Source organism: Polypterus senegalus, chromosome 4 (assembly GCF_016835505.1).
Source record: "Polypterus senegalus isolate Bchr_013 chromosome 4, ASM1683550v1, whole genome shotgun sequence".
Lineage (NCBI taxonomy): Eukaryota > Metazoa > Chordata > Cladistia > Polypteriformes > Polypteridae > Polypterus > Polypterus senegalus.
The window spans coordinates 150,794,453-150,866,541 of record NC_053157.1 but is presented as its reverse complement, the minus strand read 5'-3'; the positions used below and the strand labels follow the sequence as shown (position 1 = coordinate 150,866,541).

The window sequence follows — 72,089 nt, the reverse complement described above, 5'->3', positions numbered from 1 at the left end:
CTTTTTTTAATCAAAGACAAAGACTGAATAAAACATGTTCTGGTCTGCTACAGATTAATGACATTTGCCATAAAAAACTCTAAATGGCCTTAATGATCATATCCGTATTCCATTGTGTGAATAACAGTAGTGGTGTAATTTAAGAAACCCATGGAAAAATGACTCACCCAAGTTCATTATATGGAATAGTCTAAATAAAACTGTTAAATGTTGATAAATCAATGTACCCTACACATTCCATTTTCTTAAACAGGTGTGGCCTCTGTTGTGCAACAATTATTATAAATAAAACTTTAAATACTTGGGATCAACAGTACAGAGCAATGGTGATTGTAGAAGAGAGGTGAAAAAGAGAGTGCAGGCAGGGTGGAATGGGTGGAGAAGAGTGTCAGGAGTGATTTGTGACAGACGGGTATCAGCAAGAGTGAAAGGGAAGATGCACAGGACGGTAGTGAGACCAACTATGTTATATGGGTTGAAAACAGTGGCACTGACCAGAAAGCAGCAGACAGAGCTGGAGGTGGCAGAGTTAAAGATGCTAAGATTTGCATTGGGTGTGATGAAGATGGACAGGATTAGAAATGAGTACATTAGAGGGTCAGCTCAAGTTGGACATTTGGGAGACAAAGTCAGAGAGGCGAGATAGCATTGGTTTGGACATGTGCAGAGGAGAGGTGCTGGGTATATTGGGAGAAGGATGCTAAGGATAGAGCTGTCAGGGAAGAGGAAAAGAGGAAGCCCTAAGCAAAGGTTTATGGATGTGGTGAGAGAGGACATGCAGGTGATGGGTGTAACAGAACAAGATGCAGAGGACAGAAAGATATGGAAGAAGATGATCCGCTGTGGCAACCCCTTACGGGAGCAGCCAAAAGAAGAAGAAGAAAAGACACCATCAATGTTCAATTTATTTACTCCTATTGAATACTAACACATTTGTTAACTTTTCAACCCCAGTCATTCCAGTTCAGAGTCTCATGGAATTAGAGTCAAGTTCAGAAGCATTAGGTGCAAGGCAGAAACTGACTCTGTACAGGGGCGTAAGTTCATGACAGGCCACACTCGGTCATCTCAGGCCACTTCACAGTCACCAGTTAGCCAGACATAAAAGCAATGGAAGGAAAAAGAGACTGCTAGTCTCCACCGAGACAATGGACGCACCTCTTTGCCACCTTAATTTACCATCTAAAGTAACACTCTGCTATTTTCTTAATCTAAAACAGGATCGTGCCGAGAAAAGCCTAATCTGGCAGCACTGGGCTGAAGACAGGATGCAACAAAGGATGGGACACAATCCAGTTCCAAAGCTCATTCACTCACACTCACACTAGGCCAGTTTAGTTGACAATAAGCCAAACATTCAGCTCTTTGGGGAATGTGGAAGAAAAGCAGAAGTACGTGATGAAGAATAGACAGAGATGAATGTGCAGACTTGACCACATGGGGCAAGAGCTGAACCCAGGATGCTATTGTAGATCTGAGAGACATATATATATATATATATATATATATATATATATATATATATATATATATATATATATATATATATAATGTATGAAATGCATTATTTTTGTAAAAATAGACTCAATACCATTTATATTCTGAATAAAATTGCCTTTCCCAATCATTTGATTTACTGTATTTTACTTTATTTATTTAGCACCTGCTGCTTCTTGTCTTGCATTCAGTGCTGCTGAGACAGACAAATCTGACTACAAACCTGAGTTCAAAGACAAACATACATGAACAATGTTTACACTGATTGGCTTAACAGTACCACTATTGTGGCTGTGGAGGGCTTTTATGAGGGACCCATTCTGTCAATTCCATCAATTTCACTCCAGCCTTATATATTGACTAGCTGTGTTACCCAGCTTCACTTGGGATATTTCATAAAGTCAGTTATAGCATCTTCAGGTGTACTAAGTGCTTTTCTGTTCACAATATTTGTAGGCTTTTTTTATTTAAATCAAGGGCTAATATTATTTGAGGCAGTGCATTGTAGTGGTTAAGGCTTTGGACCTTGGACTTCAAACCCTGGGGTTCTAAATTCAAATCCTGCTACTGACACTGTATGACCATGAGCAAGTCACTTCACCTGCCTGTACTCCGACTGGAAAAACAAATGAAATGTAACCAATTGTATCTCAAATGTTGTTAGTCACCTCAGATAAATACACCAGCCAAACAAGTAATATCTATTATTAACATATTAGGTCCCTGGAGCTGCTTACTCTTGAATTTTCTATACACAGTTGTCCATGAGTAAAACATTCTTGTAATAGATCAATTCCTATTTTTCCAAGTAACTTGGCTTTGCTGATGGCCATTGCAAAGCACTATTTTACAGGATAATCTGTTCTCTTGAATTGTATATTATTATCATTGTTAGTAGTTTATGATCTTCATGTTTACGTCATTCGTTTCGTGTTTTTGTGAGGTGTTTGTGGTTCCCCTTTTAGGGTTTGCATGTACGAATTTTGGAGAGCACTCCCATTCAAAGTAAGCTGACATGCATGTAACAGTACAAGATTTAGAAGGTTTGGGGTTGGGTGTCCCCCTTTTAAAGTTTATAGATGCAAAAGCATGTTACAAAGCAGTGCGGGCCCCTTAAGTTTAAACTTCACACAGTTGGTCCATGCTTACCTTGTATCAGAGGACACCACTTCTGCCTCTACTCTCTTCTTCCCTTTTTAACTTACAGCAAAGCAACACCTATGCACACAGCCACAACACCTGGCAGCAAACTTTGACAAACATTTTGCTTTCATTTAACACTTCATTTGTACTTGCCATACGTGATTGTGTCTCTTTTTTCCTGTCCAGGACAACACCCTTTTCTTCAGTCATCCACTTACCCCATTGGTTAGTGGAGCTGTACTGCCTTTCAATTGCTTCTGCTTTCTCCTTCATTTACATAAAGCATGTGATTAATGCAGCACAGAGCATATATGTTAACATAATATTAGTAAACATAAAGAAATAAAAAATTTATTGACAAAAAAAAGTTGGCTAATTTTCTTTTTTCTGTAATGCCACCAAATTTCAATCAAATCTTTCAAAGCATTTATGAGATTTTTGGGTGTTAGGGAGGTTTACCCTAAACAGTGTGTGAAAAGGCACTATATAGCACCTGACCTGACACAGATTGGACACGGGAGGCATGTGTAAAATAAAAGGACTTTTTATTACTCTTCAGCTGGAGGGCACATCTTCCCCGTACTCCCCCCAGCCACAACACAGTCCCAAACACCAGTACAATACAGCACAGCACAAGCACTCTTCTCTTCCTTGGCACCACCACTCCTCCCTCACAACCTTGTCCTCCTCCACCCAACTCTGGCCGATGAGTGGTGCTTGCTGGCTCCCTTTTATAGGTCACCTGGAAGTGCTCCAGGTGTTTGATCACCAAGATCCGGCGGCACTTCCAGGTGTGATGAAGCTGTTGCCCACACGGGCTCAGGAGTCCAAAACACAGCACCCCCTGGCGGTACCTGTGGGACCCAACAGGGCTGCCCCAAACTCCAATTCCCCGGGAGCCCTGATGGAAACCGAGGCACTACACCAGCCCAGGGGGGCAGCCATATAGCGTCCAGGGGGAGGTATTGCACTGTCCAGGGCGGCTCCCCCTGAATACAGTGTGCAGGGGCGTCCTGGCTGGGCATGGACACCAGGCGCCTGTCACAGTGCCCCTCTCTTCGATGAGCCCCATCGGGATCATCGACACGTCCCGCGAGGGCTGGTTTCCTCCAAGATGGGGGGACAGCGTCATCCAGTTTGCAGACCTGACCTGTGGAGACAAAATTGGAAAACCAGGAGGGGTTGTCCTTATGTCCGTGTCTTTTGGACTTCCTCCAGGAACAAGCCCTCCAACCATATCCACAGCAGCTGCATTCGTAGCAACGCCGCTTCCCCTTACTCCAAACTCTGCGGGTATGGAAGCAGGATGGGAATTCCTGCCTCGACGGCAGCTCAGCAGAGCGCTCTCGGTGTCTCCGCCCCTTCGCAGCGCAGCCCTTCACTGCCTTTGAGCAAACAGGCTCACGCTGCGCACTGTTAGGAGTCCCTGCCTTTTCGCAAGTCCTCCTCTTCCTCTGGGGTGTCCCGACGGTCTGAGACCCCTTATGGGAGAAACGGGGACCCCGTGCTGCCTGTACCCCATTGGCCAACCGCGAGACGGACGTCGGTGGCTGTGGGAGGGTTGTTTGACAACTGTTGTCATTCAGATGCCTCCCCTCACTCACCTCCTCCGTATCAGTTACCGTGGCCGCGTCTCTTGTAGGAGGCGGAGTTGCCCGTCAGACAATATTAATCACGGCCCCCGCAGCCCTCCGCCCCCCTCCTTCCACAGAACAGGCCTCACTTACCTGTAGTGCTGCGTTGGTCGGGCTGGAACGGGGGTCGGCAACCTGCGGCTCCAGAGCCGCATGCGGCTCTTTTTCACCTTTGTCGCGGCTCTGCCACGGCTCCGGTAGTGTGTCACGCGGGCCGGAGTCTTTCAGTGGCTGTGGCGCGCTCCTGAAGAATGGGAGGCGCCGTCTTACCTGTCAGGCTGCTCGCCGCGGAGGATGACGTGTGTGCTGCCGCTGGCTGGCAGCCTATCAGAGAGGCCGCCAGACCGGTGCAGGCGTCATCGCGCCGCCAGACTGCCGCTGCGCTGCCGAGCCTGCCATAAAGAGGAGGACCGGGCTGAAGGAAGGCGCGTGATTCGCTCTCAGGAGGTAAGTCACACTTTTTTTTCCCTCTTTTCTTTTCTCTTAACGCGCACACGTGCCAGTCCCGGGACATAACAGCGTTTTAAAAACGTTACAGTAATGTGTGCATGCCCATCTGCCATGCATCTCGACACCCTACCCATCAAATGAAACTTCAAAGTCTCTGTCTTCCGATGATATAAACTATTTTGACACACAACAACCACAGCACTGACACTAAAGCCTTTTTTACAGAGAAGTACATACTTTTAAGAGTTGACTGTGCCTACCTTTGAAGACCCCCTGCAAGTCAAACATCAATATTTCCGAGCAGTATTGATCCCATTGTGTCCGTAAGGCTCCAGCGAATATAATCCAGTAAAAGCGATTTAGGTCCAAACGCATACGATATATTCTCAAAGGGACAAAAACTCCAGAAAACGTTTCATAACTTGAGACCACCTACGTAATTTATTTTCACTTATATTGCTCATATTAGACGTAATTTGTTTCTGTCGCGATAACCATGCTACCGCATGAAACACGGAAGTGTTAGCTTCTGAAAGACACCTAAGTTGGCCAATTACGACGGGTCTGGGGTTGACTGGCACCTCGTATAGCCAACCAGTGTCACAGAAAGCTTTGAGAGTGACGTATAGCTCTGAACTCTGGTAGAATCTACCAGTTTGATTGGACACTGTGACTGACACTCAAAACTTACAGCCAATGAGCTGCGAGCATTTTGATATGTAACTTGCCATACTAACTTGTAAACAAGTTGCAGAGTTGGTGCGTGGTTGTTTATTGTGATTTAAGCCAAGTTTTTTAGCATTTTAAATATGAATAAAAGTAGAAGTTTAAAGCGTAAATAAACGCTCGATTAAATAATAGATGCATGTACGCGTTGCATAATGGTTTTGCGGCTCCAAGTTTTTTTTTCTTTTCAAAAACGGGTCCAAGTGGCTCTTTATGTCTTAAAGGTTGCAGACCCCTGGGCTGGAAGAATCAGCCCCACACCGCCTCACCCACTGCAGGATATCTCCACTCGGCGCGCCAAGCTTCTTCTCCAGCCCTTCCTTCGCTTCTTGCAAGGCCTGGAACACCTGAAAAAGGGACTGCAGGGGTAGGACGATAGCCTCCACACCCCGTGCAGCCCAACACAGGTCAGTTTCCGCCCACAGGGGCTCCTCCAGGTGTCTCTCGGGTTCGGGGTGGAGATTCGCCGTCCCCGTCTCAGCGCTTGTCTCGGCGGTGAATCGGCACGCATCTCCCACCCCCTTACTGGCCAAGGGAAGGCTTTTCTGGTCCTCCGCTGGAGCCACTGTGCTGGGGAGATCGTCCGGGCTTCCGTCCTCCGTCCTCCGCAGGATCTCAAAGGCTGAAGAAGGTATGCAGGTCGACCTCGCTCTCCCCGGGGCTCACTCCACCGACCCGCCATGGAAGCCCATCCACCAGCCACCAACGGGTATCTCGCCCTTCGGCGTCTAGGAGGCAGGTAGACGAAAAGGCAGAGTAACATTCTCGTAATCCGCTACCTACCTCCTGCTGCAACCTGCGGTGCTGGCCATCAGCGCAGTGTCACTTGAGACTTCAGGGGTAAAACCGCGGCTTCCTTGCTGTGTGTGCACGCTTTGGGATCGCTCCTTCTGCGCGGCTGTACTGTGCACGTGTCTCACGCTACTGTGTCGGGTTCTGACCCAAATTTACTGCAGGTTCCGACCCAAACAGACGGACCGGAATCCTGCCGGCTACGCCAGATGTGAAAAGGCACTATATAGAACATATCTCCACCTCTCCAGGGTCTCCTCAACCTGCTCCCTACTATTGCTACAGATCAGAATGTCATCAGCAAACATCATAGATCACGGGGACTCCTGTCTAATCTTGTCTGTCAACCTGTCCATCACCATTGCAAGTAAGAAAGGGCTCAGAGCCGATCCCTGATGTAATCCCACCTTCACCTTGAATGCATCCATCACTCCTACCATAGACCTCACCACGGTCACACTTCCCTCATACACATCCAGTACAACTCTTACATACTTCTCTGCCAGTCCCGACTTCCTCATACAATACCACACCTCCTCTTAAGGCACCCTATCATATGCTTTCTCCAGGTCCACAAAGACGCAATGTAACGCCTTCTGGCCTTCTCTATACTTCTCCATCGACACCCTCAGAGCAAACATCGCATCTGTGGTACTCTTTCTTGGCATGAAACCATACTGCTGCTCGGTAATTATCACCTCATTTCTTAACCTAGCTACCACTACTCGTTCCCAAAACCTCATGCTGTGGCTCATCATTTTTATCCCTCTTATTCTTAAATATTGGCACCAGTACACTTCTTCTGCCCTCCTCAGGCATCCTCTCACTTTCCAAGATTCCATTAAACAATCTGATTAAAAATTCCACCGCCATCTCTCCTAAACACCGCCATACTTCCACAGGTAAGTCAGCTGGATCAACAGCCTTTCCATTTTTCATCCTCTTCACAGATGTCCTTACTTCCACCTTGCTAATCCGTTGCACTTCCTGATTCACTATCTCCACATCATCCAACCTCAAGTCTGGATATATTGTATATAGTCTTTATAAAAATCTTATGAAAAGTTAAAGATGTCAAGGATGAATGTTCTAGGCAGCTTGTGATTTAGCACTTGTTGTTCATGAGAAGTTTTGCCCAAGATCAGATGGAAGCAGCCACACTTTGTTGACGTCCTCTTTTGACGTCGCACTTCTGTCATTTCTGTTTCCTTTCCAGACTGCTTTGTCCTATTCTAATGAGGCATATTTATTATAAAATTGCATGTTGGGGTTTCGCAACATGTGATTGTTAAATATTCCGATTGGCTGGCTGTCAATATGATGGATGAATTCATTAAGACTCTTTAATCTATTTGAATATGTCTGTTTTCCCAAGCAATAAATCTCCTGTCTCAAGCTGTAAACTGGTTTGACAATTTCTAGTCCCATGGCATCTCCTTCTGTTAGCAGGTTGTAAAGTAGTCAGATACAGCTTCATGGCATGTCTTCCTTTTCCAAGCTATGAAACAATTTACTCTAGTCCTGGTGCAACAGATGTCACTGTGCTTTGATTACTAGTACAATTCAGGAAAACAGATTGCCTTTTATGTTAACTGTCCATGCAAGTAACCTGTATTTAAGTTCATCTGTTGTTTTGTCTTGAGCAAAATATAATGAAGGAGACCCCCCAGGACACCATCTGCTGTCTCATCGGGAGCATGCCCAGATGCTGCTGGGAGTGCCTACAGGCACATGGGAGCCATGCACACTACTGAGTCACATTATGAGTTGCCGTGATGAAATTCACACAAGTTGGGTCAGCCTGTGATTTCAATTTTCGATGTGATGTTAGGGATGGCAATTTTGGTTTCCATTGAACGTTGTTACATCATTTTGTTCTCAACAAATTACATAGTATTAAGTCAGTAAAGATTTTTCACTTGAATAAATTAGCAAAAACCTCAAGTAAACTTTTTTCACATTGTCATTATGGGGTGTTGTGTGTAGAATTCTGAGGAAAAAAATGAACTTAATCCATTTTGGAATAAGGCTGTAACATAACAAAATGTGGAAAAAGTGATGCGCTGTGAATACTTTCCGGATGCACTGTAAAATAAATTGTAGATAAAATTGTAGTATTATGTCTGTTAAGCTGATGTGCACTTACCAATTGCCAAGTTCAGCCTGTGTCTAAAACATGGAGCTCTGCAGCTTTGACAACATTTGCGGCATTGTCTGTCATAATGGCTGCAAGGTTCTTTTCCGTGAGGTTCCACGCAGAAAGCCAACTGAATCATCTCCAACATGAAATCAACTGGAAAATATGCCATCTCAAGGCAGCTATGTACATCACCAATGTAGTGCAACGTAAGTCTCAAGTATGGCTCCATTGTCCTACTTGACCAGAGATCAGATGAGACTGCAAAGTGCTGAAAAGATTTCAGTTCAGCAGCTACCTTTTTAAGACATGTTTTGTACATGTTGGGTGCAACACAGTTTGGGAAAGATATTTTCGCAATGACACAATGTATCTTCTGTCGAGGATTTTCATGAGGGGTTTAAACTGTAGCTATGGGAGCCATATCCTTTGTGATGTAGTAAGAAATGGCATCAGTTATTTCGTTCCATCTTCTTGAATCCTTTTCGTATTGCGTAGCATTTTAAAAAATTCTTGTGTTAATGACAGCTGTAATGTGTTGCTGGGTGTTTGTCAGTCTCTGTCTTTTTTTTTTTTTTTTGAGCCATGTAGTGTTCATATTTGATAATATGATTGTTCTCCAAGTGTTAAAACATATTGGTAATATTACCTTTGTTCACTGAAACTGGTTTTCTGCAGTGTTTACATTTAACTTCTTTTTGTTCGGTGTTATCTACAATGAAACCAAAATGTGTCCAAAAATGTGTGCAAACGACGGACACAGCACTTTTCTTTGGTAAGAGTTGCTCGGTGTTTGAATTCTCTTTCATGTTGCTTCCCTGTTAAAAAAACTGCTAAAAACTCATTACTTTAACATGGCTTTCTTATAACTTCACTTAATCCTGATACTCTGTATATTCAATTTATTATAATAACTATTCATGGTGGCTCTAAAATCCGTACTGACCCCTACTCTCTCTAACGTTTCTTTTCCCAGTTTTCTGTGGTGGCGATCTCTGCCACCACCACCTAATCAATGCACCGTGACGTTCCTACATTGATGGATTAAAAGCCAGAAGTCTACATGACCATCATCATCAAGTCCTTCCATGAGAACCCTAAATACAAAGTCATTTATGTTAGGTATAATGCCCAGAGGGGACTGGGCGATTATGTGGCCTGGAACCCCTGCAGATTTTATTTTTTCTCTCCAGCTGTCTGAGGTTTTTTTTTGTTTTTTCTGTCCTCCCTGGCCATCGGATCTTACTCTTATTCTATGTTAATTAGTGTTGTCTTATTCCTTATTTCTCTTTTCCTTATCATGTAAAGCACTTTGAGCTACATTATTTGTATGAAAATGCGCTATATAAATAAATGTTGTTGTAGACTGGACAGGGCGGAATCACATAACAATACACATAGTAGTATGGTTTTAAGGGGACAATTCTTGAGCACACATTGGGTAAAGTATTAACTGAGTACTAACAGAATACAAAAATGAAATAATCGACATGGGCAAGATTATGCTGATTAGAGTTTCCAAGTGTCGATTCTGATTGATTTTCAATTAATTGCCCAGCTCTAGATATAGCACTGGACTAGTTTGTCTCCTACTTTAATCACAGAACCTTTTTTTGTCAACATTGGAAACCAGTTCTCCTTGTCTGCTGTTGTCTCATGTAGAGTCTCACAGGGCTCTACATTAGGGTCTTGTTCTCTTTCCAAGTTATATGTTACCTTTAGGGCAGATCATTAGGAAACACATTTCCTTTCACTTATATGTTCAAGAAATTCAGCTTTACTTGTCTATGAAACCTAACAATGGCTTCTCTTTGAAAAACCTTTTTTGACTGCTTGGGGGAAATTAAAGGCAGGTTGGCAAATATTCTTTTTCAGCAGAAGTACAATAAATTAGAGGTGATCTTGATTGCTCTGCCTAAAAGTATTATAAGACTTTCTAAAAGCCTAAAGCCAATAGAAGTCAAAACACAGGTTACGAATCTGGGCCTCAAATTTGAGAAGCAAGTTAACTTGGTTGTTAAGGATAGCTTTTAACAGCTTAAAATTGTCTCTAAGGTGAAGGCAATATTGTCATTTACTGATTTAGAGTAAATGGTCCATACATTTATATCTTCCCATTTAGATTATTGTAATTCTTTGTATCCAGGTTATCAGTCACATTTTCTATGTTGTGGCGAGATTACTGACTTGCACTAAGAATTCACTTAACTCCAGTTTTAGCTTCCCTTCATTGGCTTCCAGTTCACTTTAGGAATGATTTAAAAAGCACTACTTTTCATTTTTAAAGATTTAAATAGCTTGGCCTCACCTTAAATTGTTGACATATTTTGTCTCCACGCCACCATCATGGAATAAGATCCTCATGTCAGTTATTGTGTTTATAAGAATTACTTCTGAATGCTTTCAAATCACTTGTTTTTTTTTTTATTCTTAGCTCCTGACTCACTGGTGCGACAAAACCCCCCCCCCATGATACAGTGGAACCACGGGTCACGAACGTCTCGGAACACGTACATATCGGGTAACGACCAAAAAGTTTGCCAAACTTTTGCATCTGTTCACAACCACACACTCGAATGACGAACAAGCCAGTTTCCCTTCCAGTTCGTACGTGCCGATGACTTCCGCATGTGTTCAGTCTCTCCCTGTACATTTCCTCCTGCGGCCACGTCCAGGGAGGTTGGCTACAGTCCCATGGATCTTAAATTTCTGAATAATATGTGCAACTGTAGTCACAGGAACATCAAGCTGCTTCGAGATGGTCTTATAGCCTTTACCTTTGAAATGCTTGTCTATAATTTTTTTTCTAATCTCCTGAGACAACTCTTTCCTTCGCTTCCTCTGGTCCATGTTGAGTGTGGTACACACCATGTCACCAAACAACACAGTGACTAAAAGTCATGACGTGTGTGCATTCGCTGTGAACTCTTTGTGCTCTATTTTGTGTGCTTTTGCATTAATTTTGCAATTAACCATGGCATCTAAGCAAGCAAAGACTGGCAGTGTTGGTGAGAAGAAAGGTTCTAAGAAAATTGAAATCGAATTAAAGCCAGAAATTATTGAGAAGTATGAGCGTGGCGTTTGTGTTACTGATCTTGCCGCCGAGTACAAGAAGTCCAAATTTACGATTTCGACTATTCTAAAGCAGAAAGAGGTCATTAAAGCAGCTGATGTTGCAAAAGGAGTTACAGTGTTAACCAAGCAGAGGCCTTAAGTGCTGACAGAGGTGGATAAACTGTTGCTAGTGTGGTTGAACGAGAAGCAACTTGCAGGGGATAGTGTAAGTGAGGTGATGTTATGCGAGAAAGCCTGGAAGATTCATGGCGATTTGCTGCAAGGTTAGTTTTCTTGGTTGTTTATAGTAAGTTTTTGTATAAATTAAGGAATTTTCAAATTTTCATTGTTTCCTTGTGCTTAAAAATCATTATAAAAAAGTGCTTACAGCGAGCGGTTAGTAAGGCTGTAGCGTGAACTCTTGCGATGTCAGTTTTCTCTGTTCAAGGTTTTCTCAGTGTTATTCAATGTTTTTACATTTAGTTTACTATTACACTGTGCATTCTATGGTATAATTAACTATTTTTGTGCTAGAAAATCTTTAAAAAATATATATATATATTTACATACAGTTCGTAAGGTCTGGAACGGATTAATTGTATTTACATACAATCCTATGGGGGAAATTAGTTCAGGTCACGACCAAAGCGGGTTGCGACCAGAGTTTTGGAACGAATTACGGTCGTGACTCGAGGTTCCACTGAATTCTGTTTGACTCTTCTTAACATCTAGTTATGCAAAACATTAAGCTTTATGGGCCTCCCCCATTTCTGGTCCTCTTCTGGCTTGGAGTGCCGCAGTGGCTACAGGTTTTCATTCTAACCCTTTTTCTAATCAGTGACCAGTTTTCACTGCTAATTAACTTTCCCCCCTTCACTTTAATAGCCCTATTTGAAGAGTTCAGCCCTCTAAATTGATTCCTGTCTTCATTAAATGAAAGCCAAGCAGAAATCAGATGTGAAACGAGCTAACAGATGACCAGCTAAACTGGGGCTTCAAACTCCAACCAATTTCACTCCAATCACTTTCTTAATGAGAAGCCAATTCTTGCTGTTAATTAAACCCGTTATTTAATTCCATGGCTTGTTGCTGCTCTCTCTCTGCCACAGCACACATTTTGAAGACTGTTGTTTTCTGATCTTTCTAAGAGCTCCGTCAAAATGTTCTGGTGACCTGAGAGATCAACCTTACCAAGACCATCACCTCTCTTTAATTTCAGATATTGTGTAATGGGCACAGGGGAGCTGGTGCCTTGTTTTGTTTCTCATTATTGTTTGGGTGCTAAGTAAAAAAAAATAAACAACTATGGGGCCTGAGTCAAGTTAATTAAAAGATGTAATCAGCAGCAAAAACTGGTCACTAATTAAGAAGATGTTAAGAATGAAAACCTGCAGCCACTGCGGCACTCAAGGCCTGGAGTTCACCACCCCTGCTCTAGACTAGACCCAAAAACCCTCCTTTTTGTGTTTTTGGATTATATTTTGTGCAGGAAATTACACCTTTATAATAAAGAGTAAACTGATTGGTGTCTTCAGAAAAAATGATCAGAAGGACTTGAAGTTGTACATGACACATCAACCGATCCCAGGGGTTCAACCCTTCCAATGGAATATAAGGGGTCACAAAACTCTTATTCATAAAAATTGGGTCAGTAATATAGGCAAATGGGAATGTTATTTCATGCTGTCTTGAGGTTGCTGATCATGAATATGATATTTGTGATATTTGACTCATTAATAGGTGGTTCCTGCCCTCTAAAAGCCACTCCCAGAAGGTTAAAAATGACAAACTTCAAACATATGGCATATGAGGTATCTTTCTAGACTATTTCATGTTCAGTTATTACAAATATGATGTAGTTTTTTTAATTTTGATCCCTTACTAGGCATATATCCCCCTATGAACCTCTATCAGAAAGTGAAAAAAATAACAAATCCCTATTACCCTGCATAACACATTTGTACTTTAAACATTTAAGCTGAAGCACACATTTTAATATTTCAAATATCTGGGTAACTATTCTTGTTTTATATGTACTTCTACCTCATGAAGTAATTCATTACATTTCTTATAAATACCCTGAATTAGACTTTTTATTAGATGTGCCTCGATCCCAGTTAAAACACATTAGCTGCCCCAAGATTCTGGAATAGCCAACCACTCAATGTTAGTTGTTTCTTCTATTATAGTTTTTAATAGTAGATTCAAAACATACATTTTCAGTAGCTTTTGAATCTATCTAGATGCATGTTTTCATGTTTGTTTTTTGCAGATAAAATGTGTTGATTAATGCAAACTTACACAAATCTAATAAGCACAACATGAACTAAATAAAACACAGAACAAAGCAAAAACAAGAATTAGTAACACAATACACAAAATTATTATTTGCAAAAAAATAAAATGATTAAACCAAACAAAATACTGAGCCAAGGAAACAACCCTAGCTGGAACTTGATCCCAAAATATAATGCACTCTGATGTCCCATGCCAAAGGTTCTTGCCATTGTCCCATGATGAAGCATTTAATTGTTCATAAACTGAGGATGGATCAGTAACAACTGAGGAGACATGTAAGGTTTAATTTGCCACAAAGTGCAAAGTGTTTATTAAAACCACATCCTAGTCCATCAAATGAACATTGTGCGTCTATGATTAAATTAATAAACAGTTAAAAATATTCAAGTAAAATAATAAATGATCCTCTAATCCCCTTGGAAGCTTAACTCAACCTGACCCAGAGTATTACACACAGTTTGTGACCATTGCTCCAAGCAACACAATTAGCTGCAGCTTCACCTGGTTTCACACAGTTTTGCCATCAACACTTCCCTCTGGATTGCTCCTTTTCTTCTAGCCTTCTCAACACATCATGTTTTGTGCACACCTTTGCTTAGGACAGTCTGAATGTCATACATGCAAGCAAATTAGAAAATTCAGACCTGTATGATCTTCCTGCCTGGGTTCACAGGTCATGTTATGTTTACACAAGCTACCTTAACATCTTTTCAAATGCCTCTAGATTACACACACACACGTGGACAAAATTGTTGGTACCCTTCAGTCAATGAAAGAAAAACTCAAAATGGTCACAGAAATAACTTTAATCTGACAAAAGTAATAATAAATAAAAATTCTATGAAATTTAACCAATGAAAGTCAGACATTGATTTTCAACCATGCTTCAACAGAATTATTTAAAAAAATAAACTCATGAAACAGGCCTGGACAAAATGATGGTACCCCTAGAAAAGACTGAAAATAATGTGACCAAAGGGACATGTTAATCCAAGGTGTGTCCACTAATTAGCATCACAGGTGTCTACAATCTTGTAATCAGTCAGTGGACCTATATATAGGGCTCCAGGTAGTCACTGTGTTGTTTGGTGACATGGTGTGTACCACACTCAACATGGACCAGAGGAAGCGAAGGAAAGAGTTGTCTCAGGAGATTAGAAAAAAAATTATAGACAAGCATTTCAAAGGTAAAGGCTATAAGACCATCTCGAAGCAGCTTGATGTTCCTGTGACTACAGTTGCACATATTATTCAGAAATTTAAGATCCATGGGACTGTAGCCAACCTCCCTGGACGTGGCCGCAGGAGGAAAATTGATGACAAATCAAAGAGACAGATAATACGAATGGTAACAAAAGAGTCCAGAAAAACTTCTAAAGAAATCCAAGGTGAACTTCAAGCGCAAGGAACATCAGTGTCAGATCGCACCATCCGTCGTTGTTTGAGCCAAAGTGGACTTCATGGGAGACGACCAAGGAGGACACCATTGTTGAAAACAAATCATAAAAAAGCCAGACTGGAATTTGCCAAACTACATGTGGACAAGCCACAAAGATTCTGGGAGAATGTCCTATGGACAGATGAGACAAAAATTGAACTTTTTGCCAAGGCACATCAGCTCTATGTTCACAGACGGAAAAATAAAGCATATCAAGAAAAGAACACTGTCCCTTCTGTGAAACATGGAGGAGGCTCTGTTATGTTCTGGGGCTGCTTTGCTGCATCTGGCACAGGGTGTCTTGAATCTGTGCAGGGTACAATGAAATCTCAAGACTATCAAGGGATTCTAGAGAGAAATGTGCTGGCCAGTGTCAGAAAGCTTGGTCTCAGTCGCAGGTCATGGGTCTTGCAACAGGACAATGACCCAAAACACACAGCTAAAAACACCCAAGAATGGCTAAGAGGAAAACATTGGACTATTCTAAAGTGGCCTTCTATGAGCCCTGACGTCAATCCTATTGAGCATCTTTGGAAAGAGCTGAAACATGCCGTCTGGAAAAGGCACCCTTCAAACCTGAGACAACTGGAGCAGTTTGCTCATGAGGAGTGGGCCAAAATACCTGCTGAGAAGTGCAGAAGTCTCATTGGCAGTTACAGGAATCGTTTGATTGCAGTGATTGCCTCAAAAGGTTGTGCAACAAAATATTAAGTTAGGGGTACCATCATTTTTGTCCAGGCCTGTTTCATGAGTTTATTTTTTTAAATAATTCTGTTGAAGCATGGTTGAAAATCAATGTCTTGACTTTCATTGGTTAAATTTCATAGAATTTTTATTTATTATTACATTTGTCAGATTAAAGTTATTTCTGTGACCATTTTGAGTTTTTCTTTCATTGACTGAAGGGTACCAACAATTTTTTCCACATGTGTATGTATCTTCACTGCTAGCATATTTACCAGTTGTTGAATAACTGCTGAAAACAGCATTACCCTTGTGACCTGGGTTCGAATTAGGTCTTTAAAGGCCTTAAAAATTTCTCCTCCAATATCCATTTGATCCTGAAATACAAAGATGTTACAAGGCTTGTATTATGAAATTGTTATTAGTTTTTTGGAAGGTTTTCTGTTATATTATTCACAAATATGTTGTTCCTATATGAGGTTTGTAAGTATAAGGAATTTAGATATGATGTTGATTTTGTAATCTAATAAGTATTTTAAATTGGTAAAAGTGTTTTGCATAGTTTCCATCACTATTTTTATTTATATATAGGATATGGCCATTTTGGGAGTCTTGTGGTTAAGATGCATTCCCTAGGTTGCCAGAGGCATTTGTGGCCATTGATGGGATCCAATCCTCATCAAAGTTTGTGGATATAAAGACCTTTTTGCTAATAAAATTCTAAAAAGTCATTTTGTTTATGATCTTTCTGTTCCATTTTTCTGAGAATAGTTTTGGCTTAGATGAAAGCATTATTAATGTTTTTTTTTTCCTAGTTTTGAACTTGACTATGATGAACCTGGGAGATCTATTCAAACATTATCCCAAAAACTGCTGCAAAAATTAAAAGAAGAAGCATCCATCAACTTTCAGCTTGTATGAAAAAAATGACAAATCAAGAATCATTAGAAAATAAAAGATTTATTATTGAAAATGTTCTGTAGTACAAAATGCCCAGGAGGAGTTCCATCAACTCAATAGGCAATCAGCTGGCTAATTAGTCCCAAAAACACAAACCTTTTATGTTTTAGCCTGGGTTCCTCCCCTGGCTGGGATTCAAATTCCTTTTGGTATTTTTTTTTTATTTTTAATTAATTTATGGTTAATATTCCTTTTGTTAATTGTTTCCATTATTCCTTTAATTCTGCTCATACTTTTATTTCTAAGCATCCATATTTGTATTATGTTCCATGTGCTTTGGGTGTGGTTCCCTAAGAGGCAAGGCAACCTATCCATCAACATCAAGAGAATGACCTTAACCCTAAAAAGGCTCAGGAAACAAGCAGTCACCTGAGGTTCATTGAATGTGCTCATGGTGTTGCCGAGTTCTAGTGTCTGTTTCTTTCCTTATGATTTATTGTTCTGGATTTCAACCTTTAGCTCTATGTTTTGATGATTCTTTTGAATTTGTGTAACTGGCCATTGTTTGGTATGGGATTGTTTAGCCAGGGTTTTATGGTTTCCCCATTTAGTGGGCATTTTGGGACTTTAGCACAGCAAAATCCAGAGAGCTCAAGAAACAGGGAAATGAGGTAAAATAACTAAGAGAATCAACAACAAACCAAAGCATTAATAACAGGGAACGCACCAATGTCCATCACATTCAAAATACCACAAGGGGCTGTTCATTTTCTCTGCCTTTACAGGGATGAGGGAAGCCCCTTGAAAAAGATGGACAGGTAGCTCAGCCTTTTGCAAAACCACCACAAAAAACAAGGAAGATAGTGGAAGCATAGAGACATAGAAAGTAAATAATCCAAACTAATAAAGAAAAAGATTAATACAGATCATCAACATAAATAACAATATTAAAACAAACAAAACAAATCAAAAATGAGCCTAAAAGACATAAAAAAAGAATTTGAACACAAGTCAGGAGAGGAACTCTGGCTTAAACATAACACTTCCTTTGAAATAACGTTTCTTCTTCTGGTCCTATTGCTTCTATAACTGTTAGTGATTCATCTCTAGTACAACAAAATATAGTCGGAGTACAATGAGCACCTTCACCTGCCTATGCCAAACAAAAAGTTGGGAAACCCAGGTGAAGCACAGGCAGGAGAAACCGGATTAATGATGGTCCTTAGCCTGAGGTATGTTTGGTGGCAGGGAATATGAAGAAGGAAGTATAAAGATTATGACTTGGAATACTGAGAGTACGATGGGAAAATCAAGCAAAGTAGAGGAAGTGCCAAATGGAGAGTAAGTGTGTGGTATGTACAGGAAACAAGATTCAGAGTACAAAAAATTAAAAGGTACACGTTTTTCTGACAGGGAAAAATGTATAGTGATGCTGGTGTTGGTGTACTTATATCTGATACAGACGCAATATGGTGGAAATGAAGATGTATTGTACTCACTAAGTTTATTGTTAATACATGACTAATGAATATAGTGTCAGCGTATACCCCACATGTTAGCAGAAGCATGAGTTTTAGGATAAGTCGATGGGGGCGAGGTCTGGAAGAGGTTTCCTCTTGGAGAAAGAGACAACCAGAAAAATTGTGCAGAAATGAAGAGGTTGAGATCACTATTGAGGAAACAAGAGATATTGTAAGAAGTTGTAGAAACCTTTGGCAGAAGAGGGCATGGTGTTTTATAAAGAAGCATGCAAAATTCCAGAAAATCAATTGTGAAGACACAGTAAACCGAGAGAGAGTGGTTTGCAAGTGAGCTGCAGAATTGAGGAATGGATGAAGAATATGTTCAGGATTACAAAGCAGAAGGCAAAAGAAAGACAAGATGTAGTAGGTTTGAACTGTTTAAAAATGCTGAAGGGGACATCATGATTGGCAGCAATGGGATTAGGGATACATGAAAGACTGAAGGGAACAATGATGTTCATTATAAGAAAATAAGACTGAGAGCTTTATGTCTTTTTAGAAAAACTAAAAAAAAAAAAAAAATGAACATAAGTAAAGTAGCAGGCCATGATGTAGTGATTGTAGACGTGCTGAAGCAGAAGGTCCTGGAACTAAATGGTTGACAGACCATGATGCAGCATGATTGTGCGTGAAGGGAGAATTTCCGGTGACTGGAAAAACATTGTGGGCATTCCATTATACAAAGGAAAGGGTGATTAATGAACTACAGTTTGGTTCATGTCTGGGAAGGAAATAACAGATGCAGTCTTTGTTGACAGGGCAAATGAATAAAAATCTCCAGGGTAAGAACAAAACAAGTTGCACTTACACCTTTGCAGATTTGAAAAAAGCATTTAACAGGGTGCTGTGAGAGGTGGTGAGATGGGCATTTAATAAGTTAGGTCTGGACAAATGGTTAGTATCTGCAATGATATCGGTATATGTGGAAACACGTACAGTAGTGAGAACAAGATGATAGGGAGAATTGAGGGTTTCAGATGAAGGTGGGACAGCAGAAGAGATCCATTCTGTTCTTTTTTTGTGACAACGATGGAAGCTGTAAGCAAAGAGAAGCATGGGGTATTGTCATGGGAGTTCTTACATGTTGATGACCTCATTTTGATGTCTAAAAGTGAAGTGAAAATGAAGGAGAAAAAATTGAAGTGGAAAGCTGGTTTGAAATCAAAACTCCTCAAGTTAAATGCAACAAAGAACAAGTTAATATTTGAGGACAAAGAGGAAGGTGGTGTGGAAGTGTAGGCTCTGCAGCATGTGTGGTAGAGTTGTTCAGAGAAGCTAAATCTAATCCATTGACTGTTAAAATTAGGTGCAAAAGGTTTTCAGAAGGGTAGTCTACATGCAGCAATTTTGACCAATGCAGAAAATGTGTGAAGGGGTACAGAATTCCAATGTAGTAAAAGTATATGTACATTAGATATTGGCAATGGAGTCCTTTTGCAGAAAGTAGAGAATAAGGGTTAGGATAGAGAATAACATAATATTTTCAAACTGGCTTAATTCAATTGAACGTTGAAGGGGAATTTGAGTGAGCAATTTAAAAAAAATTCTTTGAAATGTGCCACTTACTTTTGACTTGTCGTATTAACCTTAAGAATGACTGCATCCATCTTTGCAAGTGGCCTTAGTATTTAAAAACTTGCATTTGATTTTTTTTTTTTAACTTTGCACATTAAAATATAATACAATGTATAGCCTTTAACTAAAGTGCAGGAAAAAAGCTTTACTACTTCGTATAATGGTATTTTTGTCTTCCCTCTGCTTCAAAATTATTTGTGTATATTTTGCTCCATTCAATAATGAGACAGAGAAGGGAGCTGTTCACAAAAAACACACACTGGCCAAAAAAAAAGGTCTGCATTTTCACTAGGGGTGTTTGGGGAACATCTGCAGTTAACTAAACAATGCTACTGTGTCTATATATCATTCACCAAACAGTGCTGCCTTGTACCAAAGATTATGATTCACAGCTTCAGATGTTATGACGTAGCCTGGAAGTCCCATGGCTGCCCAAGGGCAGGAGTACATCAAGTACTATAAAAATAAAAAAAATATGGGGAGAGACAATTTCTATGAGATTATGAGAATAAATGCAGTATTACAAAGACACAGTCCTTTAGAAGTTTACTAGGTTATATTTTTGTAGTGTCTGACACTGGCTACTGTATATTAGGCATTCAAAAAATAACTTCATGAGTACATTAACTTAATGAAAGACACTTTTAATCCTAAAACTAGTATGATACCTCTCTAACCATGGAAAAGGTTTAAGTTTTTCATTTTTTCATGTGTACATGAGAAAATATTAAAGTAACCATCTCAGCCGAGACAAAAAACTAAGCACATAGAGACAACCAGTTATACATTTTGCAAACACTCAGGAACATTTACATCTTGCTTGACAGATTTGAAATAAAAATTCTCATGAAAAAATAACCCTGTGGCAGACATTTGTACTATTTTATTCCAAAAAGGAATAACTGGAAGGGTTAAAAAAACAAAATAAAAAAACAGCACATCACAGTTAGAAATATAAAAATTACAAAGTACATGAGGGTGGAAGAAATCATCATTTTGAATCAGATGCAATATGACCATAAATTCCACTCATTAAAATGATAAAATATACAGGTATAATTGCATTTGAAAAATGAACCACATACTTGTTATATTTTGACATGGTAGAATATAGAAAAATCATTTACACAGATATTTGTGCTATTTTTATAATTAATAATTTTATTTTACCAGTATGACCTTTTCTTTTAAAAGTCTAAATTTAGGATTACTTTTAATTTTCTTGTTAAAAAGTGAATTCAACTCTTCTTCAGTCTTGTGATTATGTTCGCCTGTCACAGCATAATACTGAGCTAGAACCTAGAAAAAAAATAAAGATAAGCGACAATGTGAGGCCTGTATTGTGCCTTATACAGTTTAAACAATACATCACTGATCAATCCTGCATATAATTGTCTACCTGTCATTTAAAGCCAGTTGTTTCAATAATTACTCCTCCATCGTAATACAGTTTTTTTGAAAAGTGATAAACTTATCCAGGATTTTAAGAGTTCTTGTGCAATATATATGCAGTATCACCTCATTTCAGAATGATCTTCATTGTCTTCAACAATGTCATGTATCATAAAGCAGTCCTGAAGTACCCTTGTATATACTTAACCTTAAAAAGACTGTAAGATAATGATAAGGAGCACAGTTTAAGAGATTAGCTCTTTATAATGGCCAAGAATAGTGTATTGTTCTTTGAACAGGTCTTTCGCCCTTATAAAATTATTATTTATAATTTAAGACACCACAAGATGGGTATGCTTAGAAACATATTCTTTCAATAATTTCACTACTCAATTTTTTAATTATTTACTGGTTAATATTTTAAATATTATTAATATATATAATATAACCTTATTTCATTATCAAATATTATTAATACAGCAGGACAAACAGGACTAATTTGATTCCTCTTTATTTTATTTGAAACCCAGTGCCAATAAAAGCGCTGAGTATTGGCACTGATGTCCTGCTTTGATTTGATTTTGATTCACAATGCCCCAATTCGATTTGATATCAATTTTACCATGACTGAATTAGTGTGCACTGATTAATTTGAAGTGCTGGCTTTTTAAGAGATTACTTAATCAGGCACAGAGAGCAGTAATTTAATGTGACAAATTTCAGTAATATATGAGGGTGTCTACATAGAGACTTTATAACATATGCATAAGCATGGAATGACATATAAGAAGAAATACCTGAAGGTAATGAGTTAACATCAGTATTTGGAAGAGGTAGAACAAAATATCACTGCTCTTTAAAAAATAAACTTTTTCAGCGCACTACACTGATTCAAAATCTATATACAGTAATCCCTCCTCGATCGCGGGGGTTGCGTTCCAGAACCCCCCGCGATAGGTGAAAATCCGCGAAGTAGAAACCATATGTTTGTATGATTATTTTTATATATTTTAAGCCCTTAGAAACTCTCCCACACTGTTTATAAATATTCTCCGCACAGTTATACAGTAAACCCTTGTTTATCGCGGTTAATCCGCTCCAGACAGATAAATGAATTTCCACGAAGTAGGATTCTTTATTTATAAATCTAATATTTTCGCAGTTAGCGCATAGAAAACCTGTTTACGACCATCTACATACGTTTTTTAACATTATAAGAGCCCTCTAGACATGAAATAACACCCTTTAGTCAAAAGTTTAAACTGTGCTCCATGACAAGACCGAGATGACAGTTCTTTCTCACAATTAAAAGAATGCAAACATATCTTCCTCTTCAAAATGCGCGTAAGGAGCGGAGAATGTCAGAGAGAGATGAAAAGTAAACAATGAAAAATCAATAGGGCTGTTGTGCTTTTTAAGTATGCAAGCACCACGATAAAGCAGCGGCAATGAAGGGATCAATGCGAAGGTAGCCTTTCAGCATTTTTTACAGGAGCGTTACTATCTTCTAAGCAAACAGCTTCTGTGCAAACACAGAGAAAGAGAGTAAAGTAAACAATGAAAAATCAATAGGGCTGTTGCGCTTTTAAGTATGCAAGCACCGCGATAAAGCAGCGGCAATGAAGGGATCAATGCGAAGGTAGCCTTTCAGCATTTTTTACAGGAGCGTCCGTATCTTCTAAGCAAACAGCCTCTGTGCAAAAAGCCCCTCTGCTCACATCTCCTCCGATAAGCGCAGAGAACGTCAGAGAGAGAGAGAGAGCACAAGATTAAAGCAAACAATCAAAAAATCAATAAGTGTGCTTTTGGACGCACCTCGATAAAGCGGCATTTCTTAGAGGAGCATCCGTATCCACTAGGCAAATAGCTTCTGTGCAAACAGCACCTCTGCTCACACCCCCTCCGTCAGGTGCAGAGAATGTCAGAGAGGGTGAGATAGAGGCAGAGACAAGCAAACAATCGAGCACCGCGCAGGAGGCATATCTTATAGCATTGAGGAGTTTTAGTTAATATGTAACACGTGCTCTGATTGGGTAGCTTCTAAGCCATCCGCCAATAGCGTCCCTTGTATGAAATCAACTGGGCAAACAAACTGAGGAAGCATGTACCATAAATTAAAAGACCCATTGTCCTCAGAAATCCGCGAATCAGCGAAAAATCCGCAATATACATTTACATATGCTTACATATAAAATCCGCGATAGAGCAAAACCGCGAAAGTCAAAGCGCGATACAGCAAGGGATCACTGTATATAATTCACTAAGGCAAGACAACCATGGAAAGCACGCCGGAATGGGCATGGATATGGATTCACTAAGCTGCCGACAAGTGAGACACCTATTGTGCACACAGGAAGGAGCCACGCCCACCAACTCCAAGACCATTGGATACGATGACAACTCGCAGGGCTACGGCCACCAACTCAGACGCGACGACACAGAAAAAATGGCGTCATTTATGTTCGTCTGACGTAAAGGCCACATGCAGTGCAGGTCAGGTTAACGTTGACCAGGTTGACTGTTCATAGAGGCATGTTTCTCGGGGAGGTGAATCGCCATATGCAGCGTGTGAAACGGTTTGCGAGGTGTATCCCATTGGATCCTTAAAACAATCCTTTACAACGGAGGTTAAAGCACAATGAAGTAAGCAGTCGTTAAAAACCGAGTCTTCGGTTACGACGCACGACCGCATGAACCATAGCAAACTGTTTTACACGCTACATACAGCAATTCGCATCCGTGACAAACATGCGTCTTCTTAGATGCTCCTGCAGGAACACGGAAGACGTGGTCCTGCCCACCAGCACTCCTTTTTCACCGGCCGGCATCCACCCTCGCTCTCTAGGCATTCACACAGTCTGCCCATTTGCCCAGACGCAAAAACTCACTGACAACCCAGTTAGTCCCTTTCATCTGGGGTAAGAGTCCACATGCACGTCTGAGCCACGCGGCGTTTGTTATGCCACGGGTTCACTATTGTGTTGTATTTTGATCTCTCCAGAGTTCCATCTTTTCATTCACTTACTGTTGTATTCTCACACCAAACCATTTTAGACATCCGTGTCTTTCCAGAAGTGTTTAGCATTCAATAAATAATTATGCATGAGATTGACCGTGTGTCTACCCAGCGCAGAGAGGCGTGGGTAAGCCGTTGAACCCCATTCGGGCTGCAAGACGTGGAATTCCCACTAAGTGTGACTCATACGCTCCCACTCATTACGTCACTACCCTTTGTGCACACCCTCCTCCTACCGTGGTCAGGTATCTTGGTGGATTATATATAGAAAAGCAGCCAAAACCGAGGGGTATCCCATGGGATCCTTAAAACATTCCTTTACAACTGAGGTTAAAACACAATGAAGTAAGCAGTTTTTAAAAACCGAGTTTTCGATTACGACGCACGGCCGCGTGCACCATAGCAAACTGTTTTACACACTACATACAGCAATTCGCATCCGCGACAAACATGCGTTTTCTTAGATGCTCCTGCACTTTGTACACACCCCCCTCCCACCTCGCTACTACTGTGGTCGGGTGTCTTGGTGGATTATACAGTATATAGAAAGGCAGCCAAAACCGCACAGAGCAATGAAAAGTCTAGAGTTCCATCTTTTCATTCACTTTCTGTTGTATCCTCAAACCCTCCCTTTTTAGACAACTGTGTCTTTCCAGAAGTGTTCAACCATCAATAAATAATTATGCAGCATTTGTTATGCCGCGGGTTCACTATTGTGCTGTATTTTGCTCTCTCCAGAGTTCCATCTTTTCGTTCGCTTACTGTTGTATTCTCACACCAACCCGTTTTAGACAACAGTGTCTTTCCAGAAGTGTTTAGCATTCAATAAATAATTATGCATGACATTGAGCGTGTGTAAGCCGTTGAACCCCATTCGGGCTGCAAACCGTGGAATTCCCACTAAGTGCTACGCATGCGCTCCCACTGGTTTATCCCAAACCTTTGTACACACCCCCTTCCCACCTCGCTACTACCGTGGTCGGGTGTCTTGGTGGATTATATATACAAAAGCAGCCAAAACCACACAGAGCAATGAAAAGTCTACGTCAGTCACAGGTACATCTGGACTGTGTAAAGATGACGACTCAAGTGACAAGTTGGAGGTGGGCACATGAGCGGGCAGTGCATACTGAACAAGAAATCAGCAGACTTCATGACGGACGGAGCTGAACGGACGTCCTTCTCCTCTCCTCCCGTTCCAGACTCCGCACCATGTACCCCCATCCCTCTGGCAGGAGAAGGTGCGAGGACGGTCCGCCAGTTTTCAGTCACGGACGATTGTGTGTTGGTTCGTTCCATGCATTGTTACAATGTTGCTTTTCTTGCCGATTTATTACATTACCGATTTTTCAAATGTTAATTTTCTCCCTGTGCATAAAAATCATTAAAAAACCGACCTGATTATGCGGCGTATGGTACGCCGCAGGTTGGCTAGTTCACCATAATTTAACTAACTCACGTAATGTCATGTCAGAATCCACACATACTATGGTGTGCACTTTGTTTTAATATAATGCAATGGCATCGACTTTATAAAACATTATCTAGCAAATATTATTATAAAATAATCAAATATTGCTTCTTAAATAATAAATGTTATTCAATAACCTATTTGTGTGTTATGAATCTCCATGTAGACACACTTCAACTAAACTGTAAGCCAAATTTATTACTCTATTGGACATTTAAAATAATCTTGAATTAGTCAAAATTAAAGACACAGCAAGAAGAGTTGTATCCTTCTACAATTCTACAAATTACATATATCTTCAGTTGCTCATTTATAGCAGTCGTATTAACAAGTCTCAAAAATGTGTCCTCACAGTCCTCAGACAAAAAAGAAGCATTTTAAAATGTGGATCTAGAGCTGATGCTTGTTGACAGTGGCACTGGATCAATGGAACATAAAAGAAAAAGAATTGGCTATTGTGACTAATAATGCCACTAATATGATCTGTGTGGTACAGCTTGTGGAGATATTCATTTGCTAGGCACATGCATAACCAGAAGTAACATTTATTTGGACTTGCCAATTCACAAACTTGTGATTGAGGCAGTCATGTGATGGAACAGCGCATTAGGAATGCTACAAAGATTTTTGGAACGAAAGACAGTCATCTCAGAACTTCTGTGTATAAGAAGTGAGGTTGCTTCTGGTGTGACTTGTATGCACCATCCTTGCACCAACATATCCACCACAGGTGTTGAGTTGTTTTTAATGTAGTGACAGCCAATTGCTAAGTAGGAATCTGATGCTCTGCATGTTCAGCTGTTACAAGTCAGGGCTACTCTCTCTGCTGACCTAAGAGATGTAGCAATGTTTTGCTTAAAATCTTCATAAAGCCTAGGTAAAATAACGTCACTCATTTTCTTGCTATTTGGTATAGCATACCGCAGTTGAACAACCTGTATCATTTGTGAAAAGGCCTCCTTTTCAACAATGTTGGAGGGTCTCATATCTTTAGAGATGAAAACTGCTATAGATTCCATTATTTTGTGGGCACAAAGTAAATTGAATGGAAGCTTGGGGCTATCCGCCGTCTCCTTTCTAGATTGCTCAGGCTCTACTTGTTTGGATGTTGACTTAGATTAAGTTTGTGGGTGACATCGGGATAAATGGTTTCTCAAATTTATTGTGTTACAACAGTACTTAACTTTTGAGTTGCACAGTTTACATATGGCTTTGCTTTTATTCAGTTGTTCTTTACTGATGCACTGTTTGAATGTGTACCAAGCCCACAAATCTGATTTACTGTAAGTGTCGAAGGCATGGATGAGATAGTAAAGGGCTTTTTCTGTAGAAAGCCTTAAAAGAGCATTAGCGACATCTACTGGTTCAGACATCAAAAACAAAGATAAGCAAAAATCTATATATGTTAATTGAGCAGGATAGAGATTCATGAGATCAATCTTGAGACTTTAAGAATTGATTTTGAATTGTTTAAATGAAAAAATAAAGATTAATCAGAAAATAAATATTTTTATCCAGGCCTAACCCTTAATATCTTTTCTTTTTTGTTGTATTTTTCAATGTGGATAATACTGTATTTAAGCACAAACATCCAAAATTGTAATATTTAGAGTTTCTAAAAGGCCAGAAAAGGCAGACTTATAAAGGATGAACCTTATGGTAATATTGCTCAATTAATAATTTCTGTTGGTTAATGATGTGGCAATGTCTCATTTATTTCACAACTACTGGTTTTGGAAAAATTGTAGCACCATATCCAACACAAAAATATATTGTTTCTAATTGCAAGTGTAGCAAATTTGATAATATGCATGTAATGAATATTTGCAACACTTACACAAGACATATGGCTTGGAAAAACACTATATATCAACCTTTATGTTATACAATTTATGAAACTCTTGAAAGCCTAAATAATGAGAAGCATTAAATGAAGATTTCTCAATAAATTTTTTGCAAAAACCACACTTTATCAATACTTTCTCCCACGTGTGCCGTAATATATCAAATAATTTTAGCATGTGTTTTACTATAACATGTACAATATCTAGCAGATTGTTACTGGTTATTCTGGATTGCGTACATCTTGAGTTTGCTGAATTATTAAAAAGAAGGCTTACCAAATAAAGACTGAATGACTGATATTTCAATACAGGTGATGATCCGGTAATGGTTAAATGAACAAAAATGTCAGTGTTGGGTACTAAATGTATTACGGTTCACGAGAATATTTCCCTTAATTTTGTTAGCAAGGTAAAAAAAATGTAACAACAGCTTGAAAGAAGTATAAATATCTGCATAACTAGACTGTTTTGCTAAAATCATTTAATAATTCATGAACAGAAAGATTAAGGTACTAATTTAGAACTAATATAATTGGCACTATTTAGCTTGTAAAACATACTATATGCAGCAAGTTGAACTGAAGATTACAATTATTCATGAAACTATTCATTATTAATGACAGAGTCAGATGAAACTGACTGAAAAATGAATTCTTCTAATCTAATATTTTACAACAAACAGTCGATAAGCTTACCTTCTTTTTAAGTTTTTTTAATGGTATTCCATCTTCAGGTGCACTTCTAAGAACTGCTTTAATTGTTCCTTTCCAATTGAATTTCCCTGAGTAAACAAAGAGATGTACATCATGTTATCTATACAATTATCTTGCTTGAGAGTAACATGAATTTATATTCTCTACTGCCACTCTAAAGTAGAAAATTGGATTGAGAAAAAAAAATTTATAGGTAGTTTACGTGTTCACTGTACTAAACAATACACATTATTTTTACGTCTTAGTGTTATGCAAAAAAAGCATTTAAATTGACTTTGGAACAGACTTCTCTGAAAAAGGGATTGACTGGAATTTGGTATCATTCATGAAAAGTTAACAACACTCACATTTACAATTACTATGAAACTGACATGTTACACCAAGAAAGACAAGCATTACATCATAGTAAATTTGCTATAATTTTATATAGCCTCACAAAGGCCACTAGAATGCTACCTTACATCACTATTTAGTACTTCAGTTATGTTTTGGATTTGAGTTTGGCATAGAGGAATGCAAACAGAATCCCCAAAGCACACTTTAACACAAAATTCAGACTAAGAACAATCTCACATAACAGTCTCAAACTCTAGTTAAAAATTTTACATAAAATGCCATAAAAATAAAAAATTTAACTTGTTTGCCATAATTAAAATTTGCTCTCGACATTAACAATACATTCTATCACAGAACTCATTATGAAGTACATCCAGCGCACGACTTTTTAGAAACGATTATTTGTGATCAAAGAATTGGACAAGGAAGAGTTCATGGGTGTGTGGATAACAGTGTTGAGTTGTCTGCTGAGGGAAGTTCAAAATCAATTCTAGCAACAGAGGAAGTAGACTGAACAGGGACTTTAATAAGTTTTGGGCAACTAAAATAATTACATCAAATAATTTAGACAGGTAGTGAGTAATTTCAGACATTTACTTTTAATTAAAACTCAGCTATATAATAAATATCATAAAATAATGCTGTGAAAAAATGTATATTTCAACAAATTATTAATTCAATATATATGCAAAGCTTTTTACACATTAGAACAAACTTGGAAGTCAATGCAATGCCCAACTGATTAATCAGACAGAAGGGAAACTGTACTTACATTGCCATCTTGTGTTTGGATAAAGTCAGTGCAAGTTAAAGGTAAAGTAAAAACTTTAAACAGTGAAACACACAGCAGGCCTTGACAGAACAATTCAGGCAAGCTTCAGTAATAATTGCCAAAAATCCATCTGTATACATAGTTTTGCAGCAGGTTGAAGAAAAAAGTATAGACTAGCCTAATTTAAATGTAACAAGAGTTTATTGACCTTGCATATTATTTTTATATTATATATACATATATGTAAATATATATAATAAACTTGCAAATTATTTTTATACACTACTCTATTTGATAGCCAAAAAATTATTGAAGTTTTTATATTATTACAGTGAATGAATGGCATACCCTTACAATATGTTGCATTCAGTCTACATTAATATTGTTATCTCAAATGCTTATACTCGTGGACAAGCCTGTGTTAAATCTCAAAATTTGTAAATCACTACATTGTTCACAATGTAATATTGTGAGAGCTCCAAGCAATCTAAAAATCACTACTGTTTTTGCTTAACATATAAATCCTGGAAACCTCTTATATTCCCAATGATAATCCCCTCAAACCTATACCTTAACAAGCTGAAGACAGTTGGAATAGACCCATTTGACAGATTTAGCATCAGACTTTATCATTTAGAAGCAGAGAGAAATAATTTGCTCCCACTGTAATCTTAAACAAAATACTACCCAATCTAGATGGTCCTACCAGAGTTACTGTGTTTGTAAAACATCATGGTTTAGTTCCCTGTTCAATATTGTGTATTTTTAAACCAATCTTCATCATACACTTAAGATTGGCAGTGCAATGCAAAGCAAATACTAATTAAAATTGGTGTTTTCCGTTGCCTAAAAAAAAAAAAAAAATCTTTTTCTCCTTGGAAAATAAAATACTTGCACCAAACGAATATAGTCTAATTACTGACTTTTAAAATAGACCACTGAAACCAACAGAATTAATTTCAATTAATGATCCTGTTGAAATCTGCTTTTATTCAACTGTTTGACACTCTAAAAATTGCTGCACCAGAGTTTGCGAAAACAATTTCCATAAATGAATCTCACCAGAAGAACCTAAAATTAATTAAAATAACACTGTCATATATTAAATAAATCCTTTAACCAACCCACTCATTCAAATACAAGGTCTCAATCTAGAACTTATTCTGGCAGCATCATGTACACAGAAACGAAAGTTGGCACTAGCCTATTACAGGTTACAGTCATTCATACATGGTCAATTTTTCATTCACACTAAAGTATCTTGGGATAAAAGAAAAGTTGGCACAAAATATAGTATTGCTTAACCTCCATTTATTAAGGGGCTATTAAGGGGTTGTAGTTTTTTGCTATAATAAAAATTAAGTTACTGGAGAAAGTTGTAAGACCTTGATTTATGGGAGTAAGACAGTGTTATTCTTTACACAGTATGGTGAGCCACACGTCTTTACCACTACAGCGTATTCAAAACTATGTGCCTCAATTCTCTTCTGCATTTATTTGGATACAGAGAAAGAAGGAAAAATGTTCCTTGTCTAATAATAATGAGAATGATATCTTGTTTTTTATTTATATCGACATTTTCCCATGCTCAATATGTGTAAAGACGAGCAGGCAAAGCGCAGCTCTTAGTGGCTAACCTTTTAAATGTGAAAACAGACATATTGTACAAGCTTATTGTTCATATACCCTAGCTTGGAGGAAGCACTCCTAACCTAGTTATCCAAGTGAAGAATTACTTTAAAGAGTATTTCCAATTTCCACTAAGCATGAATCTCCATTAGGACTCTTTGCTAGGGGTAAGCCATTAAATGGTAACACTGCCTATCAGGCTTTTTTTTAAACCATCACCAAACAATACACTTTCATGTTACCATTAGAAGTGTCAGAAAGTCTAGCATAAGTTAATCAAAAACAAATCTTACCTTGGATTGGTTTACACAGATATATTACTTGCACTTCCTAGGCTCTATTAGTGTAGAAATGTGTTCTTTAAGTTTAGTTATACAGTACATTAAATGAAATACTAAAATTACTACTGATTTTCAGTGTCATTCTATTATAGTTAAAAAAAATCAACATTTCTCAGTCTAAATATAAAATATAGATCACTATGCTCATACAGTTTCAAACTTGAGGCACACATTGGTTGTGCCATGACACAGCCCTGTGGGACTGGCTCGATTCATTGTTTGAGGTTACGGCTCTGGGCGCAGCTTCCCATGTATCTGTGCAATTGTTTTGCATTTTTCCCCCCGTCAAGAAAAAATAAACACCTTATAGATAGTAATATATCTTTCGACTATTATTATTTTTTAATGGGGTGTCATTTTTCTCATGTCTGACTTTTCTTTAATTCAGTCTGTATTTTACACACTTTAATAACAATGACCAGGATACACCAAATATAAAAATTAAACAACTAAATTAAAAAAATGCAAAATTAATATCTAGTTACCTTTATTTTCATTTTCAAATTCCACATCTTCAGGTTCTGTTTTCAGCTGTTTAACTTTTGTATTTTCTGTTCAAAAGAACAGAATGTTTATGTCAGTATTATACAAAGTACTTGATAAGGAGATGCTAATAACAACAGATTATGTTATCAATAGTTTGATAAATTAAAAAAACTATAATGAATTATATTTGTAGTACAAGTAATTTAGTACACCATGTTTTCCAGAAACATTAACTGTTTCAAATTTCTGTAAAAGGCAATTAAGAAAAAATGGATGCAGGTAAAGAACTACAACTAAATTTTAGCAAATTATGTGACAGAATAATGTAATTTTTCATCAAGGAATTTTTTGTCCAATTGATGTTACACAACTAATACAAACATTTAATATTTTACTGTCATTAACTTAAGAAGAAGCTGTTCAGTATATACAGTAATTACAACTACAACAAACCTAATTTTGGAAACATAACATCTTCTTTGATTACTCATAATCATAAATTAACCCAGACATAATGGGGGCTGGATAATCTACAATCCCCACAAAACTGGAAGAAGGAGAACAGGGAATGTTATGTTAAAGTCTTCATTTCCCATGACACCATTATTTTACTTAATTTAGCACAACTGGGAAAACTCAATTACATAAAAGAAACATCTAATAGCCTGTAGGAATTTTAGCACTGTAGTTAGCTGATAATGTATATATTCTTTATATATGTTACTTTCCAAAGGATTTAAAAGAATTTTGGATAACTGATCTCTGTAAAAAAAAAATGTCCAAGAAACTGAGTTTAGCAAGATGGATATTGATATTTTCCTATACAGCATAAATATGGAATTTTATAAATATGTAGTTAATGAGTCTTGCTTCATACCCAAACACAAATATATTGTATATCAAAATATTTATAAACCAAAAAAGATTGATTCAATAAATTTAAATGATCAAAAAATTACGCAACATTTTAACTTATGTGATAATCTCATACAAGCACTTATTAAAAAGAACTTAGCATCATAATTAAATAAATGAAATATCAAAAGTATTCCAATTGTGTTTGAGAACAAGAATATTAACATAAAAGTTCATTAGTAACTAACTAATTGAACTTCACACCTCTTACTGAAATAAAGGTCAGCATCTCAAATTTATTTTGCATCATAATAAATTTTATACTATGACAAAAAAAATCTAAGAATATCACTTGCAAAGGGCAGATACTGGAAATTCAAAGAAATGTCAAAGAACACTGATTCCACTATCACTTGCCATACAATACCAAAATTGAACAAAGACAGAATGGTTTAACAATATTTTACATCATTAATAGAAAAGGAAACTGGGTTTAATTTTCATAGCAAACATCATGCTTAAACCCACAAAGTTATCACTGACACTCAAGATTTGAATGATGTTATTGTACGTTCCCTTACAAATATTAAACTAATCTACATTTTGAAATATTATGCAAAAAATGGCCCCTGGGCAGTATCTCTCTCAATGGAAGTTCTGCTTGAGCCAAAAGGAGTCATTTCAATTTAACACTTTGTCTACTGGGTTTAATTGTGAACCAGATATCACATCAAGGCAAGTACGCAAATTAATGACCTAGATAATACACTATAAGCAGACTTTTACTCATTGTTTCACATTTCCAAGAGTTAGAATTAAAGTTATAATTCCTTAGTGACACAATTGAAACGGTAGGTATTTATTAATTTTAACACATTCACATTATATTAGTAACATTTAAGTATGCACATACCAACTGAAAATTAAAAAAAAGATTGTATCTCATCCTAAAATATACAGCTGCTAAATTTATTAATATATTTCATCCAGAACAATACTGATTAAATGTTTTTAATAATTTTGTTACTCATTTGATTCAGTGATATGTTTGTGTGCATTATATGATTTGATTCTTGACATTCATTTCTTCAATGTACAGCTTTTACTGTCTGCTTTCATCCCACACCTAAAAGGTATGCATATTATGTTAATTGGTAACACTAAGCTGGACCCGTATAAGTTTGTGCATTGCTATGGAGTAGTGACATGTCTAGGGTTTTGGTTCTTTCTTGCCTTAGAAAGAATGCTAATAGGTCATGATCCAGTTGTTGAAGTCCAGAACACAATTAAGCATGTTCAATTAAGAGTTTATGGATGTTCTTCCTCTTTGGCTGGATTTATTTTGTTTGTAATTAAATTGTAATGTATATGATAATATGAATGTCTTACTCAGGTACAATAAAATTCATCTTGATGTACAGTAGACAAACTTAGGTTTGCGGTTCTCAGAATATTAAATAAAAGTGAAGTTGTTCTGATTATTTAGATGTCTTAAGACTTTGGCCCTTAACTCGGAATTTAGTGGAAAGGTCAGGAGTAGATAAAAAGGAAAATATTTTTCAGATATGTCTTGATTAATTGAAGAGAAAAATCAAAATTTGATCATACCACTTATCCCTCTTACCTTCAGAACACTCAAGCTTGCGCTTCCTTCTTTTTCCATTGCTAAATGAACTTTCATGCTCATTTTCATTTACCACATCGATTTCTTCAAAGTCTTCTGTTGCATGCTGCTTTTTCTTTTTTTTCAGTTCTCCATTTTCTCTTTTAGAAATATCTTCTCCTTCTGACTGGCTGTCTGAATCTTCAATCTTGTCTTTTTTGGTAGACTTTCTGTCTTCATTTCCCTTTTTATTGTCCAACTTCAAATGTTTTTTTTCTTTCTTGCTTTTATTTTTTCTCTCTTCTTTTCTTTCCCTCTTAGACTTTTTCTTTTCATCTGAAGCAGCTACATTATCTTTAATCAAAGTTTCATTTTGATTAAGACTTTCTTGAGGTAGAGATGGATTATCCTCCTTGCTGTTTGGTACCTATTAAAGAAAAAAAAAAGGAAAAAACTATTGTAGATAATATGAGAACAGTTAACAGAAGAATTGTGAATAAATTGCACAATATATTCTGCATTTGCAAATAAGCGCTAATTTAGTTATAAGATTGTTGTATAATTTAAATATATTTTTATTATTATATATTTAGAAGTATTCAACATTTATAAATAAATCCGAGTACATCAGCAAAAAATAATCTATTGCTTTTTAACATAAGAAAACAGCTCAGCATAATCTTATGTTTTAAATACAAAACACAACTTAAATGATGGTGATTATAGTAGTGGATAGGTGTGAAAGAATTTAGAGACTTTCATGGGATACTTGTAATATCTACTTCATTTTTATCTTTTCACAGTATGGTATTTAATTGAAATTATAGAGTGCCTACATATTTTGTCATATGAACTTTTTTGAAAATGTTATACTGCACCCTTGAATATAATCTGACTGGTATATCCTTGTGCATGTGCAAAAAAAAAAAAAATGGCATTACTTACACTACAAGCTGAAAATATTTCCCACACTTGGTCATGCAAAGCTGTATTGTGAATCCTTAAACTGTTCTTCATCCAGTTCTTAAGAAAAAATATAGTTTAGGTATTAAATATATGCACTTGTAACATACATCACCCAAATATTTATATTGTCCAGTAAGAATTATATTTACTTGAAACTTAGCTTTTTTTCTTGGAACATTGTCATAGGAACTAATTTGTTTCAGTATTTCAGCAACTTTTGGGTTAACACCAGGCTTATTCATAGCTTCATGTATTTTCTGTAGAGGAAAAAAATACATAAAAATATATATATAATATATAAATTTAAAGGAAATAATCTTGTATGCTTTCATCATACATCACTGTGCAGAAGCAATTAAAAAGGCAAAAAGGTTACATTATAAAAACTGCTGAATATAAATCGTGGAATGTTATGCTTAGACTAACAATGTACTAGCGTGAGCATATTTGGAGTACTGTGTGCAGTTCTGGTAACCAGGCTACAAAACAGATGTAGCAGCACTTGAAGCTGTGCAGAGGAAAGCAACCAGGTATGTCCCAGGACCTGAGGACACATGGTACTTTGACTAATTCTAAGAATTAAACCAGTTTAGTCTTCAGCAAAGAGACTACATGGGGCCTAATCCAGGTCTTCAAAATCCTCAAAGACATTAATAAAGAAGACCCAGCTTTCAGCTTAAGAGTGAATCATGAACTCAAAGAATGCCAGTGGAAATTAAGGGGAAGTGCACTGAAGACTGAAGCCGGGAAGCACTTCTTTATGCAAAAAGTTGTGGGAATATGAAGTATATAAATTTGTTGAGACAGACTTAGCTATTAGTTAAACAAATTCACTTGATTGACTGAAAGGTTTCCTCTCATTTATCACATTGGTGCTCAAAGAAAATTTCAACCAAAGGTCATGCATGAAATTCACAATGTGTAATATCAACTCCAACTTGAAAAAAGATGACCAATTTAAGAATCACTGGAGTCTGCCCACATGGTACACATTTTGTGAGTGCAAAAAAAGTCTTCCTTTTCAGAAACTCAAGGAGGAGACTATGTTAGTGGCTGTCAACATTTACATTATTTTCCTGATAGTTTAAATACTATCCAAGATCGTCAAATGCTAGCATTTACAGTGGCATTCAAAAATTTGTGCACCCTTGCTTAAACGATGTGTTACCGTGAATAGTTAAGTTAGCAGAAAATTAACCAAAAGGCATAAAGATGACATATTTCTTTTTAGTATTTTACCTCTGTATAGTAGGAAAGAGTCTATTTCTGCTTTCTGAAGATTGGCATGAGGGAGAACTATGTGCAAAGCTGCCTTGTTAAAAACTAAACTGCTTTATTTTAACTAAAAATAACTTTTCTGATTTTGTAATTGGTCAATGAAGTACTGTTTCTTAAGGGAGATAACCTTAGTGCCCGATTTTTATTACGGAAGGAATACAGTTTCTGCCAAACTAGACTTCATTCTACTTTTTTGGTGTGAGGGTCTTGGCTTCACCTGTTCAGTTGTTCTCTTTGTAAATTTATTATAAAATGAAAAAATACATTTGAGACTTTGGTTTCTTTGCTTGTCTGTACGTTTTATTCTTGTTGCCAAAAATCAAACAAACAATACTGTATTGAGTTTCTGAGTGTTGTCTATTCATTCAATGTGCCCTAGGGTAGTTAAGGTCATAAAGTATAAAAAAAAAAATATTCACACCCTGTCTTATTACATACAATAATTAGAGGATTGGGGTGACATACCTGCCATATTTAAGAAAGGCCTTAAGGTGGTTGTGTCTATATACACACGCAAGACAGGGTTTCCATTAGGAAGACTAATAAAATGTTAATCTAGGACTCTACAAAAAAGAAATACATAAAGAACACATATGCAAACACACACACACACACACACATACATCTCCATTATCCAACCCGCTATATCCTAACTACAGGGTCACAGGGTTCTGCTGGAGCCAATCCCAGCCAACACAGGGCGCAAGGCAGGAAACAAACCCCGGGCGGGGTGCACACACACACACACGTATATATATATATATATATATATATATATATATATATATATATACACACACACACACACACAGTGGAGGAAATAATTATTTGACCCCTCACTGATTTTGTAAGTTTGTCCAATGACAAAGAAATGAAAAGTCTCAGAACAGTATCATTTCAATGGTAGGTTTATTTCAACAGTGGCAGATTGCACATCAAAAGGAAAATCGAAAAAATAACTTTAAATAAAAGATAGAAATTGATTTGCATTTCATTGAGGGAAATAAGTTTTTGAACCCTCTAACAAAAAGACTTAATACTTAGTGGAAAAACCCTTGTTTGCAAGCACAGAGGTCAAACGTTTCTTGTAATTGATGACCAAGTTTGCACATTTTAGGAGGAATGTTGGTCCACTCCTCTTTGCAGATCATCTCTAAATCCCTAAGGTTTCGAGGCTGTCTCTGTGCTACTCTGAGCTTGAGCTCCCTCCATAGGTTTTCTATTGGATTAAGGTCCGAAACTGACTACGCCACTCCATGACCTTAATGTGCTTCTTCTTGAGCCACTCCTTTGTTGCCTTTGCTGTATGTTTTGGGTCATTGTCGTGCTGGAACACCCATCCACGACCCATTTTCAGTTTCCTGGCAGAGGGAAGGAGATTGTCGCTCAGGATTTCACGATACATGGCTCCGTCCATTTTCCCGTTAATGCGATTAAGTTGTCCTGTGCCCTTAGCAGAAAAACACCCCAAAGCAAAATGTTTCCACCCCCATGCTTGACGGTGGGGACGGTGTTTTGGGGGTCATAGGCAGCATTTTTCTTCCTCCAAACACAGCGAGTTGAGTTAATGCCAAAGAGCTCTATTTTGGTCTCATCAGACCACAGCACCTTCTCCCAGTCACTCTCTGAATCATTCAGGTGTTCATTGGCAAACTTCAGACGGGCCTGCACATGTGCCTTCTTGAGCAGGGGACCTTGCGAGCCCTGCAGGATTTTAATCCATTGCGTGTAATGTGTTTCCAATGGTTTTCTTGGTGACTGTGGTCCCTGCTAATTTGAGGTCATTAACTAACTCCTCCCGTGTAGTTCTAGGATTCTTTTTCACCTTTCTCAGAACCATTGACACCCCACGAGGTGAGATCTTGCGTGGAGCCCCAGAGCGAGGTCGATTGATGGTCATTTTGTGCTCCTTCCATTTTGAACAATCGCACCAACAGTTGTCACCTTCTCTCCCAGCTTCTTGCTAATGGTTTTGTAGCCCATTCCAGCCTTGTGCAGGTCTACAATTTTGTCTCTGACATCCTTGGACAGCTCTTTGGTCTTTCCCATGTTGTAGAGTGTGGAGTCTGCTTGATTGATTGATTCTGTGGACAGGTGTCTTTTATACAGGTGACTAGTTAAGACAGGTGTCCTTAATGAGGGTGACTAATTGAGTAGAAGTGTCTAACCACTCTGTGGGAGCCAGAACTCTTAATGGTTGGTAGGGGTTCAAAAACTTATTTCCCTCAATGAAATGCAAATCAATTTCTATCTTTTATTTAAAGTTATTTTTTCGATTTTCCTTTTGATGTGCAATCTGCCACTGTTGAAATAAACCTACCATTGAAATGATACTGTTCTGAGACTTTTCATTTCTTTGTCATTAGACAAACTTACAAAATCAGTGAGGGGTCAAATAATTATTTCCTCCACATATATACACACACACACACACACATACATACACACACACACTATATATATTTATTTATTTACACACACATACTAGGGGGCATTTCCCCCTGCTCGCTTCACAAGCCCACCCTCTCTCCCCACCCCAGGGAGCGCCAAACACCAGCCACTTTGCACCTCTGCCGCTGGCATTGTGAAGGGGGTGGCTGAAAGCACACTTTGGAGATGCGGACGGATCACCTGCTTGCTTACTGCTCACTGCTCCTCCTGCCATTCTGCATTTTCTGCTTCTTGCGCTGCACATCGATCATTTCAAAGCCTGTACAGCAGCTGTCCTCGCTTCACTCGCTTACTCCCCCAAGCCAACCTCCGGAGTGCACTAGGCCAGGGGTCCTCAATCACGGTCCTGGAGAGCCGCAGTGGCTGCAGGTTTTAGCTCCAACCCAGTTGCTTAATAAAAAGCACTTATTGCTAAAGTAACACTTCTGCTTCACTTTAGTGATTTTGAGCCCTTATTGCTTAATTTTGTCTTAAACAGCTATTTTAATTGGTCCTTATTATCAATAACATGCAAATGACAAGAGAGAGCAGCATTGCTCCATTTAGCTTATTTAAATTTACACCTGTGTGTGTATTTATCTGCACTATTGGGTTTAATTAAATACTTGGAAGAAAAATGAAGAGAAAAAAGTGAAGGACTGAGAATTACTCATCCATTTTAGCCTTCAAATCATTTGCATGATAGAAAGGGAAAGAAAATCTAGGATATGAGAATGACCTGACATAGCAGAGTTAATTTAATTTCATAGCTTGTTAGTGCTTTATTGGCAAGAATTGCTTTCTAATTAAGCAACCAGGTCAGAACAAAAACCTGCAGCCACTGCGGCTCTCCAGGACTGGGATTGAGGACCCCTGCACTAGGCGCCTGCCACTTCACGTCTCTGCTGCTCACGTTGTGAAGGGGTGGTGGGGGTGAACGCACGCTAAGGAGATGCGGACGAATCAGCTGCTGGCTTTCTCAAGCTGCTCCTGGGCTGCATGCTCTGCTTGTTGGGCTGCGTGTCGATCATTTAAAAGCCTGTACAGCAGCTGTCGTTTGGTCTCACTGCTTTGTCATGTGGGACGTTGACGTGTCTCTCGCGGGACATCCGGGCTGATTATTACTTTCCTTATTTTCTGAATTTACACATAGATTATTGTTCTCTTGTGCATCCTTTTTGGGCTTCTTTTCTCTCTAAAGCTTTTGTGTCTCTTTTGGACACGCTGCTCTTTCTTCTTCACTTAGTCGTTCATGTACCATCTAGAACGTATAACATTTTTAAGAGCTGGGAGCACATGAAGTGTGTCTGCCAAAAGCATTCCAACAACTGCAAGGTTAGATGTCTTGTGATGAACTTGTTTTAAATTGTTTGTAAGTAGGGTGTGACGTGCAAAAGTCACTGTCTCACGGGTCTTGCTTCCTAAGGTTGTAATGTCTAGTCTCACATGACGTCAAAGTGTCTCTCCGAGATAAACACGTCTCGACCCAAGATATTTTTATACAATAGATGTGTGTGTATGTATATGCACTGCTCATCACTTGTCCAATACAGTCCCCACAGTGAAGCATGGTGGTGGCAGCAACATGCTGTGGGGGTGTTTTTCAGCTGCAGGGACAGGACGACTAGTTGCAATCGAGGGAAAGATGAATGCGGCCAAGTACAGGGATATCCTGGACAAAAACCTTCTCCAGAGTGCTAAGGACCTCAGACTGGGCCAAAGGTTTACCTTCCAACAAGACAATGACCATAAGCACACAGCTAAAATAACGAATGAGTGGTTTTACAACAACTCTGTGACTGTTCTTGAATGGCCCAGCCAGGGCCCTGACTTAAACCCAATTGAGCATCTCTGGAGAGACCTAAAAATGGCTGTCCACCAACGTTTACCATCCAATCTGACAGAACTGGAGAGGATCTGCAAGGAGGAATGGCAGAGGATCCTCAAATCCAGGTGTGAAAAACTTGTTGCATCTTTCCCAAGAAGACTCATGGCTGTATTAGCTCAAAAGGGTGCTACTAAATATTGAGCAAAGGGTCTGAATACTTAGGACCATGTGATATTTCAGTTTTTCTTTTTTAATAAATCTGCAACAATTTCAAAAATTCTTTTTTTTTGTCTGTCAATATGGGATGCTGTGTGTACATTAATGAGGAAAAAAATGAATTTAAATGATTTTAGCAAATGGCTGCAATATAACAAAGAGTGAAGGGGGTCTGAATACTTTCTATACCCACTGTGTATGTATTTATAAATAAATAAATAAAAAAAACAAGATGTTGTAAAATACAGAGGCTACTGATTTTACTTCACTTGTAGCACTTTATGCTGTTATGGTTATCACATTACACAAAAGTCACTGGAAAAAGATTGAAAAAAAAAAAATGAAAGGTGAAATCCTAGTTCAGCAAAACTAAATTTAACAAAAAAAGCTCAAGATGTACAGTCATGTGAAAACATTAGGACACCCTTTGAAAGCATGTGGTTTTTTGTAACATTTTTAATAAATGGTTATTTCATCTCCGTTTCAACAATACAGAGAGATTAAAGTAATCCAACTAAACAAAGAAAACTGAAGAAAAGTCTTTTCAAGATCTTCTGTAAATGTCATTCTACAAAAATGCCTATTCTAACTGAGGAAAAAGATAGGACACCCTTGCCCCTAATAGCGAGTGTTACCTCCTTTGGCTGAAATAACTGCAGTGAGACGGTTCTTGTAGCCATCTACCAGTCTTCGACATCGGTCTGAGGAAATTTTACCCCACTCCTCAATGCAGAACTTTTTCAGCTGTGAGATGTTTGAGGGGTTTCTTGCACGTACAGCCCTTTTCAAGTCACCCCACAGCATCTCAATGGGATTCAAATCTGGACTTTGACTTGGCCATTCCAGGACTCTCCATTTCTTCTTTTCAGCCAATCTTTGGTTGATTTACTAGTATGTTTTGGGTCATTGTCATGTTGCATGGTCCAGTTCCGCTTCAGCTTTAATTTTCTAACTGATGGTCTCACATGTTCTTCAAGCACCTTCTGATACACAGTAGAATTCATCGTGGATTCTATGATGGTGAGCTGACCAGGTCCTGCTGCAGCAAAGCAGCCCCAAACCATGACACTTCCACCTCCATGCTTCACAGTTGGTATGAGGTTCTTTTCTTGGAATGCTGTGTTTGGTTTACGCCAAACATGTCCTCTGCTGTTGTGTCCAAATAATTCAATTTTGGACTCATCTGTCCAAAGAACATTATTCCAGAAGTCCTGGTCTTTGTCAACTTTATCTCTGGCAAATGTCAGTCTGGCCTCGATGTTTCTCTTGGAAAGCAAAGGTTTCCTCCTTGCACACCTCCCATGCAAGTTAAACTTGTACAGTCTCTTTCTGATTGTAGAGGCATGTACTTCTACATCAACAGTAGCCAGAGCCTGCTGTAGTTCTCGAGATGACACTTTAGGGTTTTTGGAGACCTCTTTTAGCATCTTGCGGTCTGCTCTTGGGGTGAACTTGCTGGGGCGACCAGTCCTGGGCATGTTGGCAGTTGTTTTGAAAGCCCTCCACTTGTAGACTATCTTCCGGACAGTGGAATGGCTGATTTCAAAATCTTTTGAGATCTTTTTAAATCCCTTCCCAGACTCATAGGCTGCTACAATCTTTTTTCTGAAGTCCTCTGACAGCTCTTTTGTTCTCACCATGGTGCTCACTCTCACTTCAACAGTCAGGAGCACACCAAACTAAATGTCTGAGGTTTAAATAGGGCAAGCCTCATTCAACATGCAGAGTAACGATCTACTAATTATGTGCACCTGGTGTGATATACCTGTGTGAGATCTGAGCCAATTTAAGAGGGAATACATGTGAGGGTGTCCTATCTTTTTCCTCAGTTAGAATAGGCATTTTTGTAGAATGACATTTACAGAAGATCTTGAAAAGACTTTTCTTCAGTTTTCTTTGTTTAGTTGGATTACTTTAATCTCTCTGTATTGTTGAAACGGAGATGAAATAACCATTTATTAAAAATGTTACAAAAAACCACATGCTTTCAAAGGGTGTCCTAATGTTTTCACATGACTGCATAGTTTAGAAAGGAGGACAATGAAGGATTATATAAAGGTATTTAATTTCTTAAAGGTTATCTCATGAATAATTCCTAATTAAATTAAAAGGAAGCTAAAATTCAACCGAATTACCTGAATCCACTGCTGCTGTTTCACATCACCTTTGCTAGATTTTGCTTCATAGCCCTTGCCACCATATTTCTCATTCTCACTCATGCATTTAAGATGATTTAAATAATCATTACCCCTGTCAAAAAAATGAGGTATGCATTAAATAACTATTTCTAAACATTTTGCCCAAGTATGCATAGTGATATTTATAGAAACAATAAATTACTCTCAAACATATTAAACTGCTAAAAACCATTATCTAAGCACAAAAGGTACATTTAAATTCTTTTATACACTAGTACTGCAGTATGGTAAATTCATCCTACTGATAATGCACCTAACCAGGTTATAAAGGTGTTAACTCTGGTAATCTTTATAATGAAAATTTGGTTTCTGAAAGAATAATATAGTAATATTTCTTGGTCTTAAAATACTCCTAATTTCTAACATTTTTTATGTTTAATTGGCTGCATGATTTTCAGAAAAAGACAAAATTGCTAATGGGTAAACTGGTTTGAAACAATAATTAATAGTTGAAGTTTTCATTAGGATCAATAAGAGGAATGGTCACATAAACAAAACAGTACATCTGTACTTGCAGATTTCAGATAAACAGAGATGCACCGAGAATGTTAAACACAGCTCAGATCCAAGTAATGACAGTATGTATGATTTCCACATATAAAGGTGTAAATTTGAAGACAGGAGTATGCATAACTGCTTGAACACTAGATCATGACAGACTTATGTTAGTGGTAGCCTATTCTCATTTGGTACTTATACTCTGCTACATAGTTGGTTATTCTAGATGTCAATAGTATGTTACTTAAATGAATACAACTTATTTTGTACTATATGCCATGTAATATTTTAGTAAAATTTACATTTTTTATAAAATGCCTAATGTTTCATTGTACATAATTCAGCAGGTTTTGCTTTTATCAATTACAAAAAAAGAAACAGCATATTTACAACATGAACACATTTTGCTAATTCCAAACATAATTGGCTTAACCTGCTATTAAACGCATATCATTGAACTTCATATCTGACCCACATAAGCACTGAATGAAATTGCAAGTGGGTTATACTTCATTATGGCAGAAATAACTTCCTTCTTCATAATAAGTAAAAAAAAGAGTTTATGTGTTCAGTTTCATAGTATATTCAATTATTTCTTGCTAGAGTAGATCAGGGTGGGAGATCACCGATATAATTGCTTTCACACTGCTTTGAAACTGGAAAATATTGAAATACCCCACTTTTTTAAGGATATTTTTATATTAATGTGTCAAGCATTGAAGATGATATTTATTGTGGAAAAAATATTTGTTATTGTATTCTATTTAAAACTTGGAAGGAATTATGGAGTATTTAGACTGTAAATTTAAAATGTTATGCATCAGTATGACCAGCAAACAGTCAATAGTGCAAGTGTCCTTAAGCAGCTCTGACAAAAAGAATAGGTAGGATAGACGTCGGCGTCCTATATACTTACCAAAAATCTTTGCCACAGTCAATGCATGACAAACATTCACATTTCCTGCAGATGTTCAGATGCTTTTCAACTTGTGCTTTCTTTAATGATTCTCCACAAGCATTACAAGTGAAGAAAACCATTTTATAAACAATGTTGTTTAATTTTAAAACTGCGTGAAGATAAAATTCAACTTGCAAAAGCCTTCAAGAAAAAAGAAACATCTAATGAGTAATGTGCACATACAGTTACATTATGTTGTAATCTACACCAGTAGTAGTAGTAGTATGCCAAATAAGGACGCAGATTTCAATGGCACGACATTCCATTACTGAACATACATACGTTCATTCATATAGAACTAGTATACCAATTCCACACAACACGCAAGTAACTCAGAGTGCACAGGAAAATCGGCAATAAATTATCAGATGCCTCAGATTAACAACCTTTCAATCTTAGATAATCAAAAATAAACCAAGAAATAACCAAAAACCCAGCTATTAGTGCTTTCCATACGAGGCTAGCAAGACCTACACAGAATAACTAACTTGAGTCTCATGCGTTACCTTTAAAAGACGCTTCTCCCCTTCTTGTGTACCACGCGTATGTCAAGTACACGTAATTTTAACCAACAAAAATATATTATTTAGTAGACAAACGTGTATTACAAACTATCCAGATTAATTCTGAGAACACTGCCAACGCTTTGGCGATCTGCCTAATTCGTTTCACCGTAGTCTGGTAAAGCCCAACTTTCCACACCCCTAAATAAACTAGAATTTCTCTGCCATCAGTTAAAACTTCAGTAATATACAAATGAATGTTACCTTCCAACGCTTGGCACCAAGAAGGTCCATTCATACGTGTTACTGACAGGAAGCGTTACACTATTTACATTCCCCGACGAAACAAAGTACTAGTCTTTCAGTTCCGGGACTTGATGGTTTTTTTCTTAAGTTGGGGATTGCGCATGGAAACGGTAGCATACTGAGGAATCAGTTCGATTAGTTAAGTACGCTTGACAGCATCTTCGGGAATGTGGTAAATATGTTCTTGCCATACTATATGAAAGAGAAAAAGGTCTTTAAAAATCACAGTTGAATTACAATCAATTATATCAGAACTACAGGAGTAGTTTAATGTATATGACAGATCCATGTTAATTTAATACAGAATTCAAAGCAATTGTTTTAAAAAATAGTATATAATAAAAGTTGAAAAAAAAAACGTGACATGAAACGTGACTTCAGTGCCAATGCCTTACCTTAGTATCTTATTTTGTAAAACGATCTTTCCCTTTGAGTGGTTTAAGTGGATAAAATGTCACGTTACACACTGGTTAAGCTGCAACCCTTTAATGGTTGATCTGTTTCTTTTGACTGACTGCTGATTAATTCAGAGTTGATCCGCGTTTAAAGGTTGTGTAATCCGTCCAAACATAAATCCTATTTACAAAATACAGTGTAATGAACATAACAGTAAGAATATGTGCTCTGTTCAGTTTTATTCTCCCCTTTGTCACAACCTCCAGTGGGTCAAGAGTGCATTCCATAACTGGTCCTGGCCTAAGCCTTTATTCTACTTTTTGATTTGGTGGGCCTCTCTTGAAAGGATGTTACTAGCCCAGAACACCACAATGTAGAAAATCACATTGACCATCACAGTGTTGCAGAATGTGAAGGATGTCATTACTCACACAGAAAAACAACATTACTAAACAAAAAAGAGCCTGCTCTGCCCTTTTATACAGTATATAGTTCCTTTGTGTTATGAGACCAATCCAACCTGTCATTGATGTGGACCCTCAAGTACTGGTACAAGTGGACCACTTCTGCATCCATCCTGTAAATAGTGAAAAGGTATGGAGGCTGTTTGGTGTGGTGAAAATCAATAACCATTTCCTTAACTTTGTTGATATTAAGTTGCAGACAATCCCATCTGCACCAAGAAACACCTAACTTTTATACTCTGCCCTATTCCTCCTTTATCAATACACCCCATAAGTGTAGAATCATCTGAGAATTTCTGCAAGTGACATGACCTGGTGTTATATTTATAGTCTGAGATGTACAAAGGAAAGTGAAAAGGAGACAGGACTGTTCCTCGTGGTGATCCAATGTTGCTCACATCACAGGTCTAACTCTGGACACACTGGAAACTGTTGTGGAAAAGGGAACAGTGGCAATTATTTTTCTCCTGCTGGATGCATCTAAATTTTCCCTTGGGATTGATAATGTTTAGCTAGTCTATTCTAATCAAAGAAACAGTCCACAAGCCCCTCAAGTTGTGGTGTAACTGAAATGTTGTCCATTATCTAGGACATCCATTTGCATATCTCTGAGTTTACCCTTCAACAGGGATAGCTGGATGGTACTGAAGGCTCTAAGGAAATTAAAATAAAAATACCCAGTTCTCACTGTGCTGTTGGCTTTATCCAGGTGAGAGTAAGCTTGTGGAGCAGATGAATGATTGCGTCCTCCACTCCAATCTTTGTCCATTAAGCAAACCGTCCAAGTGGTCTCTCACAAGAGTCCAGCCTCTCAAAGGTCCTCATTATGTGTAACGTAAGTGCCACTGGTCTATAATAATTAGGCATCTGCCTTGTTTGGAACTGGAATAATTCACAGCAGTGACACTTTTTGCAGCCTTAATGGCGGATTTAACAGGTGTCAGAGGACATCACAAAGTTGGATGGCACAGGCTTTTAGAACTCAAGGGTTTACTACATCTGGTTTCACTGTTTTTCCAGTATGCAGCTTCCCCATCTGTCTCCTCACTATGGATATCCACTTAGATGTTTAACTGTTGACTTGGAAAGCTAAAACTAACCTAACATGCATGTCTATGAGACTTGAGAGAAAAACCGCACTGACACAAGGGGAGAACATCTGAACTCGACACCGACCGTTTAGATTCAAATCCACCTTCTTCGATCTGTCAGGTACACTGATTGACGACCTCTTCGCCAGACCACACTTTGGTGTTTTCATAGTATTTTAGAATATGCCGCCGTCTTTGAATCTGGGACATCTAGTTTGAATTTCTACCAGCTTCACACGGAAACCTTGAGAGAGGGAAAAAAAAAAAATTAAATTAAAAACACGGAAGTGACGACAAAACTGCACGACGAAGTGACTGCTCATCCAAACAAAAATACTGCGGAGAGGTAGTGGATTTTTTTTAATATAATGCTAAACTAAAGTTTAAATGCGAACACATGAAAAAGTTGTTATGTAATAGACTGTTTAAAATGTTATCGGGCCAAAGTAACGCGTTCGTATGTAGCAGGCTGCCTGAAGTAACACGGTCAGAGGCTTTACTTTGGCAGACTAGCCGTCCTAATTTTGTCTTGGCTGGTCTTTTCCTCCCCCCTTAGCTGCACATCGCTTCGGAGTCCGGCAAAGCTGCATGGCTGCGCTCACACAGGGTTACCTTTTTGTTTAGTAATGTAAATCAGTGATTAAAACACGATTCGGCAGCCGAGTTGTTTAGGCAACCCTCCAGAAATTTCACTCATTATTTTTTTCCTTGCAAAAGGAATGTGTCTCGGTAGAATTTTTCCACTGATAAATGTGGCAAGCTGGAAGTGTAAGAAGATGTCATCTGCTTCCTACAGAATAATTCATGACATTGATGCACGAATCAAATTATTATTATTTATACAAGTTTTAGGTACACGTTTTAAAAACTGAATTCAAAGTAAGCGATGACTGAACGCATCTTTGAGTCAGTATGAGTCTGAATATTTTCCTGCGTGTAATTCCACGCCTCTTCGTAGGCAGGCTATTGAAATAGTAATCCCACCCAGTACTTGTTAAACTCGACAGGACCAGTGTGCATGAAATATGCCTTCGATAACCAACTGTGATCTGGAACACCCCTAAGAGATAACATGCATCGATGATTTATTTCTTGTTTCTTTTGGGGGACTTCCTCCAGGGTTTCCGTGAGCACAATCAATATGTCCCAGACAGAAATGATGCTCGCGCCTAAAAATACTGTCCCTTGCACTGTGGTGCTCTGTGACGTCGTTCACACTACCAGACAAGACTGTTATACTGCATATGGTCAGAAGGAGACCAGTTTGTGGTGGTAGTGAAGAAATGCACGTTTCTGGGCCAGCATTATTTAAATGGCAGGTTAACATCTCTGTGCAGTTCTTTTATTAAAGATCTGTCAGTAATGTGTTGCCAATAACACTATATTATGGTAGTTTGACCGCTGTTTAAGGTGTGTTTTACAGGTGGCAGGCAAAGTACTTGTTCACCCTGTTTTCATAATGATTAAATTGTTGTGATTGTTTATTTGATTAATTGTTGCAGTAAAAATACTTGTTCAAAGTCTTGAGGTTGAAAGGATATAGATACTTCATTGCTGTAAATTCTTGTTGAAATGAACCAAACGAGATTGCATTACATAAGATCATTGTTACCTAATATTTCACAAACTACATATTCATAAATTGTTTAGTTATAATAATGAATTATTTAAAAATGTGAATTAATTTAGTATTAGTATAATTCATTGAAGCCTTTTGCTGAGGAGAAATAATAAACCAAATAAAATATCCAAAACAATGTAAGTGATTTAGAAGCATTTGTATAAATACAAACAAAATCGATAATACAAATAATTACAATAAATCGTACATTACAAGACCTCTACAATTTTACACTTCTGGCCTATATGTTCAAGTTTTTTAACAATTCAACAATTTTTTTGCCTTATTTTAGATTCCTGAAATGGTGATACAGCATGGACACACTGTCCAGTCATAGCTGTTACCTGTTACAGCAGCTTCATGAGCAGCGCATCCAGGGTCTTTTCTGTGACTGCGTGTTAGTGGTCAAAGGAGTCAGCTTTAAAGCTCACAAGAATGTATTAGCATCATTCAGTCAATATTTTCGGTAAGTTTATATTTAGTATTTATACATGTATTACTTGTACTGTTGCATTTTTCAGGATGGAGTCTGCATTTTTACTTGCATCAACCCTTTTGATTTCGACAGACATTTTAAACTTCAGTAGATGCATAGAAACTGCTTTTATCAGTTCTCAGACGTATAAATAACTGCACTGTAATTGAAACTATGTATTTTCTTCCTTTTATTTCTTGCTGTGCTTTTTTGTTTTTTTAAATACAACCCCCAGGTAAACTAAAATTTTATGTAAGCCGTGGTACATGTAATTAACTGTGATGGTATGTGAACAATAATATATACAAATCTGGGGGCATATATACAATATTTTTATATATTTAATCACTTAAAAAAATCTTAAAAGTACGATGTACAGTATGTGTACCTGAGCGATCAGGATTATTTTCATACAAATATATATGTGGAAGTGTGCATTCATTGTATATGCAACATACTATGCTTTATTAGTGTGAAGTGTTGCCTTAAATTTGCATTTGAAGGATATTGTTATGGCATGATGCAAGTAGATACGAATTGAGACGGAAGTAGTGAGTGTATAAGGAGTGTATCAGCAATGTAGCATGCTGAAAGAGCACTTACTTTGCGTAACATATTCTAAATTTTCTCATTATACTGTAAATGGCTATCTGTACATAAAAATAATTATTTTAGATGAGCATTCACAATTATTATTGTTTCCTCAAGGAGTTAATTAGTGATTTTATTCTAGCAAATGAGAAAATAGACCATACATTACTAGTGAGAAATCACTGCAGAGGGTGAGTCAAAAAAGAAAGCATGATGCAGTTAGCAGTATCTAATGACTTTTGCTGGTTATTATAGCAGGTGGTTACAACATTGGCAGTAGTATTGTGTTGACTATCCGTTGGTGATGTGCAGTGACAGTGTAGGCTACTCCTTAGAGTGAACATAATTAACTCTGCAGAAAAGGTTTGAGAGTGAGTAGTAGCTGAAATCAGCCCTTGAAAATGTAGGCATTAAACAAATGTATAAATTAAATTAGAAATGTTACCTATATAGAGTGAAGCTGTGCCAGGCAAATGTGTGGCAACTGGGTCAAAAGCGCCACCTAGATGGCAGAGAGCCAATCTTCACCATGGAGAGAGAGAGAGCAAGAAACCTGCTCTAGCAAGAAGATAACCTTTTAGTATCTCAATCTGAGAAACCATGGGGTACAAGGTGGCCAGTAGACCTTGTGCCAGGTAGGGTGAATGGGGAGATGTCTGAGGATTTTTCAGGATGTTAGAGAGCAGGCGGTGTCCCAGTAGTTGGCAATGGTAGATGTTTGTCTATGACTTGTGACAAAGAGTCCATGGAAAGCTGGTCATACCTCGTGGATGACAAGGGGAACCCTATTGTTCTTAGCAGGACTGTTGAGGCCAAGTTCTCCATTAATGGGGAATAAACAGGCAGAAAGCTAGCAGTTCAAGTTCCTAGTACTTTCCCATTTACCTACTAGGGATCAGCACAGGGTTGCTCGTAAGGAAAACCTGGCATTTAAAGATTACTGTGGGCTCAGTGTTGCAACCAGACAGTGGGAGTCTAGAAGGAGTCCTAGCTTATTATTTTTTGGCCAAAGAGCTATCCTGTTCCCCAGAATTGGTATCAGGGCTTGGATGGAGGTAACACAGTAAGTGGGTTGTAGGTAGTCTCATGATAGAGGGCTTATTATGTCATGGTTGAATGGAGTTTTAAGAGAAGGCTACATAGCAAAATAGAATGGTCTCAGTTGAGAAGAAAGAGAATGAGACAGAAAGATGCATAAGGTGAGAAGGTAGAACGTACATATGAGTGCAGCTAAAGAAGTGGGTTATCTTGTGAGGCACTTCTTCTAGTAGACAGGGCTTCAAATATAGGGTGGTCCAGATCTAATTATGCAATTTTCACTATGTTATAACTTATTAAGTTTATTACATAGAGAATTCACAAAAAAATTATTTTTGTTGCAGATAGATGGCAGCACCTGCCCTGCATTCCAAAATGGTGGGGAGACGGTTGTCAGTCGAGCAGTGGGTGTGATGTTATCGCCTTTTCATAATTGCATATTTGGATCTGGACCACCCTGTAGCTGTGAAGGCAATCTATGGGGCAGGAGGGTTTTGTTTATGCTACTTCATTGGGGTACTTTGTGTACATCCCTTTTATTTCTCCCTTTGTTTTATTTATATTAAACATGCCATTGTTGTGTTTGGCATTATTTCGGGTCTGGAGAGATGATACAGGGGCAACTTCTCATTATACAGTGGAAAAACTACACATGCAGCAAGTTAAAAAAACATAGAATCACACAAACACCCAAGAACGTTTTTCACTATTATTGCTTTTAAACTTGTATTGGTAAGCAACAACTGTATCTTGGAAAATCTGTTTTTGCACCATGATATTGTTCTATGTATTGATCATGGAAAAATTGATGGAGGCTTGGTTGCTATTCAGTTTTCTTCCCCTAAGCTAATGTACATGATATTAGGATGTCAAAAACAGCATATACTGGACTTTGCTGTCTCTGCGGGTAGGCAAACCAGAAACAATTGTAGATGACTATGACTTTAATTGCAGCCGAGGAAATTGGTCTGTAAGCACCAATTCCTCAATAAGTATAGAGTGGGGAGGTGAGCTAAGGCTCACTATCAGAGAGTTGTGCAGCCTACAAGAAAGAACAGGAAGTGATTTTTGGGTGATTTTTTGGAATGTTTTTTGGGTGGTGTTAAGGTAAGCAAGATACCCTAGCATGCGTAATGGATTTGCTAGGGATTTTTTCTTTTTTATGCTTTTTACCCCTGGCTATAAGGTCTGTCAGTACACTGGATCTTTGAATTATTTGAGTTAGTAATATTGATTCTTGACAGACCTCATATGCAGTATAAATTTATCTTGAACTATTTGTCCATTTATTCCTTGTCTTAATAACATATAAAGGAGCCATGTTTTGCACAGAATAAATAATTTTTCTTTGTTTCTTTGCAGAACGTTGTTTCAGAACTCTTCTGGACAAAAAATGGAAACATTTCACCTTGATATTAAAAATGTTGGAGGAATTGGGCAGATTCTTGATTTTATGTATACATCTCATCTTGAACTAAACCATGAAAATGTGCAATCCATGCTTGATATTGCTCAGTATCTTCAGGTACCTAATGTGCTCAGCTTGTGCAGTAATTTCCTAAAGCCCTTTACTTCTGTTGTGGAGTCATCAAGCATTGTCTCTGAGAATACCTCTTTCCCATTGCCTCAAGTTGCTCCATCAGATTCGGACAGTGTTCTGGACACTAATACACCACCTGAGATTGGACAACAATGTGGTTCTGAAGCACAGAAACAATTATGTACTTCTACCAGTGTAGAACTCTCTAGAAGGCTTCAATCAAAGTGTTTAAATCAAAATCAGTCATTTGAAACTCTTAATAGTGGTTCTGTTGAGCCTGAAAAACAAATATCACATGGACTTAAACTGCGTAACTTTTACAGCAAGCAGTATTTTAAGCAAAATCCTGCTTTGCAGGGAAATGTCAATTTAAACCCAAATTCACATAATGGTATAGAAGAGACTTTTCCATCTAATGTAACAGAAGTTGCTAATACTGTAGACATAACATTGTGCTCCTTAAGCAACAGAGAATGCAACTCTGAAATATCTGACAGCTTACCGCCAGGTTTTGTTGTACAACCACTAGTAGAAGCTACTGTTAACCAAACATCTCGGAGAGAATCTGCAGCAGTTAGTAAACCTGTTTGTCCAAAGAAGACAGTCTACCTTAAAAAGTATAATTACTTAAGATCCCAAGAATCTTTTGAGGACACAACAGTGCATCAAGATTCATTCAGTAATACTCAAACTAAAGACAGTAACAAGCCTATTTCTGGTAAAGAAGTTGGAGATGCTGATGTTAGTCATTTACCTATAGATAAAGATCTTCCAACCATGCCAAGCTTGCAACATGCTGAAACATCCTCACAAGAATCAGAGATGAGGAAAGGAAATTCTTCAGTTAATACTTCAGATTATTCTCTCCCTCAGGTTTTCCAGAAACAGTACTGTTGTGAAATGTGTGGAAAAATATTCAAGCACCCAAGTAATTTGGAGCTTCATAAACGTTCTCATACAGGTAATTTAAACAGATTTTACATTTATGTGATAATTCCATAATGGAAACACAACATTTACTGTGACTTTAAATTTTAATTTAAAATTGGCCTTTTGGTCATTTTGCAAAAGTTTAGAAATGCCTACAATTACATTACAAAACCACCATCTTGTTTTTTTGAAATGTGTTGTCTTTGACATGAAATATATTTGAAGTATTCTAGGTTAATTGGCCATGTGTGAATGTGCCATTTGATGCCTGCATTGTGACAGATCTTGTCATGATAGACTCCACATCACTGCTGCTACCCTGCATTGAAAAAAGTGTTTTTGAAATATCAGTTATGCCTTGAACTCTATACATATTATCTAAGATAATATGGCATTAGGGCAAAAGAACAAATACAGTGATTACTATAGACTCAAATATAATGTTGTCTTTGTGGAGTTGCTAAATTCTGACATTATCAGAAAAGTGTTTTTTAGTTATGTGAACAAATAACTGCACTTGGTAACATTTGAGTGAAAATTTTAATTACTTTCTTTACATAGCTTTCTGAAAATTCGTGGGGAAAGCCAAGAAGTGAGACAAAATAAACTAATGCTTTAATAGGAAAGTAGCTAATATCCATCCATCCATTTTCTAACCCGCTGAATCCGAATACAGGGTCACGGGGGTCTGCCGGAGCCAATCCCAGCCAACACAGGGCACAAGGCAGGAACCAATCCCGGGCAGGGTGCCAACCCACCGCAGGACACACACAAACACACCAAGCACACACCTTAGGGCCAATTTAGAATCGCCAATCCACCTAACCTGCATGTCTTTGGATTGTGGGAGGAAACCGGAGTGCCCGGAGGAAACCCATGCTGACACGGGGAGAACATGCAAACTCCACACAGGGAGGACCCGGGAAGCGAACCCGGGTCTCCTAACTGCGAGGCAGCAGCGCTACCACTGCACCACCGTGCCGCCCGTAGCTAATAGTAATGTACAAAAAATACAAATTCTTGGCTAAGGCTGAAGCCAATTTTCAGAAAACACTGTGCCATTATGGAATGCTGAATAGCTTCTTCTTTTTCCAAGCATTTTTTTCACATTCTTTTTATGCCATTGTACTGTATATGGCCTCAGTTAAAATCTGTTTCACTTCTGATTTGTGTTTTTTTAATGAAACTGAATTGTAAAACTGCAGACTGATGAAAAATCGTCTTATTATTGAAATAATTTTTTTCAAGAAGACAAACTTAAAATTCGTTCATGTGACATACAGTTTGTACTTTTCAGTTACACAGCACAGTTCACACCCGTTTCTTTATATAATCTTTATACAATCTAGATCTTGCTGAGGCACAGAGTCTATTGACATAGACATTTTTACATAATTAAGTCTTGGGACATGTCATATAATACCAGTAAAACAATGTTTCTGAATAGAATGCTGTATCTGTTTTGTGCATCATACATGAGCAATATTTGTTGATGCAGTAGGATTTACCCAGTGTACTTCTTCATAGGTTATTGGATATATTTTTAAACAACCTTAATTATAGCATATTGGTTTCTGAATCATGCATTATAAAATATATTTATTTTAAAAGACCATAAACCAATATATACATGTAATGTTTCCCAATCATACTACACCAGGGTGTAAACTAGCTACACAAGTGGAATGTTAGTAATTTACAGTTCCTATAATGCCCCAAACCTAAGCCACTAAATAAATTTTTGCATAACCATAAAATAAAAGTAATCTGTAAACTGTGCTCTACTCAGAGTTAACAAAATAAATAGTGCTTGCTGATAAAACCTTCATATAGTTTTATTCTGTCAGTCATGGAATAAAGCACAGTATGGTAAATAAATATAATGAGTACAGCACTTATTTATCAGCCAGTTCATTTGTACTTTATAGAATACTAGCCATGTTGCCTGTTAGGATTGGTAATATAATAGAAAAATGTAAAAATATTTTAAAATAATTGTTATCTCTTGCCATATGTGTACCATCAGCATTCTTCCTATGCCTTTCCTCGGTATTCTTGTGTATCTGAACCACTCTTGACTTGTGCTCCCTCTTGAGCACATTCCTCTAAAGACTGCTTCTCAGACTCTGTCATTTCAATGTGTCTGTAATTGTAAGCTGAAATGCCATATTTTAAAATATAAACAACATTGTAATGGGGGTTGGAAAATGTAAAAAAAAATCATGTAACATATAAAGTAGTTAACAGTAAAAAAAATGAATTAATTGTAAATATACATACGCAGGTTTTTATATTTATTTATTTGGCTGATGCTATTATCCAAAGTGACTTACAACATTTGAGATACAATTGGTTACATTTCTTTTTCCATCTGGAGCCAGGCAGGTCAAGTGACTTGCTCAGGGTCACACAGCGTCAGTGATGGGATATGAAGTCCAAACCCTTAGCCACTGTACCACAATGCCTGGCGCAGCTTTGCAAATTACTTACATGGCATATATACATATATATTATGTATTATAAATTTCATATAACTTTACATATTAGAGTTCATGAACATAGTCCATTACATTTCAAATTACACTTAAAGTTATAATTGTTAATTATTCTGATTGTAATGTAGAAATTCTGCTACATAATTGCAAATTTTACAATAATTACATGTGTTTCTTTCCTATTAGTGTTCTTCTCTGACGTAATATATTCAGCGATATTAGCAGTTGCATGCAGCAGTAAGAGGTCAAGTTATACTGAATGCTTATTCTACATCACTGTTTAATTCAGGAAAATAAATGCAGTTATTGAAAGCATTATTTAATTTTCACAAATAGATTTAATTTTGAGGATAATTTAGCCTATGAGTACAGTAGTTTAAGTTTTAAACTAAATTGTATTAATGGTTTGGTGCATGTCATACATAATGTTAAAATTTTTTCAGTTTTAAAAAAGTACATATTAGCCATACAAATAAAGAAAAAGTCTGGAAATAGAGATGCTCAATTAAGTCTATAGTATATCAATATTTGTATTTATTAAGAACTAGCAAAATACCTGCGCTTAACAGAGGCGAAGTACTGCCTTAAAATTTTTATTAAGAAGAAAATTAAACCTTTTTAAACTTAGAGAATATATACCAATAATTATCTGTTAAGGATTTCTTTGTATACCACATTGTCAGTTCAGCCCTCCGGTTGTAATATGACCAAGCTGTGCGCTGAGCTTACTCTTAAGCATGCAACGTACAGTTGGCCATGTGAAAAGTAAACTTGTTTCAAATCTCACAGCTTGGATTGCTGCTGTCATAATCGGTTTGAGTTTCATGGTTTATTTCAATTACGACAGTATTTGCAGGACTTGTGTTGAAGTGACATTCGGCATCTGTCAAGCGTTGTAAGCATACAACCAGTTTCATCGATAACTTCACATTCAGTTTTTGAGAGTTTAAACATTCATAAACATCAAAGTGTCCACTACTGAAATCGTCACCTGCGAATCTAAGATGTTTAAGAGGCATTGGCGGTTGTCGAAAGGTGTAAAATATTTGGCCATTTCGGTACACTTGAAAGTGACAACCAAACAATTCAGCGGCAGACATCAACTCACATGCAGAACCATAGGTGAAGCATTTCACTCTTATAGTGCTCCTGTGTAGTCTAATTATCTCCTCGACCGTCATCAGTCCACACCTTGAACCTGTCATTCAATACATAAGACACAGTGTTCCTCCAGATATTAAGAGTGAGCCTGATATCGCTGTGCAATATGTAACTGAGAGAATGGAAAAGGCAGGTGCCATCTCCGGGCATGGAAACCACTCGGTAAGTGACAGTTCTTTGATCGATGGTGATCACCTCGATAGACATGTTAATGGGGGTACAGTTGGAACGATAAAGGAAATGGGTAGTGGGCGCCATACCACTGAAATAAGTACCTACATGGGTTTCGGTTAGCGCAAGGAAGCCGCCTAGCAAATTACATCGGTTTCAGTTAGCGCAGGGAAGCCACCTACCAAATTTCGTGAAGATGGGGCCATAAATAAGAACGTTCAACATGGCGGACGTTGTCGACTGTTATGACCGTTACGCGTAAAATTTCTAAATGAAACCTGCTTAACTTTTGTAAGTAAGCTGTAAGGAATGAGCCTGCCATATTTCAGCCTTCCATCTACACAGGAAGTTGGAGAATTAGTGATGTTGGAAAGTTCAATATGGCGGCCGACAGTGGCGTCATACCACCGAAATAAGTACGTACATCGGTTTCGGTTAGCGCAGGGAAGCCACCTACAAAATTTCGTGAAGATGGGGCCATAAATAAGAAAGTTCAAAATGGCGGACGTTGTCGACCGTTATGACCGTTACACATAGAATTTCGAAATGAAACCTACTTAACTTTTGTAAGTAAGCTGTAAGGAATAAGCCTGTAAAATTTCAGCCTTCTACCTACACGGGAAGTTGGAGAATTAGTAATGAGTGAGTGAGTGAGTGAGTGAGGGCTTTGCCTTTTATTAGTATAGATAGGTACATTTTTTATTCTTCAGACACCTATTTGCAACGTTCATTTAGTTGTTTATAATATTGAAATATTTGTTGTATTTCTTTCACAGGTGAAAAACCTTTTCAGTGTAATATCTGCGGAAAAAACTTTTCTCAGGTGAGGCTATTTACAGTATATTAATTATATGGACAGAAATTGAAAATAACCACGTGCATTTATAGAAATATTTGGCTAGAAACATTTTGCATAAAATATAAAGATATTACCACAAGGTTACATAAAGTGATAATGAATGGGATTAATTTATAATGGTACTAGAAAAGATAAGTCACAACAAATATCATTTTTAACAATACAGCATTTGCTCTGCACAATAAAGCTTGTCGTTTCAGCTGTTTTGAAACATTCTTCTTTATTTTGTGTAAGCCTCAAATTTGCATTGTAACCCAGCTTAAATACAAGTTATTTCCATCACTTCAATTTGTCGCTTGTCACGTGAAATGCTTATTCAGTTTTTCAGTTATTACAGTAGAAATAATGGGAATTGTTATACTTTGTCTCATTTATACTTTAAATTCCATAATCTGTTTTCACTGTTACATTAATGTAAAAGAGTACCTGTAGAAGAATGTTTTGTAATAGATATCGTTTCAGTGTACAAATAATATATTTTTCTTTTCCAGTCCTCTTTAGAAATACATTTGTTTGCTTTATTTTTATTATATACATACATACTTACACTGTCATATCTTCCAATTCTAAAATAATAGTTCCAATATCTCAAACTAATATCCAAAATTATGTCCATGAGCATATCTCCTAAATTTGTGAATGTCATATTTCCTAGTAAATCAATAGAAATAGAAATTGTAAGTATAGTATTCAAGCTATTATAAATATATACACATAAAGTTATTCACAAGATTCTGCTTGGCTTTTTGCTTATATACTGTGATTGGAACCAGAAATTAAATGTAGGTGTGGCCTTACCTTGCATTATCTTCTTTTTCCTGTATATTCTGTATAGTCACTTGTGTGCCCTCATTGTAATTCACTCACATTAGGCAAGTAACAAATTAAAATATATATTTGGAGCCTTGCAAACAATTAATAAACAACATTTGAAATATTTTCCTTACAGGTTTATGACTGTTTTAAGAATTTTTAGCACTGTATATTTATATGTAAATATCATGGCCCATCCCTAATTTGTAAAACTAGCCAAAACACCAGAGCTTGTCCAAATGCATTTGCAACTTATTTTTGTTAGCCAGTAAGAAAAAATGTGAAAAAGATAAACCAATTTTTTATTGTTTCGTAACTTTTATTGTTTTGTAAAATACACATATTGCTTGTCCATTTAAACATATATTTGTTTATTTTCCAACTAACAGCAAATGCTCCTAAAGTTTAGCCCTGCCTTTTGTTTATACTCATTGGAAAGCTTAGTTTGATTTGATTAGCTCCATTTTAAATATAAAATAAATTCAGGTGATTCATGGGGACTTAAAACATTTTGATAAGTGGCTTTTCAATCACCACATCATCATTATTGCTGTTTTCCTGGTGAGGTTCTCAGTAGCCCAGCAACCTCCTCCTTTTCCTTCTGGAGAACTGTCAAATACTCCCAGAGAAGTCCAAAGACATAAACCCTACAGTGTGCCCTTTGTCTGTCCTAAGGTTTTCTAACATTGGGTTGTCTTTTTGAAACTATTTAAATTATAAGGTTAGTTAAATGGATTAGTTAACATTATTTTTTTCTTGTCAGGCAGGAAACCTCCAAACTCATTTACGGCGACACTCAGGTGAAAAACCATACATATGTGAAATCTGTGGAAAAAGGTACAGTGTCAGTATACTGTTATCCTGTCTACTTTTTGTTTGCACTATTTGCTGAATTTGATATTGCTGATAGTTAGTTATTATTTATTTATTTATTATATTACATATCTTACACATCAATAGTGCTGCGTTCTTTGTCTTGTCTTTTTTGTGTTTTAATTTTAGATTTAAATTTTATTTCTATTTTTAATTTATTATTTGCATGTCATGTTGTTACACTGTGGACCCTGAGCTTCGCAATTTCATCTATCTGTATACTTGTATATGGTTGAGATGACAATAAAGTTCACTTTAACTTTGAATTACATTGAATTAATTTCCTCCAGATGTCTTCCTAGGCATTTTAACTTGTTATACTAAAGCATTTACTTAATTGCTTGAAGCATGCTTTGAAAATAAGTTTAAAACAAGTTGGTTATGTCAAATGATCTGATTGTTGAGGGCATCACAAGTTGGTATTTCAATATAATACACTACCTATGTTATGACATAAGACCTCCAAGGCCATTGTTTCTATCACCACACCAGCTCCATTCAATTATTTTTTGTTTGCCTTTCACTACAAAGGTTATCAAATGGGTGTTAAATCTCACAAAAAGTGTATTCTTTATGCATTGACTTTTGCCACTTACATTATGATTAATATCTTAGACACCATTCTGAGCTACATAAGTTTAAACCTGCCACTTTCTTTGTACCATGTGAAAACATTTATGTGACATACAGTTTGTACTTTTCAGTTACACAGCACAGTTCACACCCGTTTCTTTATATAATCTTTATACAATCTAGATCTTGCTGAAGCACAGAGTCTATTGACATAGACATTTTTACATAATTAAGTCTTGGGACATGTCATACAATACCAGTAAAACAATGTTTCTGAATAGAATGCTGTATCTGTTTTGTGCATCATACATGAGCAATATTTGTTGATGCAGTAGGATTTACCCAGTGTACTTCTTCATAGGTTATTGGATATATTTTTAAACAACCTTAATTATAGCATATTGGTTTCTGAGTCATGCATTATAAAATATATTTATTTTAAAAGATCATAAACCAATACGTAAATTATATACATGTAATTTTTCCCAGTCTTACTACACTAGGGTATAAACTAGCTACACAAGTGGAATGTTAGTAATTTACAGTTTCTATAATGCCCAAACCTAAGCCACTTAATACATTTTTGCATAACCATAAAATAAAAGTAATCTGTAAACTGTGCTCTACTCAGAGTTAACAAAATAAATACTGGTTGCTGATAATACCCTCATATAGTTTTATTCTGTCAGTCATGGAATAAAGCACAGTATGGTAAATAAATATAATGAGTTCGGCACTTATTTATCAGCCAGTTCATTTGTACTTTATAGAATACTACCTATGTTGCCTGTCAGTATTGGTAATATAATAGAAAATTGTAAAAATGTTTAAAAATATTTGCAATCTCTTGCCATATGTGTACCCTCAGCGTTCTTCCTATGCCTTTCCTCTGTATTCTTGTGTATCTGAACCTCTCTTGACTTTTGGTCCCTCTTGAGCACATTCCTCTAAAGACTGCTTCTCAGACTCTGTCATTTCAATGTGTCTTGCTCACCTCTTGTCTGCTTTTATACCTCCCATCTTTAAAGGTGACTCTCAGCGTGACTTCTAAGCCTTTAGTCCTCCTTATGTGTCCACACTTCCTCTTTCGATCGCATCACCAAAGTCAAAATGACAAATCAGATTGCTCAAATGGACCAGACACACACACAAACCTTGGAATTCTATTATGTAGTTGATAATATCATTATTGTGACTATAAATAATGTAAAAAATTGTATATTTTTGTTTTGCACCATCATAATGTGATCTATAATCACTGATGTTTTCTCAAGCTATGTAGACATTTAAAGTTGTCTGCAACTTTCTCGTTTTCTGTTTTTCTTGATGGAGGGTGCGCTGTTTGTATAGTAAATATAAAAAATATGAAACTGGGAAGAAGCTTACTGTAACATGCAAAATGTATGTGATGTAAAAAAATAACTATTTACACCAGAAAATGTATAATGCTAGGCAGAGAGATGTTATGGTATGCTGCAAATCTCAAAAAATGAGCCAATATCCTCGTCCACTTGCAACTACCCTACTGAGCACCCATAAATATGAGATTCAGTCGGTAAAGTAAATACCATCTGATATAAGCAAAAGGGTATAAACAGTACAGACCTTTTATGAGTTAAAAAAAAATTATGATGAGACTTGTGTATAAAGTACAGTATATCCAGAACTAGATTGGCTGGGCAGCAGCTGCATTTGCCAAATTATTGGCTTCCAGAGCATTTCAGTAGTTTTGTGGTCACATTTTCTCTTTTCAGTGGTGGCTTCCTATAATAATTTGTTACAGCAAAGATAAAATCACAAATTTCATCCACATTCATCCATTTATTAATCATTGGCAGACTAAGAAGTACATGCCAGGGGCAAATGTGCATGTTAATTCCTTGCTACAGACATTGCAACCAAAGCTGGTTTACCATATACCCTTATTAATTATCGTCAGATGTATCTTCCTGTTAAATTGAGAATAACTGCTAAATTCACATTGTTTTAGCAAATAATGTTAGCAAATATCTATAAACTAGAAGGCATTACTGTTTATTCCTAATAAATTAATATATTAATCTTTGTCTGAATGTGATCTTTACATGTTCTTTGAAATAAACTGTTCTTATTCCTGAGTACAGTTTACAGAAATAAAATTTTGTTGCAGCAACATGTACCACATATGTTTCCTAACACTATGTCAACATGGAGGAGAGACAACAGAATATACAATTAACAATTAAGAGACTATTGACAGTTGTAGTCTTGCTGGTTTCATTGGGTTGTATCTTGTATTTATTTGCAAGGCTCGATATGCCAGACTAATTAAATCAAGAAGTTCTTGTCTGGAGTAGCCTGTTTGTGTTTTTTACTTAAATCATTATACTTTGAGGAGCCCAGGATCACCAGATTTTCTAAAGAGGACCAGAAAACAGAGGCTGAAATAGAAAATCCTAAAGTCTCTCTTCTGATCAGTACAGAAATACTCAAATATTGTAAATAGAGCTAATTGTTTACGTGCAGTTTCACATTGTTAGAGACATACAGTGTGCAGTCTTATTCCAGTTTAGGATGATCTAAATAATGTCTTAATGTGAGAAGTTTACAACGTTAAAGATGCATTTGTGTATGATGTACAGTACTGGTGCCCCAGCCACAACAGTTTCCAGCCTTGTGCCCAATCCTGCCACATCTCTAAACTGGACTAAGTGGGCTTAAGAATGGTATGTTATATTATTCAGCAGTGATTCAAATTTTGAATGGCTTACTTTTTCTGTTTAAACTAGCTTTGCTGCTTCAGGGGATGTGCAACGTCATATAGTGATTCACACTGGAGAAAAACCTCACCTATGTGACATTTGTGGCAGAGGTATGTAGAGATGCAATAAATAATTATATTATAAAAAATACAATCTGTGTAAGAATAAACAAATAAATCCAGTATTGTTTATATTTTTTGTAACTACTCAGAAATGAAAGAAGTTAGGATTGATATGATACTGTAATAACAAAGGGACTATTTTAGACAATTGTTTCCTCCATTTACATTGGTAGTGAGCAATTTAATTTAACATATAGAGTAACTTCTGATTAGATTATCAATTGATATTGCAGATTGTTTGTGTTTTTTTTTTTTGTCATTTTAGATAAATGTCTGTCTTGCTCAATATTTAATTCACAGGTGAATTTTTATTTGTTGTGCTATTTACCTCTGTTAGAACAGTGTTTTGTTATACTGCACACAACAATGCAGTTTAATGACTTACGATCCTGTTGGGTTTCTCTCTATAACTGCAGTGTTTAAATACCAGTTGATAAAACATTTCTGTGATGGACATATTGAACATTTTTACTTAGATGAATTTGCATGGTCATGAAACCTTGAAAGCAGCTTGATCATATCTTGCATTAGAAGCATCATAACGACTTACGTCATATAGCAGGAGATTCAGAAGAAATGTACTTATGTTCATCCATCCATTTTTAGCCCATTTCCTAAAACTTGGATTTTTTTTAAATGTATTTTCATTTTTAGGAAGTGACCCTGGACTGGATAGGTGTGCTAGAAAATAGATGGATACAAATATGTTATTAAATGTACTACAGACATTACATTTTAATTCTACATTTCTACACCTATTTAGGATTTAGTAATTTCAGCAACCTTAAGGAACATAAGAAGACCCATACATCTGACAGTATGTTTACCTGTGACCAATGCGACAAATCTTTCAATATGCACAGAAAACTCCTGAAGCATAGAGTCAGACACACCGGAGAGAGGCCATATAGTTGTGCAACATGCGGTGGGTATAGTCTAACATTTGTTTGTACTTAATTGATTTTATACTTCTTGACTATGTATTTATCCTCTTAACTTTATAGTACCTTTTCCTTGGCAGAGTTATAGAATCACATATGCACATGTACAGGAAATTCCTTCCATGGAAGTACTACAGAATAAAAATGCAGTTTAAAGCCTTTACAGTATTTAGATTTTGAATCTGGTCACATATTATACTGCTTAAAACTTATGTATTTTTTCTGCAGTCCTGTGTTCTGTTTAGCATCATGGTCCCAGAGGAATGATGTTTCTTTTCACTGTGTACTGTACTAACTGTATATAGTTGAAATGACAATAAAAAAAACTATTACCTCTACTACTATTACTCTTGTACATTTTGGTTCCTGTCCTTTAAATAGGAAGACAGGTGACCACTCAAAATATACAGTGCATCCGGAAAGTATTCACAGCGCATCACTTTTTCCACATTTTTTTATGTTACAGCCTTATTCCAAAATGGATTAAATTCATTTTTTTCCTCCGAATTCTACACACAACACCCCATAATGACAACGTGAAAAAGTTTACTTGAGGTTTTTGCAAATTTATTAAAAATAAAAAAACTGAAAAATCACATGTACATAAGTATTCACAGCCTTTGCTCAATACTTTGTCGATACACCTTTGGCAGCAATTACAGCCTCAAGTCTTTTTGAATATGATGCCACAAGCTTGGCACACCTATCCTTGGCCAGTTTCACCCATTCCTCTTTGCAGCACCTCTCAAGCTCCATCAGGTTGGATGGGAAGCGCCGGTGCACAGCCATTTTAAGATCTCTCCAGAGATTTTCAATCGGATTCAAGTCTGGGCTCTGGCTGGGCCACTCAAGGACATTCACAGAGTTGTCCTGAAGCCACTCCTTTGATATATTGGCTGTGTGCTTAGGGTCGTTGTCCTGCTGAAAGATGAACCGTCGCCCCAGTCTGAGGTCAAGAGCGCTCTGGAGCAGGTTTTCATCCAGGATGTCTCTGTACATTGCTGCAGTCATCTTTCCCTTTATCCTGACTAGTCTCCCAGTTCCTGCCGCTGAAAAACATCCTCACAGCATGATGCTGCCACCACCATGCTTCACTGTAGGGATGGTATTGGCCTGGTGATGAGCGGTGCCTGGTTTCCTCCAAACGTGACGCCTGGCATTCACACCAAAGAGTTCAATCTTTGTCTCATCAGACCAGAGAATTTTGTTTCTCATGGTCTGAGAGTCCTTCAGGTGCCTTTTGGCAAACTCCAGGCGGGCTGCCATGTGCCTTTTACTAAGGAGTGGCTTCCGTCTGGCCTCTCTACCATACAGGCCTGATTGGTGGATTGCAGCACAGATGGTTGTCCTCCTAGAAGGTTCTCCTCTCTCCACAGAGGACCATCGGGTTCTTGGTCACCTTCCTGACTAAGGCCCTTCTCCCCCGATCGCTCAGTTTAGATGGCCGATCAGCTCTAGGAAGAGTCCTGGTGGTTTCAAACTTCTTCTACTTACGGATGATGGAGGCCACTGTGCTCATTGGGACCTTCAAAGCAGCAGAAATTTTTCTGTAACCTTCCCCAGATTTGTGCCTCAAGACAATCCTGTCTTGGAGGTCTACAGACAATTCCTTTGACTTCATGCTTGGTTTGTGCTCTGACATGAACTGTCAACTGTGGGACCTTATATAGACAGGTGTGTGCCTTTCCAAATCATGTCCAATCAACTGAATTTACCACAGGTGGACTCCAGTTAAGCTGCAGAAACATCTCAAGGATGATCAGGGGAAACAGGATGCACCTGAGCTCAATTTTGAGCTTCATGGCAAAGGCTGTGAATACTTATGTACATGTGCTTTCTCAATATTTTTTATTTTTAATAAATTTGCAAAAATCCCAAGTAAACCTTTCTCACATTGTCATTATGGGGTGTTGTGTGTAGAATTCTGAGGAAAAAAATGAATTTAATCCATTCTGGAATAAGGCTGTAACACAAAATGTGGTGCGCTGTGAATACTTTCCGGATGAACTGTACATATTAAAAACAGACAGTACAATAGATGGCTTGCATGGATGGGATGCATGGATCTTTACAGGAGAGTGATCATGCTATTGAAAAACAGTCACCTGAACAGTAGTATACCACACACAGTTTTGCATTACAAGTTAGTTTATTAGCATATATCCTGGAATGTGAGAGGAAACTGTCAAGTGAAAAAATGTGTGTTAACCTAAAAGATAGCTGGTCTTTAACATTGTATGCATCCGCATCATTTTATTGTCGCTTTTTTATATACATATTAAATAAAAGAACATTGTGATTAAAAGTAATTGAATGAAGAATGTCTTGAAGAAGAGCATGGAGAAGTTAGTGAATGAGGAGAATGCATAAGATAATGATAATCTTCATGAGTAAACAGAAGTTCCAAGCTGTATGCTTTCAAAAGAGAACGTTGCAAAACCACTAAAATGTTGAAGATAGGTAAAGCAGTGTAGCCAACTAGAGTGGTGTATGAAATGTTGAAGGAAGCATAAGGTCATTTAGTTGAATTTGACAGACCCGTGCAACATGTAAGTAGGTTAAAGGAGGATTCTGGAATACTAAAAAACAAAGGTGCTCATTCAAGTATACAAACCAAAGAGTGATCCATTGAAGTATGGGTCATATTGAGCAATCAAACTTTCTCTAATCACATAAGGAAGGTGGTTGAGAGAGTACCAGCAAAAAAGAATCTCAGAACATTTGAAAGCTCATAAAATTCAGTTTGGTTTTATGCCTAGGAGCGGGGGACAACAAAGATAATATCTGTTGTGAAGCAAATTCGGGAAAAGCATAAGTGCAGGTGAAGGAAGCAGCATTATGCATTTATAGATCCAGACTTTCTTCCATTCTTTGTATCCTTACTATAATTGTTGTTCCCACACCTCCAATCTTTATCCAGCTTGTCACCTAAGTAGCAGAACTTTTTTACTTTCTTCAAAGTAACTCAGCTGCCGATATCTAAAGTTACACTTACTACAGTACATCAGTATTCTGCACCGGTTTCACACACATTACATTCACACTCACCCCTGCAGAATACTCTTTACACCACTGCATCTTTTATGCACCCATTTCAGGCAACCTGTGAATTCTGTTGATTTTCTCCAATTATCTTTACTACACATGCCTCATGGCCATGTACCCACCTCTTCCATGCCTCCAGCCTCTATTCTTCCAGCCATCTTCTTGGTCTTTTCTGCATTTAGGTTGAGGACTTTTGCTTCCAAAGTAACTTTTTCATTTCAGTATCTTCTTCTTCAATTCTTTTTCACTTTTTGCCATTAATTGAAAATCATTGTTGGAGAAGAGCTCTCAGAGCAATCATTTACACATTCCATATTGTCACAAAAACAGCTGAGCAGAACAGATCCCTGATGTACACTGAACTTCACCTCAAAACATTTACAATCCCTATTTGCTATCCCAACCACCACTCATACTTTCCTATACACTGACATCACTGCAGACACTAACCATTCCTCCACATTTAACTTTCTCTGCTCCCACCTCACCACCTGATGAGACTGTTATGAAGTGTCTTAGAGTGAGAGGAAGATGAAAGCTGAATTAAGAGAAATACTTGGTGATGGATGTTTTGCAAAGGAGAAATAAAATAAAGTGGTTTATGCATGTGGAGTGAAGCACAGAGAATGATTGAGGATGGAAGTGGAGGGGCCCAGAGGGAGGCTGATTGTTCATGATATGAAAAGAAAAGGTCTTATTCTTAAGGATGCCTAGTACTACTGAGAGTGGAAGATAAACATTTAGGAAGCAAACGGCTAACATTGTTAAACCCAGAAAATGCCATTAAATCAGTGATGATGATGTGTACTGCCCTGTTTTTTCCAAAAAGGACTCCCACAACCTTTCACCTCCTCTTGACCTCAGCATCATAAGTTTTATAGGTCTTTCCATAGCAGGAGCATAGTACAAGTTAAAAGAAGGAGTTAAGTGTATTAAAAATACCTTCTTTTTATGAGCACTCCATCATTGACAAATTGTTACTGAAATGTGTTAAAAATCTCAGTAAACTTTCTACAGATATTTAGCCAAACTGAATATACAATTCATTTTCTCTTAAGTTTTTTTTTTTGTACGGTCATGTTCAATCAACAGGTTTTTCAGAAACAAGGTTTCTTACATGATCAGAATAGAATAAGTCTTTAAAGCCATAAGAGAGCAACCACTGTGTCATTGTGGTGCCCAGGAGCACTCCATTATTTATATGCGCCAATTTTTATTTACAGTCTCACAGCGCTATAGAAATTAAACGATACAGAATAAATGAAGTTTTAGAGTAAACATTTGTAAAGTTTTTGCATGTTAATTTCAAAGCCAAACAGAACGGAATTGTATTACGCAACGAATAACCCTAACACACCATCAAAGATAATTTACTTTCAAATTATTACGTTTTACTATTTTTTAATATGGTTAATTACTCACTGTAATGTAAAATAGTTAGTAAATTGCACATCTGCATCCCCATGCAAGAGTGGCTGAACCGCAAAGAGGCCTATAGCACAGGCACGGAGTTTGGAGAGCAAAGCGAGCAAGGGGCAAAGCCCCCTAGTACATATGTAAATATTATTAGTTTATTTCTTTATTTGGGTCTCAAAGCTGTTAATAATGATAGCATAAATAAACAGAAATTTACAGAAAAGTAAACACAGGAAAAATGTGCAAAGTCCCATTGACAGTTACAGTGTATGAGATTGTAACCTTGAATAACTTGCTCCATGAGATAGAAACACTATTTTGCCATTATACCATCCAGCAAAATTTGAATGAAAGTTTGAGGTATTTATTTCAATAATTTTTTTTTCTTTCAGGAAAGTGCTTTGCAGGATCTGGAGATTTACGGAGGCATGTCCGAACACATACTGGTGAAAGGCCTTATACCTGTGAAACCTGTGGAAAGTGTTTCACTCGCTCTGCTGTTTTAAGGAGACATAAGACCATGCACTGTAAGACTGGAGATGGTCAAGTTTTGGAGGATCTTGGAGAGGTTGAATCCCCTTACTTACAGTCTGTGTGCCAAAAGGAACACAATTCTGAAGCATTTTCATCCATACTGCCAGACTCTAGTAAACTTCCTCCACAGACAAACGAGTCTGGTCCTACCGTGGGCTTTAATTCTGCCACCTCAAACTCTTTTCCTGATCTTGGCTCTATAGTACAGCCTCAGCTTATTTCTCCAGAGGGAAAATTATGTGCTGATCTTGTTAAAGTTCCAAAGCCTCATAGACAAAATGAACACTTTTCATATGAGCAGCATCAAGTTACTAATGATGGAGAACATTTGCAGGGCACAAACACATCCATGGTCCGCCAATCTGTGTCAAACTTGGATTCTCAATGTAATGTTACTTTAGGATCTCGGATTAATTCAGCCTTTTACAGGAATAATGAGGGACCGTTTATCTCAAGCATGACTCTTTGGGGATTGGCCATGAAGACTTTACAAAATGACAGTGAGATGGAGCAGTGATTTGTATAGTTCATAACTACTAATGTATATTTTTGAAAAGACTAAAAATTAACCCACTGTCTGAAAAATGATAATATATGTTAGACTTATATTTTTATTTTTTTGCTTTTGCTTATAATCTTATGTTAGGCATTGTAATATGAGACTTAATTATGTTTTATTGTAATATTTAAGCCTAGTGTAATTAGTTGTATTGTAAACATATTAAAAATCATTACATACAAGGTGATTCACCATGATCATATGGTTTGTATCAAATATATTTTTGTTAAGGAAATAGACATATCCAAACGTGCTACACTGAAATAAAATTAAAACTGACACTGGACTTCTTTCCTTTCACCTCTTGACAACTGTTCTTCTCACTTGTTCATCCTTTCCATGATGTACAGCCATCATGTTTCTGAATATGCTTAGCTTTAGTTGCATGCCACTGCATTTATATCAAATCTTGAAATCACTGCAAGGCTCAGAGTCTGTGAGACTTAATATTTGTAAAATCTGAGCTCCAGTTAAAGGGCTTGGCATTCTAGAACTTGCATCATTCCCCTTTGTATATTGTTTTACTGTAATTCAGAGGAATGGAAGACTAAATGAGTTTTTTTAGAAATGGGCAGGGAATCACAAAGTATGAATATTTGTCTGATTCAAGGAAACCTCACATATCAACTCCCAGGGCAGTTTTTTTTTCTTGTCTTCATTTGGGTATAATGCATTTTTGCTCTGTTTCTACCAGTTTCCTTGTACTTACATTTCACTGTTCTGTGAAAAGAATATACACAAATCTGGAACTATATACATAAATCATCTAATTAATAATGATATTTAAATGTGGATTCAAAGCATTAACATTAAAACTTGAACACTAAACTAGGGTTCATTATTACCTTGATATAGGTTTTGGTCCCCTAAACTCACATTTATGCAGTCAAAGCCACATTTTGATTATTTTATCTAATTGGAAATAAAGTGTGTTTAAATATATTGTACCTAATTATTTTTTCCAATAAAATTTATTTTCTGCAAAACTAAAATCTTTTAATTTTTTCAGCTTTCAAAAGTCAAACAATAAGGAGTATGAAATAAAGTTTTATTGGTTCTTGGATACATATGCGTGGGGCACAAACACCAGCAGCAACATGTTTAAGACCGTAATAAATCCTAGACTGGATGAGACATCACTTTCATCACAGTTTATAATTAACTCCATTCCAATTTTAAAATACTAATAAACCTAATATGCACATGCCTGGTATCTGGGAATGTGGGTGGAGAGCAGTAATTGAAGAAATCCCACACAGACATGGGAAGAATGTCACATTTTCACAGAACAATAGCCTGAGTGCAGACTTCAGCTGTAGTCTTGTGCAGTATCTCCAACCTGTGAGCCACAGTTATTACAGTAGGTAAAAAAAAATGAAAGCCTATGTAACAAGAATTTATTAATTATGTATAATATTGTATTTTATGTGTGGCTTTTGTTAACATGAAATTGTGTGTATATTACTAGTTGTTGAAACGGTAACATCGGTCAAATGCACAGGGCATAGTAAAATTTTTAGTTGCATGTCCAACCAACATTTAGTTGTTTATAATCAGTATCCAGGGACAGCCTAATAAGAGGTAAAGGCTATTAAATAACCAAAAATATTTACATGCATCATTGCAGAGAAAAATTGAATTGATGATCAACCTGAGAAGATTTTTTTGCAAGTTAATTCTGATACCATTAAGAAAAAACAAGAGTGAGATCAAGCACTGAAGTGATATAATGAAGATGATGCTGGTTCCTGTAATAACTGCTGTGTTAGCTGCAACAAGAGCAAGCAGAAAATCAGTATGTTATACATAATGGACCAAAATATTATATAAAAATATTGGAGAAAACGTTATTAGATCGACAGATACTTTATTAATCCCAAGGGGATATTCACATACCCCAGCAACAGCATACTGATAAAATACTCCTGTGAAAGAAATAAACAAAAGTAGGTTAAAACGATTAACTAAGATGTTTAGAAAAATACATCTTAATACAAAAATATACTTTAATGAATCTCTTAGTGAAACTGCAATCCATGTGAAACAAAAGAAAATTTTTTGGAATGTAGGAAACAAATGGATTTGTTGTACTGTTAGATCACTGCAAGCACGACAAGCAGTTTTTGTCTTCCAAGGCAGTGTCTGTTATG

At 37.2% G+C, this 72,089-nt stretch overlaps 2 protein-coding genes across 6 annotated transcripts; one reads left to right on the top strand and one right to left on the bottom strand.

Moving 5' to 3' along the window:
* Positions 1 to 19,840: 19,840 nt before the first annotated feature.
* Positions 19,841 to 47,623, bottom strand: lyar (Ly1 antibody reactive homolog (mouse)). Of its 4 annotated transcripts, none has more exons than XM_039751482.1 (10): positions 47,527 to 47,621; positions 45,449 to 45,682; positions 44,640 to 44,822; positions 43,163 to 43,277; positions 35,425 to 35,532; positions 35,255 to 35,332; positions 34,331 to 34,736; positions 31,851 to 31,916; positions 28,270 to 28,355; positions 19,841 to 21,150 (listed from the first exon to the last, which is right to left on the bottom strand). In XM_039751482.1, exons 3-10 carry the CDS (start codon positions 44,759 to 44,761, stop codon positions 21,013 to 21,015), a joined length of 1,119 nt encoding a protein of 372 aa, XP_039607416.1. In that variant the 5' UTR covers positions 44,762 to 44,822; positions 45,449 to 45,682; positions 47,527 to 47,621; the 3' UTR covers positions 19,841 to 21,012. The 4 variants fall into 4 exon arrangements, with proteins under 4 accessions (XP_039607416.1, XP_039607415.1, XP_039607418.1 ...); XM_039751481.1 differs by lacking the exon at positions 47,527 to 47,621 and adding an exon at positions 45,886 to 46,037; XM_039751484.1 differs by lacking the exon at positions 45,449 to 45,682 and having other exon boundaries at positions 47,527 to 47,623.
* Positions 47,624 to 47,708: 85 nt separating this feature from the next.
* zbtb49 (zinc finger and BTB domain containing 49) lies at positions 47,709 to 70,218 on the top strand. Of its 2 annotated transcripts, none has more exons than XM_039751479.1 (8): positions 47,709 to 47,787; positions 49,355 to 49,528; positions 52,529 to 53,667; positions 58,240 to 58,286; positions 59,899 to 59,972; positions 63,350 to 63,432; positions 64,208 to 64,369; positions 69,239 to 70,218. In XM_039751479.1, the coding sequence occupies exons 2-8, from the start codon at positions 49,377 to 49,379 to the stop codon at positions 69,895 to 69,897; spliced, it is 2,316 nt and encodes a 771-aa protein (XP_039607413.1). In that variant the 5' UTR covers positions 47,709 to 47,787; positions 49,355 to 49,376; the 3' UTR covers positions 69,898 to 70,218. The 2 variants fall into 2 exon arrangements, with proteins under 2 accessions (XP_039607413.1, XP_039607414.1); XM_039751480.1 differs by lacking the exon at positions 47,709 to 47,787 and adding an exon at positions 49,159 to 49,199.
* The last annotated feature ends 1,871 nt before the right edge of the window (positions 70,219 to 72,089 follow it).

Coding starts and splice junctions, on each gene's coding strand:
- zbtb49 (XM_039751479.1), top strand. CDS start 49,377: ATGGACACACTGTCCAGTCATAGCTGTTACCTGTTACAGCAGCTTCAT. Junction 53,668..58,239: donor TCATAAACGTTCTCATACAG/GTAATTTAAACA, acceptor TTTCTTTCACAG/GTGAAAAACCTTTTCAGTGT. Junction 63,433..64,207: donor ATGTGACATTTGTGGCAGAG/GTATGTAGAGAT, acceptor ACACCTATTTAG/GATTTAGTAATTTCAGCAAC.
- lyar (XM_039751484.1), bottom strand. CDS start 44,761: ATGGTTTTCTTCACTTGTAATGCTTGTGGAGAATCATTAAAGAAAGCA. Junction 35,333..35,424: donor GAAAAAAAGCTAAGTTTCAA/GTAAATATAATT, acceptor TTTTTTCTTAAG/AACTGGATGAAGAACAGTTT. Junction 31,917..34,330: donor CAAGCTTGAGTGTTCTGAAG/GTAAGAGGGATA, acceptor TCTTTTGAACAG/AAAATACAAAAGTTAAACAG.